The 66809-nt window shown below is 39.9% G+C and overlaps 2 protein-coding genes across 2 annotated transcripts; both read left to right on the plus strand.

The window, feature by feature from the left end:
• Positions 1-32226: 32226 nt before the first annotated feature.
• fgf3 (fibroblast growth factor 3) lies at positions 32227-36387 on the plus strand. The gene is made up of 3 exons (XM_067448293.1): positions 32227-33334; positions 34441-34544; positions 35311-36387. The coding sequence occupies exons 1-3, from the start codon at positions 33058-33060 to the stop codon at positions 35698-35700; spliced, it is 771 nt and encodes a 256-aa protein (XP_067304394.1). The 5' UTR covers positions 32227-33057; the 3' UTR covers positions 35701-36387.
• A 5822-nt stretch (positions 36388-42209) lies between these two features.
• fgf4 (fibroblast growth factor 4) lies at positions 42210-48466 on the plus strand. Its single transcript, XM_067448306.1, has 3 exons — positions 42210-42766; positions 44285-44388; positions 47898-48466. The coding sequence occupies exons 1-3, from the start codon at positions 42472-42474 to the stop codon at positions 48072-48074; spliced, it is 576 nt and encodes a 191-aa protein (XP_067304407.1). The 5' UTR covers positions 42210-42471; the 3' UTR covers positions 48075-48466.
• The last annotated feature ends 18343 nt before the right edge of the window (positions 48467-66809 follow it).

Genomic DNA, 66809 nt, shown 5'->3' on the forward strand with positions numbered 1-66809 from the left:
TCATGACGATTCAAATGATGGGGATCGCCGCAGCACCATGCAGGAGGCAGAACATTTTTCCGGGCACTTCTTGTGGACACACCGGGGTCGGCGGTGTCCAAGCCGCTCCACGGCCGCAATGCAGGACGGAACAGCGGCGCAGCCGAGAAGCGGAACATCCCAACATCAAGCCGGACGCCGATGACGATGGCCCGGATGACGCTAGCCCGGTGCAAACTTCAGCCACCATGCAGCTCAAGCCTGAGGGAGACCACCAGTGAGCAGCCGCGGCGAGAAACATCAAATGTCCTCCAAACCAGAACCAACCGCAGCAATTCAAACATAAACATTAGAGAAGCGGTGGAAAACGGCGAAACGATGAACAACGTCCTCTCAGTGGCTGCCAGCAATCAGCAACAGTCCCAATTGTAGCTCTGACTGTTAGACTAGTCACAAACATAAGGAAATAAAATAAAATTTAAATCTAATAGTACATTAACATGATTTGTGGGTGGAGAAGCGGCGAACAGACAACGCCAGCGTCCTCTCCCCCACGTTGCCTCAATGTTGAATATATGATTTTGAAAGCCTGAATCATGTCAGTGAGCCATATACAATTACATCTTAATACCCCTTTGAAACTACTTCATTAGATCACTTAAAATGTATTCATTCCATGATGTTGAAGTTACATGATCAAATATTTTTTTTTAAGTTTGTTTAACTTAATTGATTCATGTGGGACCGATGTACACAATTAAATCATGTAAATCCAACACACTCTTTTTTTCAGTGTGTGTAATCTACTGAAGACACACAAATTAAAGAACACAGACGCAGCCGGATCATTTCTATAATGACCAACTTAATCTTAGCCTGGATGCCAGCCGAACTTAGCCCCGCCCACAACATTTGAGGTCGGGAAGTTCGGTCTGGACTTGATCCATTGTGGAACATTATGTCACGTCACAGACAAGGGAAAATGGTGCGAGGACTCAAGTGCAGGAAAATAATATATTAAATTATAACAAATAAAACAAACTCAAAACAAAACCCACGAGGGGGAAAAACACATAATAGAATAATAACATATAAACTTAAACAAACCAACAGAATCACGGGGAGGACGGAGGACGGAAGACGCAGACATTACACAAGGATCCAACACAGACTGACAAACACAAGGAGATTATAAAGGGAACAAACAAGGCAGATAATGAGGGAGAACAGGTGGGGCAAATTAACCAATAATCAGATAACAAGGGGGAGGGAACTGACAGGGACACGAGCACATGCTCAACATAACAAAACCCACAAGTGCACACAAGACAGGACAGGCATGTGACATTACCCCCTCCTTAAGGAGCGGCTACCAGACGCTCCACTAGGGACGGGAGGGACAGACCCGGGCGGGACGGGAGGGACAGACCAGGGAGGGACGGGAGGGACAGACCAGGGAGGGACGGGAGGGACAGACCAGGGAGGGACGGGAGGGACAGACCAGGGAGGGACGGGAGGGACAGACCAGGGGGGCACGGGAGGGACAGACCAGGGGGGCACGGGAGGGACAGACCAGGGGGGCACGGGAGGGACAGACAAAGAAGGTACAGACAAGGGAGGGGTAAACAAGGGAGGAACGAGGAAAACAAAAAGTTCAGGAGGCCATGGTGGCCCACAAAGTTCAAATGGCCAGGGAGGCCCACCAAGTTCAAGCGGCCGGGGCGGCCCATAGAGTTCAGGCAGCCAGGGCAGTGCGGGTAGAGCAGGGCGCCAGGGAGGCGCGGTGAGAGCAGGGCACCAGAGAGGCGCGGTGAGTGCAGGGGGCGCCAGGGAGGCGCGGTGAGAGCAGGACGCCTCAGCGGCGCGGTGAGAGCAGGACGCCTCAGCGGCGCGGTGAGAGCAGGACGCCTCAGCGGCGCGGTGAGAGCAGGACGCCTCAGCGGCGCGGTGAGAGCAGGACGCCTCAGCGGCGCACGGAGAGCAGGACGCCTCAGCGGCGCACGGAGAGCAGGACGCCTCAGCGGCGCACGGAGAGCAGGACGCCTCAGCGGCGCAGGGAGAGCAGGACTGCTCAGGGGCGCAGGGAGAGCTGGGCGCCTCAGGGGCGCAGGGAGAGCAGGGTGCCTCAGCGGCGCAGGGAGAGCAGGGCGCCTCAGCGGCGCAGGCAGGGCGTTGGGGAAACTTCTCCAGTCCAGCAGTATCCACCGGCACTGGGACCACCGGAATACGATCTGCTGGCATTGGGACCACCGGAACATGATCTGCCGGCACAGGGACCACCGGAACACGATCCACCGGAACTGAGACCACCGGCACACGATCCACCGGAACTGGGACCACCGGAACTGCCTCCGGGGCTTCGGATAAAGCCCTGTGCTCCTTCCACGCATGCAGGACTGCCACCACAAAGCATCCCATCACAGCCCTCCAGGCCGTTTCCGGACTCGGGACCACCGGAACACGATCCACCGGCACAGGGACCACCGGAACACGATCCACCGGCACAGGGACCACCGGAACACGATCCACCGGCACAGGGACCACCGGAACACGATCCACCGGCACAGGGACCACCGGAACACGATCCACCGGCACAGGGACCACCGGAGCACGATCCACCGGCACAGGGACCACCGGAGCACGATCCACCGGCACAGGGACCACCGGAACATGATCCACCGGCACAGGGACCACCGGCGCACGATCCGCCGGTACTGGGACCACCGGAATACGATCCGCCAGCATAGGGACCACCGGAATACGATCCGCCGGCAAAGAGACCACCGGAATCCGATCCACCGGTACTGGGACCCCTGGAATCGGGACCACCGGAGCAGGTACGGAGGGAGCCTTTCTCCTCCTCCTCCGTTTCGGGACCACCGGAGCAGGGACCACCGGAACACTATCCACCGGTACAGGGACCACCGGAGCACGATCCGCCGGAACACGCACCATGGAAGGACTGGGGCCCAGGCAGTAGACAAATTCCCAGAACCCCAGACTCCCCATCCTGTCCATCACCCCTGGAGAGAGGGGCATGTCGAGGCAGAGGTTAAAAGTCTCCTTCCACTCTGCCTCGTTGAGCCCAAAATGTTCGACCTCCTTGAGGAACAGTCCTGCAAACTCTTGTACATCCGACCCCTGTTGCCGGATGTACTTCGAGTTTAGGTGTCGCATCACTCGTAGTCTCTTCCCAAACTCCATGAGGGAAAAAAAAGGGAAAAACAAACAACAAAAAAACAAGTCCTGCTGAGTCCTCAGATGGTTGGATCCTTCTGTCACGTCACAGACAAGGGAAAATGGTGCGAGGACTCAAGTGCAGGAAAATAATATATTAAATTATAACAAATAAAACAAACTCAAAACAAAACCCACGAGGGGGAAAAACACATAATAGAATAATAACATATAAACTTAAACAAACCAACAGAATCACGGGGAGGACGGAGGACGGAAGACGCAGACATTACACAAGGATCCAACACAGACTGACAAACACAAGGAGATTATAAAGGGAACAAACAAGGCAGATAATGAGGGAGAACAGGTGGGGCAAATTAACCAATAATCAGATAACAAGGGGGAGGGAACTGACAGGGACACGAGCACATGCTCAACATAACAAAACCCACAAGTGCACACAAGACAGGACAGGCATGTGACACATTACAGCTCGAATCAGAGCTGTTTGGACCAATCAAATTGTCAGGATGGGCTTTATATGATGATGGACAGATGATCAACAGTAATGGAATCATCCACGTCACCAATGAGTGTTTGGGTTGAATTCGTTTACTAAATGGAGAACTTGTTTGTATATGCGTTGACCTTTACTATTTCTCTCAAAAAAATTATGGTCGTGTTGAAGTACTCTGTGTACCCTTAAATTATTTTCACAACACCGACAAAGATAGCTTACATCAATCTTCTTCTTCTACTTCCTCCATCGTGCATGCAATTGAGTTCTGGTGACAACTATGCGTCGCTCAACATACGTCTCTTTCTCAGTTGCTCTGATTGGTTGTAGGTCTATCCAATTGAGTGCAGAGGCATTTTCTTTCCTGGTTCGGTTAAAACACGCCCCATAATCACAGCCCATTGGAGCAGTATCAGACTATTCTGACTAGAATCTGAGTATGACGACATCAGGCTAACGCAATCTACCAAGAGCAGGGCAAATTAACGTCTGTTTTTTGGGGGGTGGGGCAGTGAATAATTCCACAAACACCAGTAAGTTGATGAGCACAAACCTTAGTAAATCACCTCACATGATTCATTAAAGGTCCCGTTCTTCGCGTGTTTTCGAAGCTTTGATTATGTTTACAGTGTGCAATATAACATGAGTTCATGTTTCGCGTGTAAAAAAACACAATTGACTTATCTGTACAGCGCTTTTTCCTCTGTCCTAAAAACGGCCTGATGATTTCCTTGTGCTATGAAGTCCCTCCTTCAGAAACACGTAACGAGTTCTGATTGGGCCAGCGCTTCCTGTGTTGTGATTGGACAGCAGCTTAGCGCACTTTGCCCGTAAAGGTCCCGCCTCTTACCATAACGGGGCGATGCAAGCGCTGAATGCGCGCTCTTCTCCACTTGGGAGAGCAACGAGACCACGCCCCCTATTTTGTGTGTTCTTGTGGGCGGAGGGTTCGTCAACAACGGTTTTAGTGACGTCATTACAGCAGGAAGTGCAGGGCTGTACTCCAAACCGGCCGTTCGATGTAGGCTTAGAAAGGGAACTTCTGTTAAATAAAATATCTCGCTTGGTATTGAACTTTGAGCTTTATAATTTTACAGGTATTATTTATGCTCCAACAGCAACATTTCACACTAACTAAAGTTTGAAAGATGGAATCGCGAAGAACAGGACCTTTAAATAATCTCCTCCTATTCATTTTGCGTCTGAACGGGAAACTCGTACAAATGCATGCAAAATAAGGTCAGTCGCAAAAACAACACCTTTCAGCGCTAATTTTTCACTGCATGTCTTTAGTAAATCCTGACAGTATTTTTTTAAAGGGGTAGTTCCGTGTTTTTTTTTCTAGGCTTGGTTGTGTTTATTGGGCCCAGTATAACATGTCTTAATACTTCTTTTTCTTTTTTTTAAAACCCGTATTTTTCTTCTATTCTCCCTTTATTCCACACCGCTGTCTCCACTGTCCTTTGAACGGCTCGTTTGCTTCCTGCTTCTATGAAGCCCATCCCTCCGAAAAACGCAATGGTCTTAGATTGGTTAGATGGCCAAATGTAGTGTCCTGTATTTTTATTGGCTGAAGTGCCAAGCACAGGTTGTCTGGAAACGCCACGCCCCTTACCATTACGGCCAGAAGTCACATCTGCGGTGACTAGCAAGGGTTTATGATGTCACCAACCCAGGAAGAAGCTCGTTGTAGTCCAAACCGGCCGTTTTTGTAGGCAATAAACTGCCGTAACTTTAAAAGCCAATATCTCCGTTTGCATTGAACTTTCAGTGCTGTAACTTTGCAGATACTGTTTATGCTCAAACAGCAACATTACACACTAACTAAAGTTAAAAAAGTGAATTTGCATGCATCCACCCCTTTAATGGCAAAAGAGGGTTTGTGCTGGAGAAAGCTGTTAGTAAATCTGGCCCTTAGACTGCTTACAAATGTCTTTTTCATTTAGTCATGTCTTATCTTACCTAGTGCACCAAAAACAGTGCATGACACCCTTTCCCCTGAGGCAGCTACTGTCTGTGTCGTCACTTCAACTAAGAGGAATGAAAATACGGCACAGAAGCAGAGAAACAGTATGCAGACAGTAAACAGCATACCCTAACCACACTGATGTGATTCAGAGAGTGGGTGGGGATGGGGGGACTAGACAGGAATGTATTGCTGCTGGGCCCTTCCAGAAATGTGGACCCTGGTGTGTTGACTGTCTCTGGAGTCGAACAGAAACTCAGCCACCTCACTTTGAGCCCTAGCAGGGGGATGGGGGTGGGATGGGATTTAATTGTCTATCCCTTGTAGACTGGCCAGATCCAGTCTGAAGTTGTGGGTTGATTTCTTCTGCATTACAGAGTGGCTTGACGCGGTACGGGCCACATTGAGGACAAGCCCTGTCTGCAAGGACGGTTAGCCCCACCTCATCTAAGCTCACAAAGAGAAGTCGATCCTACATGTTGGGCAATGGAATGTATAAAGCAACTAAAATACAGGTGACATATCATCTACAACCTGGCATTTTCCTCTAAAGAGTAGTACTCGCTATGCAGATTAAGATCTTTTGACACTCTTTGCAAGTGACTCATGAGACCCAATGAGGCTGTGACGTCCGAATCCATTTACATGTCTGAGCTATTCAGGTCTTCTATTCTTGGTGGATGCCCTTTGGAGTAATAGCTTGTTTAAGCTGCAGTAAAACAACCAAATTAAAACAAGGACGCAACAATATAGGGGGCAAGATAAAGAGTCATCCAAATGAATGGCCTCAGTCTTGTTGACATATTGGAAATACATGCAGTATTGTGTTGTAGTTGTGCATGGCGCAAATCATCTGTGGAATCCATTGCATCATGAAGGCAAACATTGAATAGTATCTCTGTTTTGGAAAGGGCTGTTGCAAACTGTGGTTTCCTTGTAAAAGCAGCCATTTGGCTTAAATAGCATTGGTAAATGTTTCTATTGAGTGTGGCCGGGAGAAGTATTTTGTGCCGAACTGTTTGAGCAAGGGGATTTGTTGATAGAGCTACTGAACAGAAATGAAGTCTGGCCACTAAAAACCATCACAAGCCCTTGAGTAGTCTACTGAAGTGAAGCTAGGTGGCAAATTATGCTTGCATATTCAACTAATGGGTCTTATCATACACCCGGCACAATGCAACGCCATGTGATGCAAGTGTTTTTTGCTAGTTTCAGCCCGAAACAGTTATGATTTTCCAGCCAGCGCCACATTGTTTAAATAGCAAATGCACTCAAGCCCATCTGTTCGGTGTGTTCGGGCGCATTGTTGGTGCGTTGCTATTTTGAGCAACTGAAAATGACTGTGCCATTGATCAACACAAACCTACTCTAAAGTCAATAGTGCAGTATTTTTTGTGTTATATTAAAGGGTGTGTTAATATGCGCCTACAGGCGGTGCACAATGCGCATACACTCTGCTTATTACACACAAAGGGACACACAGCACACACACACACACACATTTTTAAATATTCAAAATAAATGATTCCTCTCTGGAGAAGCGTTCTGTCTTTCCACTTGACATTGGTTTATTGCAAGTTACGCCCAAAACACACCCATGCCTCATTAAGAGACCAGGGACAACCCTTTTGGACCATGCGCCGAGACATGCCAACAGTTTTTTCTGTTGTTAAACGACAACTCCTGTAAGAAATTAACCTAGGGCTGACTGACAGATGGTTACAGAGGAGATTGTTCTTTGGGATGCGTTTTCATGAAAATCGAACGTAAAGAGTTTTATCTCTAAAAACAGATTAGCTTATAGCGCTTTTCTATGGGGCACAGGGTAAGTGAAATTAAATCGCTAGTTAATACCATTAACAAGGCTCAAAATAGCCTCACACTAACACGGTAGCATAATGAGGGTCCCTACATGCAAACCGAAGCACTGAGAACTTTGTAAGTGTACAAACAGTTTAATAAGAAGATACTTTATAAAGACAGTACATTACGCATTTTGAACAGCAGCCATCTTGGAAAACAGACGAGTTGGGTTATGGATGTAGACAAGCGTTATAAGCTAATCTGTTTTTAGAGATACAACTCTTTACATTCAATTTCCATGAAAACGCATCCCAAAGAACAATCTACTCGGTAACCATCTGTTAATTACCCCAAGGGTCATTTCTCAACAGAGTTGTCCTTTAAACTATCAAAAGTGGATTCAGACATGCCGCCGTGCGCTTCAGACCATGTGCTCAGATCTTTAAAATCGGGCCCTATGTGTTTACCGGGAATCAAAGCCTTGACCGCAATTCTCTACTAATTGAGCAACAGGAACCGTAAGAAATAAACAAACACTCTTATTGTACAAATTCTGTTTTTTAAGTGCCTTTTTAGAGCCTTCAAGGTACCTTTCAAGGGATCAAGAAGCTTTTGCACATCAAATAAAGTTGCTGTATGAAAACCAAAGCTATCAGATCGAGGTGGTTTTGGTTTCCAATTTGCAACTGTGCTTTATTTGGAGCTGATACAACGGTGCAAATGCTATGTATAGCTGACGTTTAAGCGTATAAATCTGTCAGTAGCTCTCACGACAGCTTGTTTGCATAGCTTTGAACACACTGGTAGAACTGGTATTATCACAACAGAGGCATGCGTGTTGTCTGCTCCAGCATCTGAACAGTGTAAAGCCCTCCTCTTAGAGGTTCTGCTGTGTAAAGCATTTATAAAACCTATAAAAGCTGACAAACACTCTTCCATCTCCAACTCTTCCTCTAGAGGGCCAAGCTGGCCTTCATTAGGCTTTCCAAACGGCTCTTACAATAGAGGATAAAGAGCTCTAATGTCTCCTATGGGCTATATCTTTATAGCCATGTTCTGCCCATCTCTAACGCCCCCTTCCCATGGTGCTACATGGGGCCCACCTGAGTAAGAACTCAGGGAGATCAATGTCTTTAACACTCCTGGTCTCGGTACTTAATATTAAGTGCTTGAACCGGGCCGTGTGGCAGTCCTGAACCACCTCTTATGTTCAACCATACTTCTAAATAGTAACACCTGCTGAAAGCCACAAAGCTGCAGCCCAGGGACAACACACAAACAAAAGGGACAAAATGAAGGAGAGGCCGTCTCCTGGAGATGAAAGACAACAGCAAGGAGGGCCTTTCTTCTTTTGATGAAAACAAGAATCATGCGATGGAGACTAAAGAGCCTGCCATGTCATGGGTTCGTTCAAAAGCCACACCTGCTGTTTGCAGTGGCTGTCTCTCCCGCCGCACAGAGACGAAACAACGCTGCCGGAAAAAAGTTCAGAACTTCAAACAGTCGGCTGGTTTCTGCTCATGCCGCCACACCCGGCTTAAAAAAACACTGGTTTTGATGCCTATATGTAGCACTGTTACAAGTAAAGACAGGTTGTCACTGAACCCCAAAGCCTTATTTAACCTGAAGATGACACTACTCACGAAGAATTAATATTTAATGTTGTTTATTAAATTAATTCAGCGTGTGAACTGTGTACTGACATGCCAGAGTGCGACTGATGTAAAATTGTTCTTTGTAATATGCTCATGTGACACAATAGTCATATCTTTCATATCTGTGTGTGATGTTACAGTCTTTGCAGGTTCAGATTGCAGGTGCATTTCAGCAAACATCAACCTATTAAATCACAGAGACTGTGGTAGTCTGATTACTGGCATCCAGACATATTTTTTATGAACCCAAATAAATAGAATAAGCATAAGCGAAGATTTTTCAAATTTTAAAGGAAAAATATATATATTTTTAATTATGCCATTATTTACCCTTCATGTTGCACCAAATATATGAATATATCCTACACCAAATATACCAGATATTAGACCCATATCCTGGCCGTTGTTTTCAATATAATGATAATGAATGACAACGAGGGCAGTCAAGCTCCTAAATGACATAAAAAACCCCATAAAGGTATCATTAAAGTGGTCTGGGACTATATCTAATGTTTTTCTGAAAGTGTATGTTTTGTGTGAGGGACAGACCTAAACACATTAACAGTGCATTCATTTAAAGTACAATCAACTTGTTTTGCGTCATGTCAACTTAAATTACATTAGTGCACAATTACCATCGCACACCTGTAGATAATAGTGCGTAGGACGAAGGATACCCAGATCCAAAAATCTCAACAAACAAACAAAAGGAAATCACGCACACTATGCAAAAATCAGAAACATTTTATTAGCAACGTTTTGGTCTCATGACCTTCATCAGGCATATATAGAAGTATTGATAGTGTGCAGGATTTCCTTTTGTCTGTTTGTTGAACTTAAATTACATCAAAATTAGTTGAATTGTGTATAACTTGTTTTGATGAGTTGAAGCCACGTTAAAACATGTTGTCACAACTTATTGATCTTTTTTGATGAACCCATATAACCACAATAAACCCATACGGAATAAGCAAAAGCGAAGACATGATTCATTTTTCAAATATGAAAGGAAGAAAGGTAAATTCTGTCATTATTTACTTATCCTCCATGTCACACCAAATAAATGACTTACTTTATTCTGTGGAATATAGACACGTTACATTTTTGAAGAACATCCTGTCTGTTATTTACTATATAATGACAGTGAATGAGGACTAGGGCTGTCAAGCTCCTAAATGACATACAAATCCCCATAAAAGTGGTCTGGCATATATTTCATGTCTTCTGAAAGTGTATGTTTTGTGTAAGGGACAGACCTAAACACCCAAACAGAGCATTCATGCACTGAAAAAAGTGAATGCCTTCAATATAAGCACAATCAATTTAAGTCATTTCAACTTAAATTACATTCAAATGACTTAAAAAGAGTTAAATCCTGTAACTCTATGAATTATTTTGATGAGTTAAAGCAACGCTAAAACATGTTTTTTTGATCATATATATTTTTTATAGTGTGAGAATTCATCTGTGGATATTTGAGAAGTACGAATGTCTGAAAAATTAATTCACAAAGTTACCCTTAATTTTGAACGAACCACTGGGACAAAATGACTGTTAGAAAATAATAAATACCACAACATACTGATGCTTTCTTTTCATTTTTTTTTAATAAGCATGATGAAACCAGATGAAGATACTACTGGTTTGTGTGTGTTTAGGTCTTAATTTGAGTATTTCTTCATTTAGAAATTTCAGTCAGAATACAATCGACTGACAATGCATTCTTTGCGTTCCTTGCCTTTAGTGATTTATCAGGTTATGAGCTGCAGCCTGTTTATGAGATTACAATAGAGGTAACCATGTGGGCACAGGGTTAAGGGCCAGCTACCCGCCATACCATACCAAGAGGTATATTTAGCCTCTGTCCTTGCCCCCTTTGCTATGTCCCTTCACTGGCTACAGCTAACAAAGGGACCTATTCACTTCAATACACAGACACACACTCAGATCTGTCCAATGAAAGCCACAGCAGCCTCACTCAATGCAGTGACAAAAAATGTTTTGATGGAGACATTCTTAGATGTCAATGTTCAAAATCAAAGATATAAGTCATAGCCTTGCACTTCCTGGTGCATTAATGCATTCTGTGCTGTAGACACAAGGAACGCGTGCAAGGGCCGTGTTTTGACCACATCAAGCACAGCTCATTTCAACAGTCAACAGACGTACAATGGAGACAGACATCATCAAACAACGAGCGGCTGATTAGCCGCTACAGACTCAAACGCAGAGACACAGGTGAGACTCTTTCTTTACAAAACAATCAAAAACTTGAGCCACATGCTAAAGGAGGGGAGGGGGAGTCGAAGTATCTTCCAGATCATTCCAGGTGAAATGATTTTGTCCGGGAATTTTGTGAAGGAAAATCAAGTTTGATATTCCGACTTCTTCCGGGATTGGAAGTGGGTCAAATACTAACAAAAATTAAGGCCAGCGGCAGATCAGATAGTAGCGATTATAGGACAAACTCTCGCGGCTCACACAAAGTTCATAAGTCTCCCAGGAATGCGATACTATGGAAACCACTCAGCTCTTTTGTCACTAAATGACGTGAGACCAGATGTACAACACATTTCGGCATGTCACCACTACAAAGGCCTGTTAGACAACACACCTTCAAATGCTGATGTGTTGGATCAGTTGAGTAATCTGGACCCCTGTGCTGCGAGCTCCAGCGTCTAAAGTTATGATGGTCAAAGGGTAGCACAGTAATTAGCTGAAGCAGACAAAGTTGGGATCTCCTTGTGGTTTCTGGAGGAGTTCTGCTTGCCTTTGGGGAGGGAAATGAATTTAGCTGAACACTCGCACTTTGAAACTGGAGTCATTGTGAATAGCCGACGGGCACTATTCAAACCCTTTACCGGATCCATTTTTCTCAATTGGTCAACCAGCTGCAACCAACTTAGGCAGCACAGGAGCAATTCCAACCTGAACACCCAAGAAAGTTTTGCCTTTCTGTTATGAGTTTTTAAAATTCTCTCTTCTCCCATTCGGTTGGTCTGCTTTGATTCTTTCTCTGTTCTCTCCTGCATAGCTTTCAGTTTTTGTTCTGTTTCAACCATGTCAGCCATTGATGTCCCACCCAAACTTTTTTTTTCTCTTTCCCCTTTTGATTCCTTTTTCATCCAGCACTACCTGCATGGAGCTGTGTAAAGAGAAGGGACAGAGGGAGGGGACACAGCGCTGACACATAAAACCCGCATTTCTCAGTTTTCAAATGTCTCATTGAGGCTCTCACAGGCTTTGATATTTTAAGTAGGTATCACAACAAAGGGGCAACAAATGGCTGGAAAGGTAATGCAGAATATTAAGGCAGCTAATGGCCCAGGCCCTCTGGAGCAGAGCTGGCCCAAAAGGAAAGCCCTGTCCCACGAGTCCTATTCGGTTTCTGAGGGGCGGACCCACCTGCCTGGCTGCTCCCTGCTACTGCCCTCTGCATGACAATCATTTGGACATTTGGTCCATTAACCATAAGACCAAAAGACAACGGAGTCCACCAAAACAGACTTGCGTACTTTTTGCTACAGTTTAGGTAATGGAGCTCAGACACAGTCTCACTATGGGTTGTCTCTCTAATGATGACAGTCTTTTGTTTGAAATGTGCCCCTCAGGTGTGATGATATACAATTGTACCAGCAGGAACAGGTTTGATTTAATTCAGGTTATCAAATTATCAAATTACATTCTCCACCAAGTGCAGATGACTTTATTATCTTAGTGGATGCAACTAGATTTAGGCAGTCATGCAAAGACAGCTTTACAAAGAAGCAGAACTCTTAAATGGACATCTTTGTGCCCTTTTTTTACTCCTAAAGGTGCATATTGGTACCTTAAGGGTTTGGTTGGTATTTGCATGTTTGGTTCAAATAAAACAAGCCCTGGTGCGATATGGGTTAGTTCACCCAAAAGTGAAATGAATGCCATTAATGACTCTCCCTAATGTCGTTCCACACCTGTAAGACCTCCGTTCATCTTCAGACACAGTTTAATATATTTTATATTAATTTGTGAGTTTAATATAAAGATTATATTATTTTTTAAATAATATTAAAAATAAAGATTCAAACGGTATGAATCAGCGGATTGATTCATGATTCGGCTCGCCAATGTCCCGTGATTTCAGCACTTTGACACGCGATCCGAATCATGAATCAATACGCTGATTCATAACCGTTTGAATCTTTATTTGAGGATTGAAAACAAACACGGAAGAGAAGACAATGCTGAATAAAGTCGTATTTTTTTATATTTTTGGACCAAAATGTATGTATTTTCGATGCTTCAAGAGACTCTAATTAACCCACTGATGTCTCATATAGACTACTTTGATGATGTTACTCTTTCTGGACATGGACAGTATAGTGTGCATACACTTGCATACGCTCTCGGACTAAATATAAAATATCTTAAACTGTGTGTGAAAATGAACGGAGGTCTTACGGGTTTGGAACGACATTAGGGTGAGTCATTAAGGACATAAATGTCATTTTTGGGTGAACTAACCCTTTAAAGCGGTTTCTTTGAATGAGTGTGAACGCTGCCATCTGAACCCTGGTATGCACCAAACAGGCGGACTGTGAGCGCTGAAAAGATGGGCTCCGCTTCTAAACCAACTTTGGAGAGGTTTGACTGAAATATGAACGCAACACGGAACAAAGATATGTACACAAACCAAAACAACGGGACATGATATCAAAAGATGCGACCCTAAAAAGGACTGAATGCTGGAGAACACGTTTTTTCTCATCATAGTCGCAATATTGCCCATTGAGGTGTCAGAACCGCGTCTCTTCGTAGCAGATCTTCGTTGTGTGTGACAGAGGGATTCCTGCTGCTGTTTTGACTCCTTTACACACTTTATAAGATCTTTACAAGTTGTCAGCTGGTCAAAATACCATAATTTGTAGGCTACGCACATACAACAAGCGCATTTAATCCAACACACAGTTTTGTTTTGGATGTTCAGTAAGTTCTGTTGTGAAATATACATACCATAAGCCGGCCAATCAGGTTGTGAACATGCCTCTAGGTTCAGTGTTAAAATGCCAATGTGAACACTAAGAGGACAAACATTCAAGCAAACCGAATCAAGCAAACCGAACTGCAAAAGTAAACACACCCTTAGATTATAAGTACCTTATGGTACCACAATGAACCTTTAGGGGTAAATTAGGTACAGAGATGTCCTTTTAAGGAGTTTTACATTTTCTGAAGAGAATATGACTGCTTGCAAGAATAAATGTCTCCATCCATCAAGAAGGTCTTTTTGGTGGTTGCAGGTGTGTTGCTAGAGAGTGGTTAGAGCAAGCATTCTCAACCCTGGTCCTCGAAGGCCACTGTCCTGCAGAGTTTATATATACAGAGTTACATACTTAGAAGAGATCTCAAATGGTTAGTTAACTGAACAAACTCATCCAACAGCCAATGGTTTGAGAAACAGCATCACTGAGGAACATCATATTGTTCCATGCTACTTTATTTGCCTGAGGTTGTTTTAGTTAAGAAGCCAGGTATGAATACTGACACAAGCATACGAAACACATGCTGGATCCCGCCATGCTGCTCTCTTTAGCAAGGTTAGCATTTTGTTTATCACACAAAAATGTAGTCTGTGTGCCACGTTGGACCTTCGAAGGCCACGTCTGGATTTTCTCCTCCTGCTCTCACTGTAACCCCATTATAATAGTTACTAGCTAAAAGCCACCAGTTCCCAGAGACACTAATCAACACAAGACAAACATGGATGATGGCTCCTGCCGGCAAGCTCCCCTTCATGGAGGTGTAGACGCTGCTCCGAGCTCGGTTTGATATGGGAATAGAGTCTTCAAACAGGATGTCCTGGACTTTATTGGGGTATGCTAAGCATTACAGCATCACACTTCCTCACTGGGAGTTTGAAAAAAGGATTAGTAGCATATGGCTCATTGAACAAGAGCTCTGCTTTTCATTAGCTAACCCCACCACCCAGCATCATCCAACCCAGAAACTCAACTCATTTCTGTCTGTGAAAAAAAAAAAAAAATCCACATGTGAGTGTGTGTGTGTGTGTGTGTGTGTGTGTGTGTGTGTGTGTGTGTGTGTGTGTGTGTGTGTGTGTGTGTGTGTGTGTGTGAAAGGGTCTGTTTTGGCGAGGTGGGGGTCGAGTCATAGGAGGGAAATCTGGTTTTGGTTTATATATCCATTCTTTTTCCAAATAGCAAATGTGTGATTTTGATGCTCATACAATCCATTTGTTGATATATGGGAATATTAAATTCAATAAAATGGTATCGGGTTTTTCTTTGGGGCACTTCACACACTAACACCATTGTAATGCAAAGTGTCTTGTGGAAACCCAAGTTTTTTTTTTCTCACGGAAAACAAAGCATGTGAAAACGGTTTCAACAAATATGGCACCGAAGAGTCTTTTGATGTCTAAGGTTGAGGAAAACTGACACTGTTTGTATAAATGACACTCAAAGATGTACCCGAAAGCAATACCCAAAAGAACATACAAAAACACACATTTGCGTGAGGCTAGCAGGACAAGCTACAAGGCTAACAAGTTGTTGTGGTCGTGGCAAAGAAAGAAAAATACAGCATTGTGCTGAAAGTAAGAGGCAGTCTCATACCATACAAAGGCTGCGTCCCAGACTCTATTTTTGGGGTGAACCAACAACACTTAACCCTTCACCTTTGCTGATGTCGACAGCGGTTCCCTGCCTCCTCTCAGTCGCAGTGTCACGCAAAGCGGAAAAGAGCAATAAGTAAAGCCTCCTCCAACATGTCCGGCTTTACGTCTCTCTCGCTCTCTCTCTCTCGTATCAAACTGCCATGACTGCACTGTCACATTTAATTACTCAAACATACAGACACCTCTCCACCAGGCATATGGGGGAATTACCCAGTGTTTGGCGACAAATAATTAATGAGAGCTGGGGTTTGGAAAACATTAGCATTCCTGTGGCTAACAGAGTTCAATAACGTTTCCAAAGTCATTGTGAAAGCTGATCGGTTTAACTCTTTATGTACTGTTTCTAAGGCACATCCAGATTTCACCAGGCGCAAAATGTTCCTGGATCTATCTTTCTGAAAATCATAACCCTACCCCTAAATCTAACCATACCCATAAGTTATCTCTAAAATCAGAGGGAAATACTAGGTGAACAACACTGAAGCACCTACATTTACATTTATGCATTTGGCAGACGCTTTTATCCAAAGCGACTTACAACTCAGGAGTACAGGAAGTGATCTGTCAAGAAGAGGCAAAGAAACGCAAAAAGTGCCCTAAATACCAAGATTTGTATACTGACCTAACCTAACCCTGGTTATACGCCTAAACTTGACATAAACGGTAAACTTGCCCCACAAATCTGATTGGTTGATTGGATTGTTGTTCCAGGATCAACAAAGATGAAATCGGGCATACTAAAACTAAAGCATGACCGATATATTGGGCTGCTGATTTTATCGGCCGATATGTGCAGATAAGTCGGTATCGGCGTATATGTCACATACGTGTCTCACAGCAAGCAAATATTCACACAAAATTATATAAAAATGCCTGTCTTGTTGAATATCATCGTAAACATAGTCGTTGTATTAAGTGAGCGTAAACATGAAATTTGTCACCGCCAGCGTTCTTGGTCATTTTCACAAGTTTCATGGCCCACAGAATATCTTGTTGTATGAATATCTAAACATGCAATATATCAAAAGAAAGAACAGGTCCATTGTTTTATTCTAGCTTCATACATTCTTTTTTTTAATCAACATCAATATGGGAAAGTTTCAAGCGGATTCAGAGCGATGATCAAACACAGATAGAGTCGATGGAGTTCATCAACACCCCTAAAGCTTCACAGTCCTGTAGCTCGTCCTGGGTCCACATTTCATTCAGAAACATTGGGCAGTTTTGATTTATATGTGGTTTAATGTTGATGATCACATTATTTTTCATATGCATCTGCTGATATGAGATCGCTTGTTTCTTCTTCTTCTTCGCCTGTGTTTTGATGGGGAGAACTAGTGTATAACAGTGAAAACACAGAAAGCTGGAAAATCTTGTCAATGGCATGGAAGCATTTTCTCATAAAAGACAAGATAACAAAAGACAGAAACATTCACCTACTGCTCTTGACTGAATTACTTTAATAAGGGTTAATATATGTATATATTAAGTTTTTTTACTCCCTAATATCAGTACCTCCCAGCCCCCCCACCCCACAAAAAAACAAAGACAAAAAAAAAACCATCTAAATAAACCCTTCATGGGAAAACATTATATCATACTTTTTTCTTTTTTTTAAAGATTTTAATTAAGCCTGGTTTCCAAATTATTTAACTTCAACAGTGAAAGTAGCTATAGAACAACTAGCTTTGCGGTCTAATTCAGAATGGGTGGATTGAAAGTTAGCACTCACAAACACATACTCTAGGGTTACCACCCAGCATGTCAAAGGTATCAGAGGATTTTAAACCCCCCCTTGTCTCGAAACCAGAGAGCAAGGCCACTGGCCTCTAGCTTTACAGTCTACAGCTCCATAACACCTGTTCTTAGTCTGACTGACAAACAATTGTGTCATTATTCACTGCCCAAAAAGACAGCTTGACTGCATCCAGCTCCCATGCCCTCAGCACCACTTAGGCCATAGCGAGGTGACACCGGCCGAGTTTACCAGCTCTGTTTGTTTATTTGGTCGGGTCTAACGTGTCTAGTTCTGCAAAAAGTTGTCGAATATTGATTTTATGGACTTTCAATCACTTGAATGAGAAATGACATCTACTATGAAGTTGCTACAAAGCAAGTAGTAATCTGGGGGCACTGTAAATTTAGAAGCATTTTTCCATTCACATTTTGGCAACTTATCATCATGCAGTGCAATTAAACGTCAGCAAGATGCATTATTTTCCACAACTCGTGTTGTTTCACTCAAGATTACATGAATTGGAGCAGTCTATACATATAACTTAAATTTATAAATGACAAACTATTTTAGCAAAGACTCTTTCCTTAAGTTTAAGTGGACAAAGTGATAGGACAATGACCTGGAGCAACCAGGGGTTAAATGGCGTGTCCAAGGGCGTATGGTGATCAGGTACGAGGGGTAAGGCGCATCACAAGTTGTACCTGCCTGGGTACCTGAACGTTACAAGAACATTTTCTTCACTCGCACATTATACAGTCATTTATTTTCTGTAATTAAGCCTCTGCTTTGCCAGTAAATTAGCAAGTTATTGCAGCAGCATTAGCCATTCTTATAGTTTTGACAAGTGGCTACGTCTCCTACAAGAGTTCTAGGTCAAGTCTTTGTTAAAAAAGTGAATTCAATGTTAATCCTAATCCCCCTCTTCAAAGCCAGCATTCAGGCCGGTATGGAGACAAAACCTCTGCTCTGCTGTTGCCTCTCGCTATGTGTCTGCATAGAGTGTATTTAGCATTGCAACAAGTGATTAATGGTTCACAGGGTCTAGGGAATTTGACATAGAACACATAAATGTATGCAGAATACTAAACTAAAAATATCTTTATGAGACTCTAGGCCTTACACAAAACAAAACAAACAACAACAACAACAACAAAAAATCAAATATTTATACAAAACTGTCTATTTTCGTTGAGAAGAGGCATGTAAAAATAGTTGATTTCTAAGGAAGTACCTACAGCCTAAAAAAAGTTGTTTCAACCCAAATTTGGGTCAATTGTGGACAAACCAAACCAAAAACCAACAGCTAGGTCTTCCATATTTTACACAAACAGCTTCTTCTTCTTCTTCTTCCTCTTAAAAAAAAAAAACAAAAAAAAAAACAAATTGGTAAAAAAAGGTTGGGGCAAATATGGACAACATTTCCAAAAGCCATATTTCCATATTTGACCCAAATTTAGAACACTTTTTTAGAGTATAAAAATACTATAAACATGAGCATAAAGTGGATATCATCCAGGAAGATACCATCAACTCTATAGAACCATTTTTGCATGTTTTCATATGTGTATTTGCCAACACGTATGGCAATTTCTAGCTATTTAACGTTTTGGCGAATTGGTGATTGATTCGTATAAATTCCTACAATCTACTCTAATGATATATTTAGAGGTGGACCTTAATACTTACGTTTTTATATTATTATTGCATTGTACAAATTCACATGAAATCGCCACCTCGCGACCTCGTTTAGGTCAGGGGTTCTCAACTGGTTGAGCTTCAGGACACATTTTTTTGCATTGGACATCAAGTTGCAAATAAACAGCACCAAACCTATAACCTATAATGTTGTCTGGATTGCAATTTCTTATATAATATTGTTCATGGTTTCCAAGGATGAGGACCTATTGCAACAAATATACTACCACAGAGACAGGCCTATTTAGCATTGCTAAGTCTATTTATTTTTCTACTCTTGCTGTACGTGATGTATTTGCATTCAGCATTGTTTCTTCACAATCCAATCTGAAAAGACACGCAGTCCATTTTTGGGTTGCAACTTGCCAGTTCCTCTGGTTTAGCCCTCATTAGTATGTGATTTGGCTACGTCTCCCACGGTCCATTTGGGAAATACATTTAGGCCTTATGGATCAAAGGCTACTGCAGCTATTTACTAGTGTCACAAGCTGGAGTTGTGACAGGAAGAGGCCGAGAAACGGGCCAGTGCAAGGTCACAAGTCATTGCTTCTCTGCACTCAGACCTACTGGCAGGGCTTGACATGAACTTTTTTGCTCACCAGCCACTGTGGTTAGTGGTTTTCCAAGGTACTAGCCACTTAGCTGGCCACATTTTTGACGTTTATACAATGGGAGAAAACTGCCATATAGAAATTTTTCAAAATGATCTCATAATTTGGCAGCAGGAATATTAGGCTGCTCTAACTTTAAGATCAATTATACTTTAAGACCACTTTAAGATCAATTATACTGTTATACATGCGTTTTCTTTATCAACTATTTAGGTTTACTTAGAACAGAACTGACTGTGTTTACGTGAATACTCAACAAGAATGGAATTTTGACATGATTTTGAGTATATTTGTTTTAGTGCAAAAAATAGCAAAAAAACCCCCACAATCCTTAATTTAGTACTGAGACACGGCTTCATGTGCGCACACAAAATCTGCAGGAATAAGTACATTTATGCACAATTCACGCAATTCCACGGCGAAATTCAAGCCCTGTAACAGCAACAATATTCATCCAGAGCAAATGAAACGAGTGAGTGGAGGTGGGTTTGTGTGTCACTCGCTGTCAGAGAGAGAGAGAGAGAGAGAGAGAGAGAGAGAGAGAGAGAGAGAGAGAGAGAGAGAGAGAGAGAGAGAGAGAGAGAGAGCAGCTGGTATCGTGTATCTAGTTAGTGGAAAATGAGCATTGGAATCGTTTTTTTTTGTAGATATTTCGGTATCGATATACATCGCAAAATCTATATTTTTGACAACACTACAATGCACTTTAAAATGCCTCTTTCAGATGCCTTTTTCAAATACTACAAATGAAAATGTTTGTAATTTCAACCCACCAAAGTGGCTAGTAGGAGTGACTGTTACACGCCACTACTGAGATCCATTTGGCTGGTGTTAATGTCTAGCCCTGCCTGCCTAATGACACTGTATGATTAGAGAACAAGGTAGCATTTAACAAATTCACATTGATTTACTGAGTGGAAACATACAACATTCTATAACTATCCAGATTTGAATTGGTAAATCACAATATTATGAGAAAGAGGCAGGGGAAGAGTTTACACCCCCCACATCTGCTGAGCGTAAAGCAGTGTATCCAGTTTCATGGTCATTACTGAGAGCCACATTCAGCCTGGTTTGCACTGCAGTGTTTTGTGATGTCACAATGGATGGAGGAAGAGTGAACAGTCTCATTTCTTCTTGAGGTTTAGAACTTGTGTAAAACTGTGACTTGTCACTCATGTGTGGAAAGATTCTGGAAACAGATGTGCAAAAATCAACCACCAGTCAATCATTCTTACCCCAACAAATACATTCATCTGAATCTGACCATATAGACAAACTGCTACCCTCTGAATTAACCACAGTACTTTGCCTTTAACATCATTACACACTGTACGCATATTCAGCTTTACATTGTATAAGCACCTTTTTATGGAAATGTTGCAAAAAATACATTTGTTTTAGGTCACAATAATATGGTCTTTGATGCAACATTTATTGGATGAATAAATATTGATGAATCCCAATATGTAGTCCCAATAAGTTGCATTATAAATGTAGTAATATCTGAATACGCCTCTCCTATGTTAAAAAAAATGAAATTACTTAAAAGGAAACTCAATCAAGTATTTTGAAATAAAAGTTTATTAAAGGGGGGGTGAAATGCTGTTTCATGCATACTGATCTTTTTACACTGTTAAAGACTTGGAATCCCATACTAAACATAGACAAAGTTTCAAAAGTTAAGGTGGACGTTTGATGGGAGTATTTCTTTGTCAAAAATACTACTTCCGGTTAGTCATAAGTTTCGGCAAGTTTTTTGAGATCATGCGTCCCCTTTGACGTTAATGGGGGCGGAATTTCCTTGTATGGGCCTTACGGACAATTCTACCGGAAGCGCGTGAGAGAGAGAGAGGGAGAGAGCGAAAGTAACAGGCTACGCCCATCAAAGCGCTGGCTTGTAGGATGCTGGACAGGTGATGTGCACATAACAATGTCACCAAAAAAGTGCGTTTTTGGTTGCCAGACCAAGACAGTCCTGCACAGATTCGCCAAAAACCCCGCGTTAAGGCAACAGTGGATGTAATTTGCTTTTCCGGATCAGCAACTGAGTTGCACGAATGTTTATATCTGTTCGCTGCATTTCGGTGCCGACTGTTTCATAAACAAGGCCCAGCTCGACGCCGGATTTTCCAATCGCCTAATGCTGAAGGATGGAGCAGTCCCAACGTTAGAAGGGTGAGTGAGACTGCTTCAAATGTCTGTGTTTTTTTTAGTCCGCTTACTGTCTACACAAACCACGCGTAAACACACAAACACACGTGCACAACTGCACTTCCCACATGTACACCTTCAAAGACAAAAATACGACGATATAATTCGAGTATAAATATGTAAATAACACAAGCCGCTAAGCATATTATATAGTTAGTGTATAACTTGTACCACATAGAGACGTCCTGCTCTAGTCGTTTTTGCTGCTGCTCCTGTTCACCTGCAGCCTCTGGGTCTGATTCCGGATCATAGATGTATGGCTGTATCTGATTAAAAGCCATATTTTTATTTTTAATAAAGTTTTTTTCCCGCTGTTAGGGATGACACAGCTTTACGACGCACTCGACTCAACATAGCAGCAGCGAGCACACGTCATTATTTAGCTCCGCTCACACGACACGCCCCCACCCGCTTGGCTTTTTTCGGAAAGACTCGGAACAGCGCATCTTTCTTATATAATTATTAAAAAAATAAAGACTTTTCGGAGATATGCAGGATGCAATGCTACTCTATAGGTACTCAAGATTGACATGACACTGACTGAAACTGAGTGTTTCACCCCCCCTTTAATATTCCTAATTTTCTCAAAACATATTTCACCAAAACTGATTCGCTGCTTATTAAAATTTGAAAACATTTCCTGATCAATCAAAGTCAACAACATGCATGAAAACAATTAATAAAATAGGAAATTCCTCAAAAATGTTTTGTAATAATTTGTTTCTTATATACTGTATATACACTGTATTGCCAAAAGTATTGGACACCCCTCCGAATCTTTGAATTCAGGTGTTCCAATCACTTCCATGGCCACAGGTGGATAAAATGCATGCATGCAGACGCTTCTACAAACATTAGTAAAAGAATGGGTCGCTCTCAGGAGCTCAGTGAACTCAAGCGTGGTACCGTGATAGATTGCCACCCGTTCAACAAGTCTATTCGTGAAATTTCCTCACTACTAAATATTCCACAGACAACTGTTAGTGGCATTATAACAAAGTGGAAGCAATTGGAAACAACAGCAACTCAACCACAAAGTGGTAGGCCACGTGAAATCACAGAGCATGCAGGGTCAGCGCATGCTGAGGGTCACAGTGTACATAAGTCACCAACTTTCTGCAGAGTCAATAGCTACAGACTTTATAAGGACTTCAGATTAGCTCAAGAACACTGTGTTTAGAGAGCTTACTGAAATGGGTTTCTATGGCCGAGCAGCTCATGCAAGCCTTATATCAGCAAATGCAATGCAAAGTGTGGGATGCAGTGGAGTAAAGCACACCAGCACTGGACTCTAGAGCAGTGAGACATGTTCTCTGGAGCGACCAATCACGCTTCTCTGTCTGGCAATCCCATAGACAAGTCTGGGTTTGGCGGTTTCCAGGAGAACGGTACTTGCCGGACTGCATTGTGTCAAGTGTAAAGTTTGGTGGAGAGTGGATTATGGTGTGGGGTTGTTTTTCAGGGGTTGGGCTTGGCCTTTTAGTTCCAGTGAAAGGAACTCGTAATGCTTCAGTATACCAAAACATTTCTGACAATTTCACGCTCCCAACTTTGTGGGAACAGTTTAGGGATGGCCTCTTCAGGTTCCAATATGACTGCACACCAGTGCACAAAGTGTCGGTCAATAAAGAGTCCTGACCTCAAACTGATAAAACACCTTTGGGATGAATTAGAGCGGAGACTGAGAGCCAAGCCTTCTCGTCCAACATCAGTGCCTGACCTCACAATTTTGTCAAATGGTCAAAAATTCCCATAAACACAATCCTAAACCTGGTGGAAAGCCTTCCCAGGAGAGTTGATGCTATTATAGCTGCACATGGCAGGCCAACTCCATATTAAACCCTACGGATTAAGAAAGGGTGCATTTAGAGGCAGACATCCCAATATTTTTTTCTTTATATATTATATATTATATATATATATATTATTATTATATATATAGAGCACAGGCCAAAAGTTTGGACACATTACTATTTGTAATGTTTTTGAGAGAAGTTTCTTCTGCTCATCAAGCCTGCATTTATTTGATCAAAAATACAGATTTTCTTTTTAATATTATGATATATTATTACAATTTAAAATATTTGGTTTTCAATTTATTATACTTTAAATGATCATTTATTATGCAAAGCTGAGTTTTCAGGATCGTTCCTCCAGTCTTCAGTGGTCCTCCAGAAATCATCCTAATATGATGATTTATTATGAGTGTTGGAAACAGTTCTGCTGCCGAATATATTTGATGAATAAAAGGTTCAAAAGAACTGCTTTTATTCAAAATAAAAACATTTTCAAATAATATAAATCTCCTTTACTATCATTTTTAAAAAAATCAATTTACCACATCCTTGCTGAATAAAACTATTGATTTATTTCAAAAAAAGACAGGAAAAAAATGACTGACCCCAAATTACTGACCAGTGTATATTGTTGTTACAAAAGAGTTCTATTTTTAAAACATTTGCTTCTTTTTTTTTTTTATGTTTTTTTACTTTTTATTCATCAAAGTATTATAAAAAAGTATTACAGGTTATGAAAAAATATTAAGCAGCAGAACTTTTTCCAACTTTGAAAATCAATCATCATATTAAAATGATTTCTGAAGGATCATGTGTATATATAAATGTGTAATATGTAAATATCATTATGTAAAGTCAGTACATTGATTTTTTCTCTCGAAAAAAGTATAAACGTTTTTGAACACCAATAAAACCAATATGATACTAATAATTTAGCACGTTTTAAAATACTTTCCCCTTGTACTATAGACACTCTTACAGTATATTAACCCATTACTATATAGAACATCTTCATTCATAATTGTGGGAAATGCAGTTTGTCAGACATCTGTTTTGTGTGATCCACTTACAAATAATCAGCTGAGACGGACCGTTATTTACACCTGCTATTAACAAAGCATCTTAAATGTGTCTCCTGTGACCACTTGTGATTGGACTTCATTTAGGGAAGGCTCTGATTCCATAACAACATCTTTCCACGCCAACGTGCCGCTGAATGTTGATGTCAGGCATGCCAGAAATGTTCTGCGAAGTGTTGTGCATGTTAAGCCACAACTCTAACAAGAAGCATAAACATCACGGGGTCTTGTTGTCTTTCAGACCACTGAAAGACTTCAGCAAACAATACCATGGTGTTAAGTGCTTTCAAGACAGGATTCTGTCAGCACTCCAATTTTACACGGGAAACACGCTCAGGCCGTCTGATTAAGATGGAAAAACACAAAGAATTAGATTAAGTAAAGAATAATCCATTTAACTATGCTTAGTGTTTGCTTCTCTCTAAAAGATCTAATTGGAATGGCAACCATTATGAAAACATCCTGGGGTGACAGGAGTGTGGTGGCTGCACGTGGCCCTCTTTGGGTCACTGTGGGCTCCGTCATCACCCTTGTGAGACTGCTCACTTATGTCATTACAGGCAGAATCGTAACTCTAGGGATCGAAGCACAAGTTTTGGCAAATTGATATATACCATTTTGATGCATTTGTATATGCACCACATATTTGGAAAATGCACTAAGTAATTTTACATCCTGGATAAGGAGACAAAACAAATAACCTGACAATCTTCTTGTGATTTGCTTGCCTTCATGTCATTCCAAACCTATGACTTTCTTTCTTCTGCCGAACACAAACGATTGATATCATGATAAAGATGAGTGTGTGTGTGTGTGTGTGTGTGTGTGTGTGTGTGTGTGTGTGTGTGTGCGTGTGTTTGAGTGTGTGTGTGTGTGTGTGTTTGTGTGTGTACACTATATTGCCAAAAGTATTGGGACATCTGCCTTTACATGCACATGAACTTTAATGACATCTGTAGGGTTTAATATGGAGTTGGCCTACCATGTGCAACTATAACAGCTTCAACTCTTCTGGGAAGGCTTTCCACAAGGTTCAGGAGTGTGTTTATGGGAATTTTTGACCATTCATCTAGAAGCGCGTTTGTGAGGTCAGGCACTGATGTTGCACGAGAAGGCCTGGCAATCAGTCTCCGCTCTAATTCATCCCAAAGCTGTTATATGGTTGAGCTCAGGACTCTGTGCAGACCAGTTCTAGCCAACTCCTGAAAAATAACCCCACACCATAATCTCCCCTTCACCAAACTTTACACTTGGCACAATGCAGTCAGGCAAGTATCGTTCTCCTGCGCCAAACCCAAACTCGTTCATCGGACTGCCAGACAGAGAAGAGTGATTGGTCACTCCAGAGAACACGTCTCACTGCTCTAGAGTCCAGTGGCGGCTGCTTTACTCCACTGCATCCGATACTTTGCATTGCACTTGGTGATGTAAGGCTTGGATGAGCTGCTCGGCCATAGAAACCCATTCCATGAAGCTCTCTAAACACTGTTCTTGAGCTAATCTGAAGGCCACAGACATTTGGAGGTCTGGAGCTATTGACTCTGCAGAAAGTTGGCGACTTCTGAGCCCTGTGCACCTAAGCACACGCTGACCCCCCTCTGTGATTTTACGTGGCCTACTACTTTGTGGTTGAGTTGCTGTTGTTTCCAATTGCTTCCACTTTGTTATAATGCCACTAACAGTTGAGCGTGGAATATTTAGTAGTGAGGAAATTTCACGAATGGACTTATTGAACAGGTGGCAACCAATCACGGTACCATGCTTGAGTTCCTGAGAGCGACCCATTCTTTCACTAATGTTTGTAGAAGTGTCTGCATGCCTAGTGCTTGATTTATACACCTGTGGCCATGGAAGTGAAACACCTGAATTCAATGATTTGGAGGGGTGTCCCAATACTTGTGGCAATACAGTGTATATATGAATGTGTGTGTGTGTGTGTGTGTGTGTGTGTGTGTGTATATCTTTTATGTATCTTGTATGTCTTTTAAATATATATGTACACACACATACATATATTATTATATAAACAAACTATTATGTTAGTCACTATTAATCGATTTGACATCTTATAAACTGGTCAGTGGAGGAGACTGAATATTTACGCTAAATATTTGTTTAATTACTTTCTTTGTAGCTATTTCGTCAAGACAAAACGCAGTTCTGAACCCAGCAACTAGGAACAACGCATGTGCTGAAGTTTGGAAACACATAAATTGGCGGAAGTCATTGCATGTAAACATATTGTATGGACAAAAAAAGGCACTTCTCAAAATATCTTTCTGTGTTCCACAGAAGAAAGAAAGTGAATAAATGTTGACCGAATGTTCATGTTTATCCCTTTAATGTATATTGTGATAACAAGTGTGTGTGTGTGTGTGTGCGCACAAGTATTTTTAAGGCGGTATAGAGAAGAACAAAAGGTGTGTGAAAGTAAAAGCTCAGAGAGGGTCCATATAAATGTTGCCACAAAGTTTTGAAAAGGAGAAATGAGAACAATGCAGTTTGCAGCAAACACTCCTCTGCCATCCATCTTTTACACAATCAACATGGCCCTTTCACATGCACTGGCCCCTGCTGGGGACCCCATCCCCTCTGTCAATGGCCTTATATTTAAGGGAAATTAGGTGACATTGAGTTTCAAATGAGTCATCGACAGCTGCTTCGTCACTGTCGGTATGAGCAGTGTGTTGTTCAGCGGCGGCGGGACCCCACTGGAGAGCGGGACAGGAGCAGGAAGGGACGCTACTGTACTGGAGAGACTCGGACCATTCGGCTTTGCGTCGACTGGGATGTTTAGCGGCTGCAAAATGTGTCGATTGTGCTCTTCGCTCTCCCCGAGCGCTCAGTGTGGCGACCATTGATGTCTTATACAGTTACAGGCCACCACAATCATTTTACTGTTGGAAGGTGCAGAGAAATCCACTGTCCTCCCAAAAGGTATTTGAGACCCACAGCTAAGAATCAAAGGGCTGCAGAGGTATAAGGAAAGACCTATCTGGTTTCAAGACGAAGTGTGGGAGAGGAATAGAGAGAGTGTGAGAGAGAAATTAAAACGGGGGGGAGAGAGAGAGAGAGAGAGAGAGAGAGAGAGAGAGAGAGAGAGAGAGAGAGAGAGAGAGAGAGAGAGAGAGAGAGAGAGAGAGAAAAGAGAGAAGTGCTGCTGGCAAATCACTCTGAGCCGTCATGGAGATTTATGAAAAGTGTGTGTCATGAGGTAGATGATCTGTCCCTTGGGAACTGGAATCAGTATTAAGGGTGTTGCATTAAAATCAGTTCAAAGCAAATAAAAGTGTCCTTTGGCATGAGCAACCCTGACGGATCAATTGGGCGTGTCTACCGCACAGAAATCAATCCAACGCTCCTGACATATCACAGGCTATGAAATGGAAAAGGTGCAATGAGGCGGTACGGCCAGCGTTCGTGAAAATCGTCCCGTAAATCTCAGGTTCTGCTGAAAAGCCCATGGACATGATGTGAGGCTCTATCGAGGGCTCGCTGGCAAAAAGAATAAGACAAACTCGCACCAATGAGCAGAACGCTACATAAACGCTCCAAAACGTACTCGTGAAAATGCTTTGTAGTAATAGGGTATTTAAAGAGGTTAACCTCTTTTTCTTCTCCAAACCAACCTGGGGTAATGAGGTATGAGAATAAAGTGGTTGCCAATTTGTTTGCAGTGCGTTGGGACTGTACGGGAGTTCTTTCTGAGCCCCTGACAGGCAGGTGAGATCAAAGTGAACCCGGACAAAAGGGGCTCAACAGTGATTTGTCAGGGGACGAGAGGCATTCCCGTCTGGCTCTAGCCAGGCCCTCAGATCACTAGCGCAAAAGGGAAAAAAATGGCATGAGAAAAAGTACAGCAGAAAAGGTTCAGAGGTCAGCTTGATTTGGTCTGGATTGTGGTGCCTCCTTTTCAGCAAAAGAGCCAGAACAAAAAAACAAACAAAACAAAAAACCATAGACTATTAGGCTTTGTAAAGTATCGGGGCGAAAAATATTGTACATGATTCTTTTTTTCTTTTTTTTTGTTTATTTTTGGCAATATGGGTCTTTTTATAGTTATTGATGTTATGTGTTTGGGACCCCAGTGTTATTTTATGACCGAGCTATAAAAGCCTTCTATAATTGGTAACTTTGTCCACTGTAAAAACTATTGAATCATATGTTTTTATATGGTAAAATCCAAAGTTTATTAGGCAACACTTGGTCTCGTTAGTTAACTACTTCTGTATGAATTAATATATAAGTTGTATTTGTTTACATTAGTTTATGTGAACTAACACAAACAAACAATGGACAACTGTATTCTTTTATTATCTAACAATAATAAATACTGTAACAAATGTATTGCTCCTGGTTAGTTCATGTTAATTAATACATTAACACAAATGAGGCCTGTAAAGTGTTACCGTTTATTCAAGTCAAAATTGTATTAAACATCACAGAATCAACTGCACTAGACATGAATGTGTTTTTTAATGTGACTTTTTATGAGTATTTGTGTTTCACAAATTATTGGGTAATAAATAAAGAAATGCAATGAATAATATTGAATCAAACTAAGAATAGTTTATAACAAAGATAAACAATGGATTTTGCAAATCCAAAAATAAAAGTTAGTTATATATAACTGAAACAATCTGAAAGGGGATGGAGACTATATTCAAATATTGTATTATAGGAAACAATAAAGGCGACGGCTGTCTAACGTATTTCATTTAGCAGTGACGTGTGCAGTTTTATGCATTATGTTTATGTAATATCCCCATGCCTGTCTGCTACAAACGTATGCCATAAATGAATGATGAGTAGAAAGAGCGCTGGCCTCTGGAACTATAGAAAACACAGACATGTTAAATGGCACTCATACATTTACTGTGGCAATAGAATTGATATTCCAATTAATTATGTAAAAATATTCTATTTTCATTATTTTTTTAATCAACTTTTGTCTTTTGTCAAATCAACTTATGTGGTTCAGATAACATCATATTTTGAGTTTCTATTTATTAAACTAATCTCCTTTGTTGTAACTTTATTTTCAATGAACTCAAAATTTTAAGGCAGCACTTACTTTTTAAAGTTAAACCCAACAATTAATGTTTGCAGTGCACACACTCTTAAAAACTCAAAATGGCAAATGTATGGAAAAGCCATATGAATTCAACAAATGCAGAAAGTCATACACATAAGCAAACCTGACATTTCAAGTGTGTGCATGTGTGTGTTAGTCACTCAATGTAAAAGATTATATGATCATTAAATTATGACACGATATGTTTTTTACATTGCCTTAACTTGAAAAATAAGCAATATTATTATTTTTTATTTTTTTACAGGATTCAACTCGGTTTTAAGTCAGTGTAATGTGATTTAAGTTGAAATGACTAAATATCCAAGTTGACTGTACTTTAAATTTAACTGCAGCCACTTTAACCATTAATGGGTTAATATAAGAGTGTCTATAGTACAAGGGGAAAGTATTTCAAACATTTATACTATTTTCGGGGGGGGGGGGGAATCAATGTGCTGACTTTACATAATGATATTTACATATATTGCCATATATAAACTGTATAAATATTATTAATTATTTTTTTGTACAATTTTGCCTATACACTGACTGTCTCATGTTATCTCACTCTTTGTGGGTTCACTTTGAGGAGTTTTACAACCAGATATTTTTTATTTTCTTAAATTAAGATGATAAGCTGATATATGCCATCTCATTACATATCAAAACTGTAAAGAATATTTTCATGATTTGTTATCACAACTTCCTATCATTTGCCATATCAACTTAGATACTTAATGTGGTTTATAATAATAATTTGAGTTTCTATTTATTAAACCAAATTCTTTTAATTTCAATGAACTCAAAATTTAAGGCAACCAGGTAACTTACTTTTTAAAGTTAAACCCAACAATCCATTCTTTACAGTTTAATTTTAAACATTTTAAAACTCAAAATGGCAAATGCATGGAAAACATGAATTGTTGGTCATTCTAAAATGTAAAAAAAACCCCCAAAAAAAACAATCAATTATCACAACATGTTTAAATTTGAAAAATGCATTTACATTTTTTGAGTTTTTAAGTTTGTTTAATGTAATTTAAGTTGAAATGACTTTACTCAAATTTTTATTTATTTTTTACAATTGTGCCTATGCACTGACTGTCTCATGTTCTCACTCTTTGTGGGTTCACTTTGAGGCGTTTTACAAGCATATATTTTAAATTTTCTTATGATATATATCATATATGATATCAAATCAAGCATGCTCATTCAGATGACAGCCGTTCTGTCATTTCAAATCTATTCCTAGAGACACAAATCCAGTTATAATCAGGGTCGAGCTCAAACTTTTGGCGTTACAACTTATCCAGTTTTCCATCTTGTTTAATTTAAAAAGCAAAGGGTCGCGAAGAAGGTAAAGTGATAAATGATGGCATGGTAAAGAAAACTACTTTAACATGGTACGATTTAACCGTTCAGCTTCAAAATAATCGGCAACATCCTGAGTGACCCCCCCCCCCACCGCTCTCTCTCTCTCTCTCTCTCTCTCTCTCTCTCTCTCTCTCTCTCTCTCTCTCTCTCTCTCTCTCTCTCTCTCTCTCACTGATTATTACTGCTGGGCTTTGTGGGCGGCTGTGGGCCGTAATTAAAATACTTCCAGAAAGAAACAGCCGACCACATCACAAATGCAACCCACTGTCAGGATCAAACCACATCAAGCGCGTCTCTCTCAGAGATGGTCACCAGAGCATCAGCACAGCCTCATGTACACTCCGTCTAGTCTCTGACTGAACGCGCGACTAATAAGTTATCACGCGCAGTCATGGCTACCTGTGTGACAAACAGTCAGAGACGCCAAGTGATGTATGGAGAGAAAAGACAAATGAAGGCTGCCTTCCCACGAGGTTTTCAATAGCATGCGCTGGTGTTGCGCCAAAGGGCAGGGAGATTTGTAGATGATGGTGCTAATTACGCGAATGGCAACCATAATGCGACCAAGATGGAAGCAATTTAGGCAGAAGTCATTTGCGTGTTAGTCTTCCACCCACTATAGCAGTCGCACTTGCAGTCTGAGAGAAGATGCATGTCGGTTGTAATAATCACGGTTTAAAAAACACAAATTAAAAGTGTCGGAGGGGGAATGGAATAATGCACAAATTTCGGCACTTGGATTTATTCATCTCAAAGAACAGGGGAATGTAGCCGCGCGTTCTGGATTGCAATCCATGGGAAAACAGGTCTTGATCGTTTTATTCAGAGCACCCCTGTGATTTATATAGCCTATTAGAAAATTTGGCATGAATGACTGGATTGTTTGAAGTAGAATGCATTAATGCAATATCACATATTAAAGCTGTTACAGACGCATGATTAACAGGGTGAAATTGCTGCACTGTTTCGCACCTATAACCCTTTTAATACATGCATATCATTAACTTTGATTTATCAAGTCAACAGCCAGAGTGTCGTCACTCGCTGTTTTATCTTACGAGAAAAAAAAAATCCATGTAATATTGAAAGCCACGTGCGTGAGTCCGTGAATGTTAACATCACTGTCGAAATGTGGCACCGCGCACCAAAAGAGAATTAACAGCGGCTCACCCAGCCAGAGGCCAGTGTTCATGCTTTAAATATAATTTTCGGATCTTTTCAAAAGAAGCAAACTCTGCCCTTGGATGTCTCTCTCTCTTTGTGATGCGGTTTTCCGCTGTAAGCCACCGTGTGCAGTGCTGTGTAATTTTATCCACGCTTGGTTCACACAGGACTGATACCTTTTCCTCCCCTTTTCCTTTGTATCAATTGGTCGGGGTTCGGGCTATTGTTGCAGGAGGGCTCTTTTATTTCTGCGCACACTGTCGATCAGCGAAATCTCACGATAGGCTCGACTGGCTGTTTTCTCCTCCTCGGTCAGATACAGTGTGTTTGGAGAGCAGATGAGCACCGACGAGGCTGCAACCACCAAGACGGCTCTAGCAGATGATTGCGACACGTTAAAGAGAGGATACAGCAAGTTTTTTTCCCATTTAAAATGCTCAGTTGTCTGGATCGCTGACAAATGAAACTTCTTTGATGGGACCCCGTGTGCCAGCTCCTTCCATTCCAGCGAGATTTTGCCGACATCCCGCCATGCCACAATGGTTATAATTCTGCTCTTGTTGTTACTGAGCTCCTTGGATCCGAGTTTGCAGGAATCTCTGGCTCCGAGGCTGAGCAGGACCCCAAGGGCGCCTTGTGCCAGGGGCCAGGCATGTGACCCGAGGCAGCGGCGAGATGCTGGCGGTCGCGGCGGGGTTTACGAGCACCTCGGCGGAGCTCCGAGACGCAGGAAACTTTACTGCGCCACTAAATATCATTTGCAAATTCACCCGAACGGAAAAATAGACGGATCTCTGGATGAAAACAATCCTTTCAGTGAGTAAACTCCTCTCGCGTTTCATGCGAATGTCAAATTCTGCGCGTTATGATCGGAGACTTGCGCGAATAAACATTGCGCGCGGAAGATATTAATTTCATATTAATTCAAATCGAACAATAATTCGATTAAGGAGCGGAACATGGTATTCTTATCACAGTAAAGCAACTATTAGAGCGGACTGAACAACTTTAGTTACTAAAAGCTCATAATGAGGTCTTTAGCAGTAACTGTATTCCATTATTTTGTGACATTAGACACTCCATCGTATCGATTCGCTGTCAGAGACTGGATCGGAATCATAATTTATGTTTCTATAAATCACAGCGTTCGTTTATCTGCAATTTTCCAATTAGTCAAATCCGAGTTCTCATGGACAATTACCATATGAAAACAGGATTGAGCAGACAGTTTAACATACTGATTTAGACAACGGATGTGTTTATCCAACGTAAAAGGATGATTATTCCAAACAGAAGAATGAGGAGAGCCATTAATCAGTGAAAAAAGGATGAATAAACATCCTCTTTAAGAGGCGTTTAGTGTCTGTATATCTAACCTGACAGCGTAGCGTGTGTGTATTGTGACTTAATAAACGAAAAAATACTTACTATATATATATATATATATATATATATATACATAATTTTCGTTTATTGCGTAGTATATATATATATATATATATATATATATATATATATATACACACACACACACAAACTAAATCAATTTAAAACAACATATAATTTGTAATTCGTCTTATAAACATAATTTTCTATAATTATTAAATATTTAATGTGGGTTACAATGTAGAGTTAAATGTTTAGTTTATATACATAAATTGATTTACTAATATTTATGGCAAATAACTTAACTCATAATTAATCAACTTAATTTATGTAAGACTTAACGGTTACTTTTTTTTCGATATTATTGATTAAAAATTCAACTAATTGAATAAAACAAATAAAACTACGATTTCAAACCACGACGTGCTTGTGATAACAGACCTGTTTATTGAGCAATTTGAAATGCTAATATTATTATTAAGTGCTTTTCCCATGTCTAGCATGCGCACTAACTAGTGCTCCGCTCTTTCCCCTAGGCATACTCGAGATCACAGCTGTCGATGTTGGTGTGGTGGCGATCAAGGGCCTGTTTTCGGGAAGATACCTGGCTATGAATGAGAAAGGCCGTCTGTATGCTTCAGTAAGTGTTATGTCACGTCGGAAAATCAAGTAGCTGAGATTCGGCTAGCAGTCGGATCAGATAACAAGCAGGGCTATTTGAGGCTCTCGCCACATGGTGGTGTTTTTCATGCGGAACGAGTATGCCCACATGCTGCTGGATCACTGAGAGTTTGATTACGGAGTTTTGTTTGCCTCGCCGGGGACCTTGTCAATGAAATTTTTGGTCAGCAGAGAGAGTGATAAGCACATGCAAGGGCACTTAAAAACAAAGCTCTTTATTGGGATTGATGGTTCCATGAAGAACCATCACACTAAGAAAAAAGGTCACTGACCTGAGTGTTTTCAAACTGTTGAAAATCCAATGTGAAGAGTTTGGACCAGTTTAAAAGGATATTTCCCCACAAAATGAACATTTTGTCATGACTTATCACTCTCAAGTTGTTCTAAACCTAAACAAGTTTCTTACTTCTGTGGAACACAAAAGAAGATATTTTGAAGAATGTTGGTAACCAGAAATGTCGACGGCACCCATACTAGGGGAAAAATACTACGGAAGTCAATGGGTGCCATCAACTGTCTGCTTACGGACATTCTGCAAAATATCTTATTTTGTGTTCAACAGAAGAATACAGGTGTGTAACAACTTGAGTGTTAGTAAATGATAACAGAATGTTAATTTTTTGGAGAAATATCCCTTTAGATGTTGCCATTTTGACATGAAGGAAATTATAACGTTTTTGTGCAGGCACAAAGTAGGCTAATAAAGTTTTTTTTAACCCTTTCAGGAAGTCTTCAACCGAGAGTGTGAGTTTCTGGAGCGCATCCACGAGCTCGGCTATAACACCTACGCCTCACGGCACCACGCCACGACCCAGCCTCCTCCAGCCGGATCCGGGGCCGGGGCAGGCAAGCGCCGTGCCAGCTCTAAAAGGCAGTGGTACGTGTCCATCAATGGAAAGGGCCGGCCCAGGAGGGGCTTTAAGACACGGAGCACGGACAAAGCTTCCCTCTTCCTGCCCCGAGTTCTGGGCAACAAGGACCATGAGATGGTGCGCAAGCTCAGAGAGAGCCAGCGGCACCAGACGGGCTCTCACAGGGCCCCTGTCGGCCGGGCGGAGCGCAGGAGACGACGGCACAGGGGCTCCAAGGGCCACGGCAGAAGGCATGACATTTAACACTCTCTTGACACAGATGGAGAAGAGAGCCACCGAGAGTCACATGGAACAATTTTCTCACAAGAGGATGACTCTCAAGAAAACCTTTCCAGGAGTAATGAGATGTTCATGTGACCAAAATTAACACTACTGAAAGTTTTGCTTTGTTTTATGACATGCACCACGTCATGTTCTCCAGTCTAAGACATGTAATTATTGTACATAGCTGTACAGTCATTTACTTTTTTTATTTGAGCAAGATAACATAGAGTAATCATAAATTAGGACGTGCTTGACAATGCCGACGATGTGTTATGTATGGTGGTGTACAGACAAGCACTTTTTCCTTTACTGAAGTCTAAAGTAGAAAACAAAGATTCATACACATAAAAACAGACGCTTCTTAACTGACATGTGATAGGCTACTGTTCTTAAACCGCAATCAGGAGTACTTTGTATATTACTAATGTAATGCATATTTATTTTGTTTATATGTTTTTAAGTTATTGATGACATAGTTTCTACACTTCCAAATATCAAAGATTTTTCTAGTAGTTGCCATTGTTAGAATAACACTGTTGTCTTTGAACAATGCCTCTCCGGTTTCATATTTCTTCATTTAAAAAAAGATGAGTCTAAATATATGTAATGACAGCTCTGATAAATGTCATATGTATTGAACACTGTAAGCAGAGTATAATGGCATGGTTCGACACTGAAAGCTAAACATCTGGAGGAATGTCACCAATAAATTATATGGAATATATATTTTTGCTTTTATTGCTAAGCATGCACGATATGAGCTTAATGAACGCCAAATGAATGTGAATGTATTCAGTGCCACTGATAGGGATCGCGCGGATGCATTGAAGTCTCTCTTGGAACCATCCCACTTTTTTGTTTTTGTCCTAAAGTGACATCATCTAGAAGAAAGGATCTTTTTAAAAACCTGCAACAAGATCACTTAGTAAAATATAGACGACTTGCTTGTTTTAACGCACGCGTAGCCTAGTCGGCTTCTTCAAGCAAGAGCAGAGATCTGTGCTTTTGAAATCTATAGGAGAGAAAAAAGCCCTGTCATTCTATACTTCGCAGGTTCGAGAGCTTCCTGGCGGTCACAATGGCACATCTCTGGGGAAACCTGGGAAGCCGTGTCGCTTGAGACATTCTTCTTCCTTTTTTCTAAACGACGAGAGCCTGAGATCTGAGAAATCCCCGATGAAAAAAATGTTTCTTAGAAAGTGTAACGCGTTGTATAGTTAGTTATGAATGCCACACTCTAAAATTACTCAACAGGAATGCTGGACCGTTTGAATGAAGCTTTGTGTCGCCATTATTTTTCACAAACCCATTCATATATGCGTAAATAACCTACATGGGAGGCGAGATCAAAGCTTTCCGCGACGTCAAATATTATATTCTATTAATCAGAAACTGAGGCGCGCGTTCTTTCATCGTCTGTCCAATGGGAATAAATGACAGCACATGATATGATACAAATAACATCTCCTGGGGTTTGCTCTCACAAATCCTTTGGAACCATTTTTGGTTCCCCAAAAAACCTTTGGAACAGTTCTTAAGAGCCATTTAAAAAAGTTGAAGAACCATTTTCCATTATTAAGAACCTTTTGTGGAACGGAAACGTTCTATGAATATTGAATAGAACCAAGAATGCGAATAAAGAGAAAGGGTTGTGGCATTTAGTGTCTGATGAAACTTCTTGTCAGGAAGAACCAAAAAGTGTTTTTTTCCCTTTCTTTTCGGTTCCCTAAAGGACCGTTTAGTGAATTCTGCGTTACAAAGAACTCTGCTTGCAATGGAAAGGTTCTTTGCATGTGAAATGTTCTTCACGAAACCCCGCCAAAGAACTTTCATTATTATAGTAGTGTTTGGCTGATCCGAAGAAATTAAACACCAAGAACTGAATCTCTAAAGAACAGCCAACTCCTTAACAACCTTATGCAAAAAAATCCAGATACAAAGAGTATTGTTGGTTAAACTCAAGGTGCTGCAAGTAACCTTTGTATATTTTCTATTCAAATGACTAATATTTGTAATCACCCATATTCACTGTATGTTGAACCTGTGAGCAAAGTTCTTCGTGCTCTTTGGTCCTAGTTGTAACCCATTCAGGCACACGACGCCCCTATTAGTTCAGTGGCATATAACAAGTAAACAGAGAGCCAGGGGTTAAGGTTCAGCGTCCCGATCGAGCGACTTCTGATGACCTGCCTTCAACAACGACGTGTCTGCCGCCATGTCGAGGGCATAGAAGCGCTCATTAACCTTCTGCCCGAAAACTCTTCAAGCCAAGCCAAGGCCATGGGATGCAGTGGCGGGGTGAGATTATATCTCGGGAACGACAAAATAAATACATAAATACAAATTCCCAACCAAATCCAATGGTTTTGAAATCTATTGATAATTAAATTACCCACCGAGTGCTTTCTCAGAAATTACTTTAAGCCGCGCGCTATAGTGAAAACCGCTCCAATTAAAATCACTGCGCTTCAGTCTCATTCTTCTCCGGCCCGAGGGCCTCAAAGGGCTGCTCCTCGTGCCCATCTAATTGGTATCGTCAGGAATTCCTCAAGTATTGACCCAGCGGAGCCTGAGGGGTCTTTGTTCGTACAGACAGGCCTCCTACTGGCCATCTCTGTGGACCTTGTATAGAGTTGCTGACCTCTGCACTAACATCACACCATATTGCTTCCAGCTTAACTATTTTTTAAGTGATACATTTATTAATGCTGATAGCTTACCATATGTGGAGATAAAGCGACATAACTCGAGAGTTATGCTGCCTTTACGTGCTGTCGGAAATTTGATAATTCCCACTTCTGAAGTGGAGATTACGAGCTCATCCCATTAAAATTTCGAAAGTTGAGGGCGTTCATGTGTAATTTTTACCTAGGAAACTCGTATTTGCGATGATTCTGAGAGCACGTGAAGGCAGCATATAGCTGGGAAATGCTTTATATTTTAGACTACGCTATTTTGTTCTGCATGGGATATTATTAAAAATACCATAATAGGATGTATACGAACGAAATAAGGCTTTGTGATAATTATCAGGCATTTTAGGTGATGCATTTATTAATGCTGATTTGCAGATAAAGCGACATAACTCGATAGTTAAGCTGTAAAATGCTTTATATTTTAGACTAGTTTTTTCTGCGATGGTTATTATTACGAATACAATCAGATGCGTATGAGACAAAGAAATGCAGTGGGAATTATTTTATAAAAGTATAGTGCAAATAAATTCCACTTGCACCAAACTTTTATATCATTATGCATTACATTTCACATAGACTTGTTTGCATTTGCCTCACTAATATATTTGGGGAAATACTCTTAATTTGGATCTCAATTTTTTTTTCTCTATATACACGTGACTATTTAGAAGTCTACTTTTCTGTAAATTGTTATTTATTCGATAGTTATATATTTTATTTATTTATTGGATGATTGGGTAATTAGTTGGTTAATTAGGTCATGTGTGATGATCGTGCTGATATAACGCCGACGGAGACCTTCGGGTCCAAACGTATGTTAATAAATGGATTTTTTGGGGAGCAGCAGTGTCAGTGTGGAGAATTGTGTTTATTTTAGTGAATTAGTCTCACTAACACGATGTCAGAAAGGTTAATGCACTCCAAGCCCTCAGTTCGCATTTCTCTGCACTTCCAGAAGCGTCCTATAGAGGGAAGCACTGACTTCTGTCCGGCTGCCGAGAATCACAGGATCCCATCATACGTTGGTCAGTGTTGTCGCAATAAATCTAGAATCTGAAGTGCGAGTCTGTGTTTGATATCGGTGAGATTTTTTCGAGGTGCACGGCACACATAACACAGTTCACCTTTGAAGAGATGCTCGAGGTGTTCTTGATCTCTGCAATCATTTTAATGCGTGAGAACTCGCGCATGATTTATTAAATGCTCATGCATTGTAACTAATTCATCTAGCATGCAAACTAATTTGCAAATGACATATGTCACTATTATATATATATATAAAAAAACGCGAAACAGATTGCTTTAAGGCGAACATAATTGGGCTGATTTCACACGCAGTTGCGCGCGGAACTGCAGCACCATGGAGAGCGGCGGAGCGCCTGATATTATTACATTCACTTCATTTCTCTGCTTGTACTCGGGACGGAGATGCACATCCAAGACTCATTCAAATGTGCGCCATGTGTTAGTTCTGCTTGTTTGGTCTTCCAACCCGTTATTTTATCACATGCATGGTCTGTGGTTCTAAATCGAACCAGAGTTTTTGTCATGATAATTCAGGCTATTACGCGCCTTTTCGATCCAAATGTGTCAAAAAACAACAGTCTGTTTGATCAGTGTCTGTGTCTCCAACATACAGCCTATATAATGCCAGCACACATTCTTAGATCAAATGAACCGAGCCGTCCCTGTGTGTGCAGAACACCCCCATCAACAAGCAACATTTAGTGAAGCGTCAGAACTCGGACGGGTGGGATCGCCCAAATACAGGTCGAGCAATTTGGGTAACAGTGTCTATTCAACTCTGCTTTTTGAAGTTGAGAGATGAGAGAGAGTTCTGTCTGGAGGAAACGTCGTCATGCGAAACAAAGGCGGGGCAAGCAAGAGTTATGGCAAGGGAACTCTCTGTTTGTTTGGCATTATGATTTACATAAACAAATCAACAACGGAGAAGACCTATCAATCAAAACCCTATTTAACTAATGACGTTTTCGACATTTTACCACTCCCTCAAAATCCAAAGGCAGTGGGGTAGAATAAGAGTTTATGCATCCAAATTCTGTTTAAAAAAAATCTAAGATGCATAACGAAATGTGTAAAGAAATTATTTTAGAATTTATATTTTATATATATATATATATATATATATATATATATATATATATATATATATATATATATATATATATATATATGCATATATGTATATATATATATATATATATATATATATATATATATATATATATACATATATGCATATATATATATATATATATATATATAAACTCTAAAATAATTTAAAGAAATTATAAGTTGGTGACCAAAAATACGTTGGTGACCTAAACCTGTGCTTCCTCTGTGTGAATATATTATATATATATATATATATATATATATATATATATTCACACAGAGGAAGCACACATGTAGGTCACCAACTTTACAAACACCTTTAAACAATACAGCTTTTGCTTTATCATATGAAACTTGAGCTTTTTGTGTATTGCTTGGAAAGTGTTTTCTTCAAAAACAAAAAAAAGTTTGATATTTTATACATTCATAGCCAACATTTAAGTGAGGCTGTCATTGTAAACGATGAACATGTAAACAAACAGAATAGATTAGAAAAGAGTGCTTCTCCTATAAAGGGGTGTGTAATTAAACCTGCTCCAATATAGTAAATCCACCCTCAAGTCTTCATTCAGCAGCTGGACTGCATGAGCAGTCGGTGTGTTGAAGAGTTGTTGATTCTGCGCAGAATCATTTCCACGCACTGTCCTCACGAAAGGCTCTATCAATAGTATCGCAAATTACAATCTTTTGAGTCTCAAGTAGGTGTCTTACTTTTATGTTGATACGTGTTTGCACCATCCCCCGTCTTTCCGTTTTACGTCGCATCCTCTACACTAGCAGCAGGGAGCGCGCATTACCCGGGGCCGCGGACAGAGCTTGACTCACAGTGTGATGTTTCCAGCGGTTTACACGTTCTCCCCCACAACGCTATGACGCACATCATCCACAACTAGACACTCGTAAGAGGTCAGCTACAGAATTGTCGGGCTGAATTATCTAGCAGTCCTTACACGGATGTCCAAACACTCATTTACAAACTTCTTAAACGTGTATCGTTATGCAAACAAGTCTTACAAGTGTTTTTCCTCTCGGTCACTTTTAATGTTCTTTTTGAAACCCTGTTTGAATGTGCCATTCGTTCGAATTCGAATGTTTCTTTTTTCCTGCTATTGTTCATTAATAGAACGCTATCCTGTCGGACACTCCAGTCTGTTAACGTTGTGATTTCCGAGACATCCTCACATACATACATGATTAGATTCCCGTCCGATTATATAGGAAGCGCACGCAAAGACAGCTGATGTTGTTGTTGCATACTACATAGCCTACACTAAACCTGATTGTACGTATTTCATATGGAAGGTTTCATTTTCAAATTTCATCACTAACGTCAAAAAACTTTCCACCTGCCGTCAAGATGAATAATAGCTAGAATGACTTGCTCATACACAGATTCGAGGCTGATAAAGACAGTGTTCCCATAGGCAACGGCATTGCACTGTCAAAGTTAACGAATGCCGTTCGCTTGTGACGTTTGGCTCTCTCGTTCGCGCGCGCACACACACACACACACACACGCGCGCGCGCGCGCTGTAGTCTCACTGCCCACGGCATGGACGTGCGCACATTATAAGGAATCAGTGCGCTCGGAGTGGCGCAGAAGGCTCTAGGTAGTGTGTGATGTAATTTCGCTCCAGATATAAATATCGTCGGCAAGGGAAAAGTGGCATGGCTGAGCGCGGCTAGAATTCACGGTCAACACTTTCCTTAACTTTTGTGTGAAAGCAAAACAGCTTGAACACCAGTCTGAAGTATAGTGTCTTGAGAGGAAACCCACTGAGCGCGACTTCATGCCGCTCACCAGGGTTGACCGTAGCTCTGCCCTTGAGTAAGCGCGTCTTTTTGGCTAATATACTTAGAACAAGACGGTAGTTTGGTGTCTTCAGCGCCTTCAGACACTCACGTACCGCTCAGAAGGATGAGTGTCCAATCGGCCCTCTTACCAATACTGGTCTTAGGACTTATGACAAGCTCATTGCGCTGCGCTCCGCTGGCCGGTGGGCAGAGCGGCCCGGTGGAGCGGCGCTGGGAGACACTCTACTCGCGCTCGCTGGCTCGAATCCCCGGGGAAAAGAGAGAGATCAGCCGGGACAGCGATTACCTCACGGGCATTAAAAGACTGCGACGTCTCTACTGCAATGTTGGCATTGGGTTTCACCTCCAAGTATTACCGGATGGTAGAATTACCGGCGTGCACAACGAAAACCGCTACAGTAAGTTTGGTCTGTTATTTGAACGTGTGCATGTTGGGTTGATATTATGAAAAATAATTAGCCAACAGAATCCAGAAGCATAAATCGCTGTTATTCAGTAAAAGTGACTAATAACATAATAACTAAACGTTACACGAATTCAACATCACGCATGCCGAACAACATCAACAAAGCCTGTTGCGCTGTGGCGCGTTCATTTACATTTCTCGACACAAGGCAGGTGAGGTGCGCGCGCCAGCATCTGGCATCATGCATTACGCACGCAACAGGTCTCTGTAACCAGAGCTGCAGGACCCGGGCCAAAACCACAAGACTAAAGTTAGTAGCGAGATAAACTCATCCTTTACGGTAGAATAAGCTTTCAATCATTAAAACATAAATCAAGGTTCTTCTCATGAAGAATCATTGGCTCTTGTGCTGCTGCATGGCTCTTTAGAGATTGAATTTGTAATCAAACTTTTTGGTAACACTTTATTTTACAGTGTCCTTTTTACATGTTACATAGCAATGACAGTAAATGATGCACACGCATCCAACCCCTAGCCCTGTAGTAAGTACTTGAAACTACTAGGACTCACTACTTTAATATATAATCTCACTGTAACAATGACAACTTAAAACAAAGTGTAACCAAGAATTGTAATTTTATGGTGTCTTTGTTGCTGTAATTATACATTAAAGCTTTGATGGTAACACTTTATTTTACAGGGTCACTGTTACACATTACATGAAGTTACTTTAGTAATAACTGTAAATTATGCATAATTTCATGCAACTAACTCTAAACCAAACCCAAACCCTAACCCTAACCCTATAGTAAGTGAATGTAGTTACCTAATGTTCCTCAGTACCTACAGTGTAACCTTCAAATAAAATGTAATAAGTACCATAAGGTTAGGATTAGGGGTTGGTTTAGAGTTAGTTGCATGTATTTATGCATAATTTATAGTTATTACTGTAACTGGATGTAACATATGTAACGTGTAACCCACATTTCAGATAGGCGAACTTCACACCAGCACAGATGGTTTTCTGAAGAACTATTAAAATGTGCTTTGTGGGACTTAAAATGGTTAAAAAACCTGACACTGAACGTGAAATGCAGGAGTTAGACATGTGACGCTTTACAGACGCGCTTTATAAACTTGTTTGCCAACATTCATCACAGTCGAAACTCATTTTTATACCTAATATATACCCATATATAACCTACTTATTTAACACTATAAACTAGAATAATAAAGCTGCTGTTTTTCTGTCTCATTCTCCAAAGACGCCGTGGAAAAGAAAGTAGAAGTTGTTTGAAGATAAATGGCTGTTTTACAGAGAAAGAAAGAATAGATGCAATATTACATTTGGGAAATTTGAAGAGGCGGAAAGTGTCATTTCCTTCACAAAGGATGCTCTAAATGTAAACACGTTCAATTTTTAGAAAGGCAGTCATCGCTGGGAGTTGCCAGACAGGGCTAAAGATACGAAGCAAACAAGGTCATTTATTTTCTTTGTTGTGTGTTTCAGGTCTTCTTGAGATATCTCCGGTGGAGAGGGGAGTTGTGACACTGTTTGGCGTCCGGAGCGGGCTATTCGTGGCCATGAACAGCAAAGGGAAGCTTTACGGATCTGTGAGTATGAAATGATTTACAACAGGTTTCCGCCCGTGAATGTTCTTATCAGAGCTCGATGACATATCACCCTGTACTTGAGATGTATCCCCTCGCCACCAACATCCCACAGTCTCCGACAGCGGTACATTGTTGGAGTCAGTTGTGGCGTGCTTCCAGTGCCTAGTGGTGTTTTCATTGTGGGACGGACAAACCCAGGAACGGGAGCGCAGTAGATCATTCGGACTACGCATTCCATTCTTAGCATTGCCAGCCAACACATGCACCTACTGTCCTTCCCAGAGTAAAGATGAACTGGCCAAAGAGGACCACCCAAACACCACGCCGCCATCCTCTCCGATTTCTGCACGCACAGACCGACCCTGAAAACACCTAAACTTGTCGAAGCCCCAGAAACCGACGATTTAACCCGGGCATTTTTGAACGATCATTTTTTTTGTACTTAATCCGGATGGCGCGAAACTTGGCAAAGGTTTTGGCGCTTGTCGTGTAAACTCACACACACAAATAAAGTACATGATTTGAAAAGGTTAAATGGTTATGAAAAAATAACCACCTTGTATTGTTCGCGGAGAAAAATGAGCGCATTGTTGTGAACGCTTGTTTCAACACGATCACATGAGAATGCGTATCAGTAGTGGGAGTGTGCAATGTCGTGGAATGTATATATGCCACAATGAACCATAAAGTGTGTATCATATGCGCGCCAAAAACTGCGTACCATGCACGGCAAAATTCATTTTGGCATATACATTCCACGACATTGCACACTCCTACTACTGATACGCATTTTCGTGTGATCGGCAATAATAATAATTTTAAAAAAAAGTTAATTGCGACTATTTTTTATTCAGTGGCGGAAAAATACAAAGACTGCATTGGAAAGTAATGGGAGACGAATTTCATATATCGGAAATTTCATTAATTAACAAACTCGTACTAAAAGCTAATTTTTTGAGATATCAACCTCAAGTTAGGAGCACAGCTTGATTTTCTCACAGTTTTAGAGTAAACCGTGTTTTGGAATATATATATAATATATAAATAATATATTTAATATAATTATAATATATATATATATATATATATATATATATATATATATATATATATATATATATATATATATATATATATATATATGCACAAATATATATATATATATGCACAAATATATATATATATGCACAAATATATATATATATATATATGTGCACTTTTCATAATAATTGTAAATCTGCCAAGAGATCAAACTTAAATCAGGGCCTGCAAAGCATTGGTCATTAATTGGTTAACTGCATAAATATAATTTAGTACCATAAAATCTGCAAAAATACAAAAAAGTTAACTAAAATCGAACTAAAATATAGTACAATCATTAAATTGAAGAAAATAAAAATCGGTAATGTTTGACCAGGGACGTGCACAGGATTTTTGAGGGGCAGTTGCTCTGACCTAAAAAAGGGAACGCCCCCCACCCCCAACCGAAACCCCCCACCCCACCCCACCCCCCATGATCTGTCCAATTACATATTATTGTTATTGCCATTATCATTATTATTTCAATGCCCCCTAGTGTTATTTATGTTCTGCTCAGGAAAAATATTATAGGTGGGGCTATTTTTTTGCAGGGGGGTCTGGGGGTTTCTCCCCCAAGAATTTTTTTTATTTCGTAGATGTGATTTCCTGCATTTTGGTGCGTTTGAGGCCATTTCCCTTGCCTATACCATTAAAGAACTCAAACCAGTCAATACCAATAGTCTAAAAAAAGGCAATATTAATTTAACTGCCATCAACAGTTTATGATCGTCCATTTGTTATACCTTTCCGACAACGTTAAGTCTCACCCGACAACGGCGACAATCTCCTTCTAGTGCCGCTCATGCAGGCTCAGCCAAGGCGGTTAGAAGGATTTTGGGGGCCCCAAGCAAAATGGACATGGCTAACTTTCTACAGATAAACGGGTAATGATTACATTTTTTTTTGTAAAACTTTAAGAAACCATTTTTAAAACATCTATAAACATTACATAGATAGACAGACCAAATATTCCTAACACTTTGTTAAGGGTTACTAGTTGCTTTGTAAACTGTCTATAAACATTATCTGGATGGTTATTATAAAGTTGCAACAGATGACTATAATACCTGTTAAATAGTTAATAAACAGTAACAGTAAAACATGTGGGTTGTCCTGATACTGTACTTCAAAATGCAACAGTGTAAAAAATGCCACACAGAATAAAGTAACTGTTCAAGATCCATTGGTAACTTATAAAAATAATATCATATTTGCATAAACTGTTACTACCATATATCCCGACACTAGCACATTAAGATAAGCTATGAAAAAAATCATGTTCCTCTGCCTCTTTCTGGTTAAATAATGTTTATAATAATAGTTAATGCTATATTAACTATTCCAGGTTATTTATGCATAGCATAAAAATAGTTAGTATAGCATGCTATGCCACTTTCATCAAAACCTATTACAAAGCTATAGCAATTTTATGTCATTAAATACGATAAACAGTTATTCTGGAACAGATCTGCGTCTTCCTTATCCCATTAAAAAAACATATTACAGTAAGTAACCATATTCCATCCGTTTGAAAAAAAAGTTGCACTAACTGTTCGTTACAAGCAGCATTTGCCAGGCAGGTAACGTTAGCTAACATAAACATATTTTTGCTAGCCTACCTGCTGCAAAATTACACCATTTTTGTACAAATAAAGCTATTTTATATAGTGTAATTTATCACTTACCACTATCTTGTTTTTTCTCTTTTTTCTTTTCTGGCTTCCTAAAGCATAATTCCGCTTCATGATCGCCGAGGAGGTTTTGTATTTTGCCGGCAGCAGAGATTGCGTGGTTGGGTGGCTGTTGTCAGCGACGACTGAGAGGGCCCCCTTGAGGGGGATTCCGATAACAGTGTCATTGCACTTTACTGCATTGACTATCAAAGGGGCGCTCAAGCAGTTTGTCGTTGCATTTTATTCTTAACCTGTCGCTGTCTTGAGGCCCCAGGCCAGCTCGGTGCCCCAAGCAATTGCTTGACTTTCACTTTCGGACGGGTACCCGAATATGGAAGTGAACGAGGCTTTGCGATTTTTTTTTTGTATCTTGGCCTACGTGAAATTCTGCATCCATTGTACGATTTTTTTTATTTATTTTTTTCCACCTCGGAAGGGCAACGTGAGTCGAGAAGGGCATATGGGCAGTTGCCCGGGCAACCTGAGCAACCCCCCTGTGCACGTCCCTGTGTTTGACCAACAGTATAGCCTACAGTACCAGTACAGTACACTACAGTAAGTTAACAGTAGGCTACCATAGGGTTAAACGTCTAATTACTCAATTTTCCCTCGCAAAACATGAGCAAAACTTTCTCTTTGCTATAGATAAAATATGGCATACATCTCTGGGGGTAATGTGCTGTAACGCCGCTATTATTAAATATGACCGTACGGTTTATTGAAGTGTCTGAATCGCTATTTCCTTTTCACTTTCAGGAGCAGTTCACACACGAATGCAAGTTCAGAGAAAGCCTCCTTGCAAACAATTACAATGCGTACGAGTCGCTGGCCCATCCGGGGATGTACATCGCACTAAGTAAGACTGGCAAAACAAAAAAAGGAAACCGAGTCTCCACATCCATGACGATGACACATTTCTTGCCCAGAATTTGAGCTCATCTGGAGTGGGCGGAGGAACGACGATGCACTTTCTACAGAAGTTACATGTGAGGTTAAGTGTATCGTGTCATTTATGTATATATATTAGACTATTTATAACTGTTGATTTTATATTTCATCACAACGTCCTCTTTCCGAGGTGGAAGACAACATTTAATTTATTTGTTATTTGTTAATTTATCCTCGTTGCTGCTACCACATGTTCATATATACAAGTGAAATTCCTACAATGTACTTTTTTTGTTGTTGCACTGTTTGTGTTGTTCTAAAGTACCGGTTTTGGAGAGGTTGGTAGACGCCATATTTATTTATATGGGGTCTATGCTCACTCTAAAAACAAAACTAAAAACGATGTTGTTTCAAACCATGTTTGAGTCACATGTGGACAAACCCAACCGTTGGTTTATTTATTTATTACATTTTTAAACCTAACGATTTATTTATTTATTAATATTACACTCTAAAAAATGCTGGGTTGTTTTAACCCAATGTTGGGTCAAATATGGACTAACCCGGAAATTGGGTTGTTTTCAGCCTGCAGTTGGGTTAAATATTTGCTTAAGACAACCCAATTGCTGGGTTAAGTCCATATTTGACCCAACGTTGGGTTGTTTTTTTACCCAGAATATTTTAGAGTATTATTATTATTATTAATCATTATTATTATTATTATTATTATTATTATTATTATTATTATTATTATCATTATTATATACATTTTAAACCCAACTTTTGGTTTAAATTTGTAAAAAAAAAAAAAAAAAAAGAAAAAAAAAGAAGATACCCAATGGTTTGTTTAAAGTTTTAACATTTTAAACCCAAAGGTTGGGTTTGTCCGTATTTGACTCAAACATGGTTTGAAATAGTCCAGCAAAGGTCCTTTTGTACTTTTTGCAAGGGATACTGGGTTATTATAATCAAAATTTGGGTCAAATATGGACAAATCCAGCCACTGGGAATAAAAATTGTGGAAAAAAAAAGAAAAAAAGAAACCAACTGTTGGATTTAAAAAAGTAAAAAATAAAATAAAAAATAATACAATTTTTTTAAACCAACAGTTAGTTAAAAACAAAAACAAACAAAAAGAACTGACAAACAGACAAATAAATAAATAAATAAATAAATAAATAAATAAATAAATAAACCAAAGAGTAGGGTTTGTCCATATTTGATCGAATCAGCGTTTTTTAGAGTGAAAGAATATAAGTCTTAGGTCAAGCCTCCAATGGTTAAGGTGTATCAGCCCCCATAGTATTAGCACTGGAGCAATTGTCCAATGTCTGAGCTCCTTTGTGCGGAGCTCGGATCTAACTGAAGCAGTATCGGCTTACTCTAGCTTACTGAAGTTCTACCCCTTCAAATCTGTTTTTAGCTCTGCCGGGGGGTTGAACTTTGAACTTATTCGCAGTCAATCTTTGTCACATCTCTAAGGCTCTGGATAGAGAGAAGTAGCTTCTTTAACAAACACACATGCATTTCAAAATCCAAAGGCATTGCAATGCAGATACTGCACCCTGTGTCCCTTTAAAGAGACACACTTTAAAATGCCAAGTTCAAGTCGGCCTTTGCTGTGGTTTAGATTCGGGAGTCTGGAAGGAACCAGTCATGTTAAAGAGCAGTATTTTTCTATGGTGGTAACACAAAGACGAAGAAATGAGTGTTGTGTGTAAGTAAACTACGAGTTAATGTTAAAAACGTCCACAGTGAGTTACGAGGAGGCATACTGCCCACGTTTTTGTCGTTTTCTACCTCATGCAGTTTCCTACTTTTGAAGACAGAATGTTTTATTTCTAAGTTGCTCTTCTGCCACTCTGTGAAGGTCTGCCGGCCACTGCGTCCTAGTTGCGCCTTGTCACGTTTGAGCTATCTTTACCCTGTGATTTACTTTTAGAAAGGATAATCATGTTGGAAATATTTGCAGACAGCTGTTAGACTATACTATATGCTCAAGCAGTAACCCTATATTTTCCTTGATATATTTTGTAAACATAATATGTTGCAAAACGAATACTTATACGATGTTAGTAAAAACACACACAAAAAAAGACATGATGCATTCACGCAGGGATAAACACGCTTTCAATCTTTACATATTTACAAAAACATTATCTTCAAAAAAAGCATTCCTTATTGTTATCATAATGGCTACAGGTGCATTTCATAGAAAGAAACTATAAATGTGCCCGAGTGTAAAGCTGAACTGAAAATGGATGGATAGTCTTTTGGGCTTGACGTTTGGTAAATTAAAGGAAGCTAAACTGACCGATTGACCTCAGAAGCATGAACACATTGGCATTGTTTAATCGGGTTCTGGTGTAATCTCAAAGCCGTGGTATTTCAGTTGTTATACGTTTCTTAACATGCCCTGCCTGATGTGCACATCAATTGGTTAGGAGGAGGGTCTGTTTCACAGCCGTGCCAAACCTCTTTCCAAATGGACATGATTTGCATTGTTTACAATAGACCTAATGGCCACTGAAGGCAAATTATTCCTCTGACCCTCGTCACAATGTAGAACTGACACAGATCACTGGACTTGATTTGTTTAACCAAAAAAATGCAGTATCAACAGACACGCCATTAGTGAAAGCAGAACATCCTCATCTTTCACACAAACTGCCACTCCAACACAACGATGTTACGATTTTTGCCGTTCTTTTGATGTGCTTATGAACAGGGATGTATGCGGTGTATTGAAATAAACTACACTAAAAAATGCTGGGTTAAAAACAGCCCAAGTTGGGTTGAAAATGGACAAACCCAGAAATTGTTTGTTGGGGTGAATAGGTCAAATTCACTGGGTTCAAACAACCCAATTTCTGGGTTTGTCCATTTTCAACCCAACTTGGGTTGTTTTTAACCCAGCATTTTTTAGAGTGTATATACCATTTCTCTGTCAATTCCCATATGGCTTATCCAGCTGCGCTTGCATCTATGGCAGAGCTCTATAGAAATGGGCTGACGTCTGAGTCCTGTAGTAGTGCGCTCTGAATCCTGTTTTACCAAATATTGTCTGTAGTTTTATACAGGTCCTGTTAAATATTGTGATGTATGTGCTGTGCACATGATGATACCCTAACTTAAATGGAAGTTAATAAATATGTAAATCAGACCTGTGTGTTTTTAATTCTTCACTGTAAAAAAGCAATAAGTTATGACAACATGTGTTTTTACTTTGGTTTAACTCATCAACATAAGTTAAGCAAATAAACAAACAAACGTATGACCAATAAGTTATGACAACATATGGTTTAAGTCCTCAAAATAAGCAATTTCCAACTTTTTTTTTATAACTAACATTCTTTATGATCAATAAGTTATGAAAACATGTTTTTACATTGGTTTAACTCATCAAAATAAGCTACGCTATTAAAAAATATATGATCAATAAGTTATGGCAACTTTTTTATAATACTGTAAAAATATGATCGATAAGTTATAAAAACATAAGCAATTAAAAAATATATGATCAATAACTCGTGACAACATATGTTTTTACATTGCTTTAACTTATCAAAATAAGTTAAGCAATTAAATATGTTCATAAGTTATGGCAACATATGTTTTCAACTTTTTTACAATACTGTTAAAATATGATCAATAAGTTATGAAAACATATGTTTTTACATTGGTTTATCTTTTACAATGACAATTGTTTCAAAGCAGCTTCACTGAGTTAAACAGGACAATATCGCAACAAAATTTGATTTGGCTGTACAGTCATTAATTTATTAGTAATTCAACCACATTTTTTAAAAAAGTCAGTTTAATGTCATTTAAGTTGAAATGTTGATTGTACTTAAAAATGTAAGGCAGCAGCTTAGCTCCTACAAAAGCAAATGAAGGTTCAATGAAAGCGACAGCTGTGATGCAGCATGGACACAAAACACGTAAAACTAGAATATCTCCCAGCATAACTATAGAAAGGGGCCTTTCCCTGGTGGAGCTAAAAATATGCCCACAGACTTGTGTCACTAGACTATGTGGGCCCGCCTGTGCCGTGCCTGATATTCTACAAGGACAGCACTGCCAAGACACTTTCCTGCTGCTGTTTAACTCGCCAAGGCCCAGTTTACGGATTGGGTGGTTTTGCCATCCGCGTGGCCAAGCGCTCACTCCTGGGAGTGGAAGCCGCTCCTTCAGTTCTGTGGCGCTTTCCAAAGGTTCAGAGGAGGAATCCACTGCAGACCTTCCAGGCATGCGTTTCCATGAAAGGGGGCCCGCTTAAAGTGCAATGGGCCCTTCCTTTTACTGTGTGCTGACTAATGCGCAGATATGGCAGACCGGTAGCAGACCGGCTCTATGTGATCGGCTTTTATCCCCAATCCACAAACTGCCATTTTATGCAAACAGAGTTATGCATTTCCATGTTTTACTGGCACGTAAGTGTAGGATAACAAACGGAAACATGAATGACAAAGAACAATACACAACTGCCCCGGCATCAATTGTCAGTGTTTAACAACACTATCTGATCTACTTATGAAAAAAACCAAAAAACAAAACACTTATATATATATATGGTCTATATAAGTTTGGAAACATTATTCTTAAGAAGTCTCTCTTCATTTCATTTATTTCTTGAACAGTTGTTACAAAAGATTTCTATTTTAAATAAATTCTGCTCTTTTTTTACCTTTATTCATTAAAGAATCCTGAACAAAAATATCACAGGATATAAACAATATTAATCAGCACAACTGTGGCCAACATTGATAATAAATCATCAAATCAGAATGACTTCTGAAGGAAGACTGGAGTAATAATGCTGAAAATACAGCTTTGATCACAGGAATAAATTACATTTTAAGGTATCTTAAAATAGAAAACCATTATTTGAAATTGTAAAAATATTTCATAATATTACTTTTTACTGTATTCTATAAATGTAAATGCAGCCTTGATGAGCAGAAGAGACGTCTTTCAAAAACAATAAAATTAGTAATGCTTCCAAACGTGTGATCGGTGCTGTTTATATAAAAAAGGAGAAACAAACAAACATGTATTTCTTTCCATCTCGAATACATGTGTACACATATTAGAAACTATTTTCAAAATATATAAAACGTTTTTTTTTGTTTTTTGTTTTGTTTTTACAAATACACCGAATTAGTTTCTGGGAAGAACTGACTTAGTTTTGTCATTTTAAGAGACTTCTTGTCCTTTCTATGATATTTTCTGGTTTTATTTTCTGTGTTGGTTGCGCCACATGACTTTCAGTTGCTATTCTTTTAATGAAGCATCATTATGATATCAGGACAGTCATTTTTTGTGTGTGCTTATGTTCCTCTAAAAATATCCACATGCATTTTAATTCAGAAAATAAAAGCAGCTTTCAATCGAAGATGTGTATTTGACTCATTGTGTACAAATTGCATTTGTAATGTGCTTTTGAATAAATTAGATGACATGTCATTGACCCCCTATACTTTACAATACACTGTCTGCACTCAGTATTCAAATAAACCTCTCTCTTTAAAGCAGGACAGGCGACGTGAGACAGGTGTGGTCATTTAATACACATGTATTCCTGGCCATGAGCTGCCCAGAAGAATGACAACTTTTTGCTCCAATAACCTTAGTCTGCCATGCATGAGGGTTGTAAAGGCCCTCCTAAAAATAGTTTCTCTTCACCGCCTATCTGCGACAGTTTCATTGTCTGTCAACCAAATAAACATCCATCCACCTCTCAAGTGCCTCTTCTTCATTAAGTTGTTTGGCTCAAAACTGTCTTTATATCACAACAGGCCTTTCAAGTTCTCGAGAGCACAAAGACTTCACAAGACAGGCCAACAGCCTTACGGCTCACAACAATGTGTTCGCTAACAGAAAGTATATTGAGAGTAATTCACTTGCTGATGCTCTGGCAGCCAGGTGGTGACTTTAAGCCGAAGGGAGGAGAAGGAAGCAGAGGAGGAAGGTGGAACGCTGTACTTTGGCATTGTCTGTGGTCATGCGTACGGCCCATCCTTCTGTGAGAACAGAGAGGTTGTGACACATCTAGGGCTCTTCAACGCCAAGTCAAGAGCGCTTATGTTACAAATAACACAGTATGTGACCTCAAGCGATGCATAATAATACAGTTAAACACAGAGGATTCTTTGTTAAACGGAGAGTTCAAAAGAACAACATATATGTTTAGAATATAAATCTCGAAATGTCTTTACTGTCACTTCTGATCAGTTTAATACATTGTATTCAAAATGTATTACTGACTGAAAGATAGATATATAGACAGACAGACGGACGGACGGACGGACGGACGGACGGACGGACAGACAGACAGACAGACAGACAGACAGACAGACAGACAGACAGACAGACAGATAGATAGATAGATAGATAGATAGATAGATAGATAGATAGGTAATGGATGGATGGACAGACAGACAGACAGACAGACAGACAGACAGACAGACAGATAGATAGATAGATAGATAGATAGATAGATAGATAGATAGATAGATAGATAGATAGATAGATAGATAGATAGATAGATAGATAATGGATGGATGGATGGATGGATGGATGGATGGATGGATGGATGGATGGATGGATGGATGGATGGATGGATAGACAGACAGACAGACAGAGATCCTGCAAAGAAGAATGGGAGAAACTGCCCAAATATAGATGTGCCAAGCTTGTAGCATTACAATTATAAAGACTTGAGGATGTAATTGGTGCCAAAGGTGCTTCAACAAAGCATTGAGGAAAGGCTGTTAACATAATGTGTGTGGGTTTTATTTTTAATACATTTGCATGATTTCAAACTAACTTCTTTCACGTTGTCATTATGGAGTATCGTTTGTAGACTTTTTAGTAAAATAATTAATTTAATTAATTTTGGAATAAGGCTGCAATAAAACAAAATGTGGAAAAGGTGAAGCGCTCCACGGATGGATGGATATGGATGGATGGATGGATGAGCTGGGTGAAGCAAATCAGATGAATTCAAATTCCCACACCTGGTCTGAGCCACAAGCAACCACATGAATGCCTCGGCTCCAACCTCCACTGCCAGGGGATCCGTAGACTCCACAACCACAGTTATAACAACACACACACACACACACACACACACACACAAACACACACACGCACACAAGCACACACGCACACACGCACACACGCACACACGCACACACGCACACACGCACACACGCACACACGCACACGCACACACACACACACACACAGACAGACACAGATACACACACACACAGACAGACACACAGACACAGATACACACGCACTCGCTATCAAACAGACACGAACAGAAAGTTTCCAAAAGAGAACTCAGAGGCCTACAGTACGTAATTTGTGATAAAATAAATATCTTTCCATTTCTAATGTATAATTATAAGCAGAAATAATCGCTATCAGTGTGTTTTCGTGCACATGTAAACAGGGGCGTGGGACTGGGGGGATAAAGGGTACTGAGTAACCAGGGCCCAAGGCAGGGAAGTCCGTTTTCTATACATACACATACATGGTACGGGGGCCCAGCAAGATGGTTTGTACCCAGGGCCCAAAATTTGGTGCTACGCCCCTGCATGTAAATATCAGCACTCGCGGTTTGTCTTTGCATGTTTCTGCAGAGGGAGAGTACATGGCTTGGGATGCCTGAGGCGCTCTGTCTGAGAGTTGTATTTAGATAGGGTGTTTGCGCCTTGTGCCCTCTTTGTAGGGCCAGCTGTAAGTTGTCTGTTTGGGATACTCCAGATGTTTGCCCATAAAGACAAGGCACTTCAAACAGCTGCGAACAACATCCTAACCCCCTCGCACTTCCACCATGTTTAGAGGTGTATGCTGGGGCATTAGCAGAGGGGAAATGACTGCGACTCTTTACCCTGTAATCATGGGGCCGGCTGGCCAGCGTGTCGAGGGGGGAGGAGGGAGGGAACCTGCCAGTCACTTTCTATTCTGCATCTTCCAGAACTGAGGGCAAGCCCTTAAACTCCCTGAAACCTCCAGCTTCTCACCTTTCCCTAGGGAACTTGAACTTGAAGATAGTGGCTCTGCGTACACTTTTTGAAGGAAGACTCTTCATGTTTACCGAGGATGTCTTTATTTGATTAAAGGGATAGTTCACCCAAAAATGAGAATGTGATGTTTATCTGCTGACCCCCAGTGCATCCAACATGTAGGTGTGTTTGTTTCTTCAGTAGAACACAAATTAAGATTTTTAACTCAACCGTTGCTGTGTGCCACTCATAATGCATGTGAATGGGTAACATTAACAGTTCTATGAGAGCAAAAATAAAATAACATAAAATAAAACATGCTTAGACAACATGCACAAAAACCCTGCTGCTCCTGACGACACATTGATGTCTTAAGACACGAACCGATCGGTTTCTGTGAGAAACACAACAGTATAGACCTTTTTCACAAAAAACGGAAATACAAAGAGTATTTGTTATTTTTTTACCTCATATCAGACGAATCTCATCTAGTGTTCCCATCATCCGCTATTACTTCCGTCTAGTAAGGTCAAACTGGCGGGTTCATATATATATATATAGATATATAGATTCCTCATTAGTGCCTGCACAGATCAGTCAAATGAGGTATCTACATAATAAATAATGATGATCGCAGCAGTTTGACCTTACCAGACGGAAGTAACACTTGATGAGACTCGTCGGGGTATGAGGTAAAAAATTTTTTTTCACACTTCCGCATTTTTTACCGGAAGTTAGTTAAGGACGTGCAAAGACACTTCCTGTTACCGTAGTAGTAGAAATGCAAAAATGGGTGAATCAATAAACAGGAGTTTTTGTTGTGTCCCGGGTTGTTCGTGTTGTACCCAAAAACAACCATACCTGTCTTTTCACTCATTTCCGTCTGATCAAGCAACAAGACATTTGTGGATTCATGCTGTTAGAAGAGAAGAAGTGCCGAATTTCTCTCTGAGAAAAGGCAGCACTTACGTCTGTAGCAGACACTTTGCCAAGGAGGATTACTCCGGTGGAACAATCATCAGTCGCCTTAAAAGTGGTGTTCTCCCAAGCCTTTTCCCTTGGAACAATTTTACAGTACCACTCAAAAGGGAGTCTGTATTTGAAAGGGTGAACAAACGTCAGCTGGTCCCCTCCCAGGCGGATGACCACCCGCAGGTAAGGTTTAAATAACGTCTAAACATTACAGTTGTTATAAATATAAAATGTACACATCATTTGCAAGTTTTCTTGCCATATTGACGCTTTTTATTGTTAGTCTTTGCAAAACAACATGTTTTAAGTGGTTTAAAATGTGATACATCAGCATCCTCTAATGGTATTTATGGTGTCTGCGAAATTTGGAGCCTTTGTCCAGTTTATTGGTCTTGGTGGAGGAATTTGCGTCAAAAAAGGCTCAGAGAAAACACTCTGCGGTGTACATTTTGCCGAGTATAAGCACGAAGCGGAAGAACGCCTACGCGTCAGTGACGTATTTCCGTTTTTTGTGAAAAAGGTCTATACTGTTCAGTTTCTCACAGAAACCGATCGGTTCGTGTCTTAAGACAACAATGTGTCGTCAGGAGCAGCAGGGTTTTTGTGCATGTTGTCTAAGCATGTTTTTTTTTTTTTGGTTTGTTTTGCAGTCATAGAACTGATAATGTTACCCTTCACATCATTATATGACTGGCACACAGCAACGGGAGTTAAAAATCTTAATTTGTGTTCTACTGAAGAAACAAACACACCTACATGTTTGATGCCCTGGGGGTCAGATAAACATCACATTCTCATTTGTGGGTGAACTATCCCTTTAAAAGTACAATATAACAACAATATTGTGCAATATTATTACAAACGTTAATACAGTCTTCAGTGTCACACGATTCTTCAGAAATCATTCTAATATACCTGATTTGCTGCTCAAGAAACATTTCTCATTATAATCAATGTTAAAAAACAGTTTTGTTGCTTCATATTTTTGTGTAAACCATTGTGGTTGCTTACTATTTTTGTAGACCAAAAAAAAATTGTAAGAACATTTATCAAAAGTACCAGTAAAACACATTTATAATGTTAACAGAGATTATTTTGAACTTTTTATTTATCAAGAATGTATCAATAATAATCAATAAAAATAATGCATCATAATTAATAACTGATCACTAATTGATAATAACTGAGAAGCATATTAGAATGATTTTGGAAGGATCATTTGGCACTAAAGACTGAATGCTGAAAAGTCTGAAATAAATTACATTTTAAAATATATTAATATCGACAAAATGTATAATTAATCAGTAAAAACATTTATAGATGGTTATTTTTTTTAAATAAATGTTGTTTCCATTTCTGAAAGAATGCATCACGGTCTCCACAAAAAAAAAAAAAAAAAAAAAAAAAAGAAGATTAATCAGCAACATTGATATTAATAAAAAAACATTATTCATATTTGAGCAGCAAATCCTCATATTAGAATGATTTCTGAAGGATCATGTAACACTAAAGACTGGAGAAATTATGCTGAAAATTCAGGAATAAATTAGTTGAAAATAAATAAATAAAATGAATATATTAATTAATCTATATGGCAGTAAAGTAAAATAATTAAAAATAATTTATCATTCTATTTATGGAAGAAATAATATATTGGTTTCCACAAAAATATCAATCAGCAACATAATAATAAGAACCATTATTAATATTTGAGCATTAATCATAACTGAGCAGCAAATCAGCCTATATTAGAATGTGTTCTGAAGGATCATGTAAATTACATTTTAAAATATATTAATAAAATGTATAATTCATCTATGACAGTAAATACATTTCTTTTTAAATAAACATTAGTCTTTTGAACATTATGAAAAAATGCATCAGGGTTTCCACAAAACTATAAAACAATAAGATTGATAATACCAATAAAAGACCAATAATATTTGAGGACTTATCATAATTGAGCAGCAAATCGTCAGAGTGATTTCTGAGGGATCATGTGACAGTGAAGACTGGAGTAATGATGCTGAAAATACAGCTTTGAAAACAGAAATACATTACAATTAGAATATATTCAAATAGAAAACAGCTCTTATAATTAGTAATGATATTTGACAATATTCCTGTTCTTACTATATGTTTGATCAAATAAATGCAGCCTTGGTGAGCAGAAGGGACTTCTTAAAAAAAAAAAAAAAAACAGTATTGTTGAGGAGAAATAGAGGGATTGGTTCTTCAGTGGTTCGTCGGAGTGCCTTGTGTTTAGACTCAAGAACATGCTGAATAATTTGTATGTTACACTTCATATATTGGTTTAAATCACAATGGCTTAAAAAGTTTCGTGTTGTCATGATTTAGTATATTTTTTAACCACACAAAGCCCTATGGACCTTTATTTGCAGTAAACATGAACTGAAGAATAAAAAAAAAACATGATAAAGCTCCCTGATCTTAACAGCTTTAAAGGCCCAGACCTTTTTGTACAGAACAAAAGAGGAGGATTTCACATGGCTTTAATTAAAGTAACACCAACAAAGTGGGTCATGTTGGCACAACACGCAACAAGAGACACCCAGTCAAAACACACTCCGAGGGCTTCAAAGTGAGCAGTGACTGCCCGCATGCAGTGGCTCACTAACACACAGACACTTCAGAGGTGGTTCCCCAACACAAACAAAACCACCTCAACCCACTTATGAGGCTTGCCATAAACAACCCAAGCGTGTCATTTTACACTGCAATTAATAGCAAAACATCCTCTGGATTATTCAGGAAATTGAGGATAGGCATATAAAAGGCTGTACTTGTAGTATTTGTACTTGAGGCAAAGCTTTGAGGTTTCCACAAGAGGGCAACACATAACACAACAGTGTCCTCGAAAACAGAACTTATTTTTGTGATTTATAAAAGAACAAATATGCACTGTTTATTAAAAATATATTATTGTAAGATATATCATTTTACCTGATATATACATATGTAGTGTGTATCCATTGCATTCCATTATCCATTGCATAGACATTGGATAAATTACAATCTTTTGTGCTTTTGTGTTCAACAGACACTAAAGGGTATTCGCATATAAATCCATTACTTAAACATTTAAAACCATTTCAATGCACGACCCAAAAAAGAGTGAAATGAGTCTAAAAGCAAAAGTAGTCCAAGGCACTCGATGGGTCTTTTGATTTTGGTGACAGGTGTATTGAAAATTGGTGACAGGTACACAAACGCGTGGTGATACCCTGACGAAGGCATGTAAAGCCGCAACGCGTAGGTGTACCTGTCACCAATTTTTAAATGTTTAAGCCATGAAAAAATAAAGGCTTTTTAACTTTCTCAATACACCCATCGAGTGCCTTGGACTACTTTTGCTTTTAGACTTAATTATCCTACACAACCAAAGAGCACCGAGACTTTACACCCTGTGCAGCACTTCTTGCATTCCTTTGCTTTAAAGAGTGAAATGAGTTTGTATTTTAAGTGTGTTTTTATGAAACTTGAAAGTACTAATTTCATATCTAGTATAGCATGGGAAATTTTGATAGAAGGCATGTCAAGTTAAATAGCGATGGATTGCATAATGTTGCTAGAAATTTTGCATTTAGAAAGTTGTTGCTTCTCACTAGTTTCATTTTAAAAAACAACAATACTAAAGTCAAACTATTTATTAAGTTAGACACGGACGCACGCACGCACGCACGCACGCATGCACGCACGCACGCACACACAAATATATATATAGCCAACTGTTCCCACAAAGTTGAGAGCATGAAATTTTCAAAAATGTATTAGTATGCTGAAGCATTATGAGTTTTTTCGATGGAACTAAAGGACCAAGTCAAACCCCTGAAAAACAGCCCCACACCATAACCCATCTGACACCAAACTTTACACATGGCACAATGCAGTCAGGCGAGTACCGTTCTATCGCGAGTACGTAAGACCTCCGTTCATCTTCGGACACAGTTTAAGATAATTTTTATATTTAGTCAGAGAGCTTACTGTTCCTCCATTGAAAATGTATGTACAGTATACTGTCCCTTTTCAGAAAGGGAATAAAAACATCATCAAAGTAGTCCATATATATGACACCAGTGGGTTAGTTAGAAGTTTTTGAAGCAACAAAAATACATTTTCGTCCAAAAATTACAAAAACTATGACTTTACTCAGCATTGTCTTCTCTTCCGCATTTGTTTTCAATCCGTGTTCACGATCTGGTGCGCGCGAGCTTCGTTTATAGTCTGAGGAAGACTGCGCAGTCGCGAACGCGGGTTGAAAACAAACCCGGAAGAGAAGACAATGCTGAATAAAGTTGTAGTTTTTGTTATTTTTTGGACCAAAATGTATTTTCGATGCTTCAAAAACTTCTAACTAACCCACTGAGGTTCCGGCTGACCAAGTTAATGCAGCCTAACAATCATTTAACTGATTTGAATAATAGAAAACGATAATGTTCTGTGTGTATACCAAAGTAAAGAGATGTGGTTTTAGTCTAGATTTAAACTGACAGAGCGTGTCTGCTTCCCGGACAATGCTATGATCCAGAGTTTAGGCGCTAAATACGAAAAGGATCAACCGCCTGCAGTTGATTTTGATATTCTAGGTCAACTGTCCAGAGTTTTGAGAAGCAAGATTTTAAAATGTATGCAATGTTTAATATAATCATACTTCCTGGTTCTTGTAAGAACTTGAGCTGCTGTGTTTTGGACCAGCTGAAGTTTGTTAATTAATCTAGGAGGGCAACCACCCAGTAGAGCATTACGATAATCTAGCATTGAGGTCATAAACTAACTGTTTTAGTTTTGCATTGAAAGCATGTGGCGTAATTTAGAAATACGAGAAGTGTGCTAAGAAGCGTATGCATTAGAAGAGTGATTAGTCACTCCAGAGAACACGTCTTACTGCTCTAGAGTCCAGTGGCGGCTTCTTTACTCCACTGCATCCCACACTTTGCATTGCACTTGGTGATGTAAGGCTTGGATGAGCTGCTAGGCCATGGAAACCCATTCAAGTAAGCTCTCTACACACTGCTTTTGAGCTAATCTGAAGGCCACAAAAGTTTGGATGTCTGGAGCTATTGACTCTGCAGAAAGATGGTGAATTCTGCACACTGTGACCCTCAGCATGCGCTGACCCCTCTCTGTGATTTTACGTGGCCTACCACTTTGTGGTTGAGTTGTTGTCGTTTCCAATTGCTTCCACTTTGTTATAATGCCACTAACAGTTGAGCGTGGAATATTTAGTAGTGAGGAAATGTCAGGAATGGACTTATTGAACAGGTGGCAACCAATCACGGCACCACGCTTGAGTTCACGGAGAGCGACCCATTCTTTCACTAATGTTTGTAGAAGTGTCTGCATGCCTAGTGCTTGATTTATACACCTGTGGCCATGGAAGTGATTGGAACGTCTAAATTCAAAGATTTGAAGTGTCCCAATACTTTTGGCAATATAGTGTGTATATATACAGTGCATTGCGAAAGTATTCGGCCCCCTTGAACTTTGAGACCTTTTGCCACATTTCAGGCTTCAAACATAAAGATTTGTGATCAACATACAGATATTGAAACTGTAATTTTTTGTGAAGAATCAACAACAAGTGGGACACAATCATGAAGTGGAACGAAATTTATTGGATATTTCAAACTTTTTTAACAAATCAAAAAATGAAAAATTGGGCATGCAAAATTATTCTGCCCCTTTACTTTCAGTGCAGCAAACTCTCTCCAGAAGTTCAGTGAGGATCTCTGAATGATCCAATGTTGACCTCAATGACTAATGATGATAAATAGAATCCACCTGTGTGTAATCAAGTCTCCGTATAAATGCACCTGCACTGTGATCAGAGGTCCGTTTAAAGCACAGAGAGCATCATGAAGAACAAGGAACACACCAGGCAGGTCCGAGATACTGTTGTGGAGAAATTTAAAGCCGGATTTGGATACAAAAAGTTTTCCCAAGCTTTAAACATCTCAAGGAGCACTGTGCAAGCGATAATATTGAAATGGAAGGAGTATCAGACCACTGCAAATCTACCAAGACCTGGCCGTCTCTCTAAACATTCAGCTCATACAAGAAGAAGACTGATCAGAGATGCAGCCAAGAGGCCCATGATCACTCTGGATGAACTGCAGAGATCTACAGCTGAGGTGGGAGACCCTGTCCATAGGACAACAATCAGTTGTATACTGCACAAATCTGGCCTTTATGGAAGAGTGGCAAGAAGAAAGCCATTTCTTAAAGATATCCACAAAAAGTGTCGTTTAAAGTTTGCCACAAGCCACCTGGGAGACATACCAAACATGTGGAAGAAGGTGCTCTGGTCAGATGAAACCAAAATTGAACTTTTTGGCAACAATGCAAAATGTTATGTTTGGCGTAAAAGCAACACAGCTCATCACCCTGAACACACCATCCCCACTGTCAAACATGGTGGTGGCAGCATCATGGTTTGGGCCTGCTTTTCTTCAGCAGGGACAGGGAAGATGGTTAAAATTGATGGGAAGATGGGTGGAGCCAAATACAGGACCATTTGGGAAGAGAACCTGATGGAGTCTGCAAAAGACCTGACACTGGCACGGAGATTTGTCTTCCAACAAGACAATGATCCAAAACTTAAAGCAAAATCTACAATGGAATGGTTCAAAAATAAACATATCCAGGTGTTAGAATGGCCAAGTCAAAGTCCAGACCTGAATCCAATCAAGAATCTTTGGAAAGAACTGAAAACTGCTGTTCACAAACGCTCTCTTAATCCAACCTCACTGAGCTCCAGCTGTTCTGCAAAACTGATAGAGACAGACCCCAAGCGACTTACAGCTGTAATCGCAGCAAAAGGTGGCGCTACAAAGTATTAACTTAAGGGGGCCGAATAATTTTGCACGCCCCATTTTTCAGTTTTTGATTTGTTAAAAAAGTTTGAAATATCCAATAAATTTAGTTCCACTTCATGATTGTGTCCCACTTGTTGTTGATTCTTCACAAAAAATTACAGTTTCATATCATTATGTTTGAAGCCTGAAATGTGGCAAAAGGTCGCAAAGTTCAAGGGGGCCGAATACTTTCGCAAGGCACTGTATATACACACCAATAAGCCAAAACAACATGCTGCCAAACCAGAGCCGACCCGAGGCATTGACTCTACAAGAACAATGAAGGCATCGTGTCGTCTCTGGCATCAAGACGTCAGAAGAAGATCCTTTAAATCCTGTAGGTTGCAAGGTGGATCGAACTTTTTGGTCCAGCAATTGGATTGAGATCTAGGGAATTTGGAGGCCAGGGCAACACCTTGATCTCTTCATCATATTCCTCAAATCATTCCTGATCAATTTGTGCAATGTGGTGTTATCCTGCTGAAAGAGTCTCTTCCGCCATTGTCATGAAGGAGTGGACCTGGTTTGCAACAGTGTTTAGGTAAGTGGCAAGTGTCCAATTGACATCCACATGAATGGCCGAACCCAGGGTTTCCCAATAATATCTGTCTGCAGAGCCGCAGTTTCACCCCAGCCCGCACATGCGCAGTTTCAATACAGCGGTTTCATGCCAATACATTTGTTTTAAAACTTAATTCTGTCCTAAAACTATCTATTATTGTTGCTCCTGCTGTTCATTTTTTGCATCCGCTGTTGTCCTTCAGGCTCCTTTACTGATATAAAACAATGCTGTCATGAACACTTAAATAGTTTTTTTACGTTTTCCCCCCCCAAAACGAACAGCCTGGTATAATAAACACACAATGTATTTTCAATGCCTGGTATAAAAAAAAAAAAACCTTTTGAATATACATTTTAAAGGTTTTTATAATTATTAAATTATTAATCTAAAGTCAAGGTAACTAATTCCTCAAGCTGATTAATTCTAACTAGTAACTATAAAATCAAACAAGTGCAATTAAAATAAATAAATAAATAAAATTGTAGTTTTATTCACTTCCAGTGCCGTAACATACATCTTAAAGACATAACGACGCAATGGGCATACCCGGTCAGAACTGCTGTGGTAAAACTGTGGCTCTGCAGTCAGACTCTTCTCGGGTTTCCCAGCAGAACATTGTCCAGCACTAATACTCCCTTCACCGGCTCGTCCTCGTCCCTCGGTGGATCCTGGTGCATCACTTCCTCAGGTAAACACTGCACACGTACATGGGCGATCAACGTGATGTCAAAGAAAACAGGAGGCATCGGACCAGACGACCACTGCTTCAAGGTCCAGTTTGAAGACCATCTGTTGGGTCAGATCAGACAGGATAGCCACCATTGCTCTCGTGCATCAATGAGCCTTGGCCGTCCAACACCCTGTCGCTGGTTTGTGTTTGTCCCTCCTCTGACACCCACTGCTGGCCGGGAGTGACACACAACCCTTGCTTTTTCAGAGATACTTTGACCCAGTCGCCTTGCCATAACAATTTGGCCTGAAATCGCTCAGATCTCCTGCATCCAAAAATTGATTGGAAGTGAAAGTGATTACGAGAACTAATTATTAGCTTGTGACTAGTCGTAATGTTTTGGCTCACCAGTGTGTGTGTGTGTGTGTGTGTGTGTGTGTGTGTGTGGGAATTTAGATCAAGGTGACATTCAGTTGTCATTATAACTGTTCTTTCTAGGTGAGCTTTCACTTCAATAAAAGGGGCAGCTGAAATTAAAGGGGTCAAACTGTGTAAGGCCCTGCCAATATGTATTTTACTCGTATGTGCGTCATAAAGCAGTATCGACCCGAAAGTAAACACTACATGTGATTATCCCTGTTTACTTTAGAGGGGATCTCCCCACGTAGCACAAAATACTCTAATGCACAACTTCACTTTCTAATGTGAAGAAGTGATACAAGAATAACATATGCATGACCCCATACAATACATGTTTATAGCTATAGGCTCTTTTGCCTTTTATTTAGATTGGACAGTGGGTGGACAGAAAGGAAATCACAGGAGATGAGAGAGAGGGAAATTGGACAGTGAAAGGACCTGAAGCTGGGACTTGAACTTGAGTCGCCGATATGTACGGCTCCGACCCCAATACTTGTGTCACAATTTCACATCCCTGTTTGCTCGTTCAGAATAGAGTCAATGTGGAAGCATTACAAAATACATCCAGATAAGGACCTTTGGTCAATTGGCTCTGTTACATAATCAAATGCGCATAATTTTCCTGCACATGCCAGTGGGTTTGGTTGGAAATGGCCTTTTTCATCATTAGATCATAGACTGACCAATGAATGGCCTGGGACTGGTGTGTGGATTACAGTGGTCCTCTGTATACTGGAAACCCAATGACAGCATAGGTCAGCATTCAGGCTTACATCACTTCCTCTGCAGGTTTTTGACTAACATCAAAGCAAAGCTTTCAAAATGATGTGACATCACCGAATGAATATGTATCATACAAATGTCACACAAATGATGAGATGATGATGAACATTCTGTGACTCATTACTTAATGTTTTGTATGATATCATCTCTTTTGTTTAGGTTTTGCTTGATATTGCCATTTTAAAATATAATATAGACTATAACATCCATCATTTCACTGATTAAACACTTTTGTTTATGTGTTGAACACAAGTTTGGTGAAACCAGAGCGGGACAATATTATTGTAAGTCTTCTTAAATGACAATTAATGGTTTGAACTAAAAGTAGTTTTAAATAATTGTAATTCAGTGCATGCATATTTAAATATTTGACCACCGTCTTTCAAATCCAAAACTCCTGTGAACAACAATATTGCCAAAGTGCAGCGATCACACAGCGCCACCTAGCGACCACTACAACGAATTTGAATACAAACCTGC

Source organism: Pseudorasbora parva, chromosome 1, assembly GCF_024679245.1.
Source record: "Pseudorasbora parva isolate DD20220531a chromosome 1, ASM2467924v1, whole genome shotgun sequence".
Taxonomy (NCBI): domain Eukaryota; kingdom Metazoa; phylum Chordata; class Actinopteri; order Cypriniformes; family Gobionidae; genus Pseudorasbora; species Pseudorasbora parva.

Excerpts from the sequence above, each read along its gene's own strand:
- fgf3 (XM_067448293.1), top strand. The coding sequence starts at position 33,058 with ATGGTTATAATTCTGCTCTTGTTGTTACTGAGCTCCTTGGATCCGAGT. Across the intron at positions 33,335-34,440 it reads GGATGAAAACAATCCTTTCA|GCATACTCGAGATCACAGCT; the intron begins GTGAGTAAACTC and ends TCTTTCCCCTAG. Across the intron at positions 34,545-35,310 it reads AAGGCCGTCTGTATGCTTCA|GAAGTCTTCAACCGAGAGTG; the intron begins GTAAGTGTTATG and ends TAACCCTTTCAG.
- fgf4 (XM_067448306.1), top strand. The coding sequence starts at position 42,472 with ATGAGTGTCCAATCGGCCCTCTTACCAATACTGGTCTTAGGACTTATG. Across the intron at positions 42,767-44,284 it reads GCACAACGAAAACCGCTACA|GTCTTCTTGAGATATCTCCG; the intron begins GTAAGTTTGGTC and ends TGTGTGTTTCAG. Across the intron at positions 44,389-47,897 it reads AAGGGAAGCTTTACGGATCT|GAGCAGTTCACACACGAATG; the intron begins GTGAGTATGAAA and ends TTTCACTTTCAG.